Below are 72,089 nucleotides of genomic sequence, written 5' to 3' on the forward strand. Positions count from 1 at the left end.
CCATTTCCATTTACAACACTGAACACCCCATGTATACCAATTATTCCCTCAACTGGCACATTACTCACCTTTGCATTCAAATCACCCATCACTATAACCCGGTCTCGTGCATCAAAACCACTAACACACTCATTCAGCTGCTCCCAAAACACTTGCCTCTCTTGATCTTTCTTCTCATGCCTCTATATATACCTCTGTAATTTGAGCACTCATCTTTGTCCCCTTTGCCTTTGTACAATGGCACTATACAAGCATTCCGCCCATCCTCAGGCACCTCACCATGAATCATACATACATTAATTAACCTTACCAACTAGTCAACAATACAGTCACCCTATTTTTTAATAAATTCCACTACAATGCCATCCAAACCCGCTGCCTTGCCGGCTTTCGTCTTCCGCAAGGCTTTTACTACCTCTTCTCTGTTTACCAAATCATCCTCCCTAACCCTCTCACTTTGCACTTCACCTCGACCAAAACACCCTGTATCTGCCAAATTACAGAGGTATAAGTTTGTTGAGTATTCCTGGTAAATTATATGGGAGGGTATTGATTGAGAGGGTGAAGGCATGTACAGAGCATCAGACTGGGGAAGAGCAGTGTGGTTTCAGAAGTGGTAGAGGATGTGTGGATCAGGTGTTTGCTTTGAAGAATGTATGTGAGAAATACTTAGAAAAGCAAATGGATTTGTTTGTAGCATTTATGGATCTGGAGAAGGCATATGATACAGTTGATAGAGATGCTCTGTGGAAGGTATTAAGAATATATTGTGTGGGAGGCAAGTTGTTAGAAACAGTGAAAAGTTTTTATCGAGGATGTAAGGCATGTGTACGTGTATGAAGAGAAGAAAGTGATTGGTTCTCAGTGAATGTAGATTTGCGGCAGGGGTATGTGATATCTCCATGGTTGTTCAATTTGTTTATGGATGGGGTCGTTAGGGAGGTAAATGCAAGGGTTTTGGAAAGAGGGGCAAGTATGCGGTCTGTTGTGGATGAGAGAGCTTGGGAAGTGAGTCAGTTGTTGTTCGCTGATGATACAGCGCTGGTGGCTGATTCATGTGAGAAACTGCAGAAGCTGGTGGCTGAGTTTGGTAAAGTGTGTGAAAGAAGAAAGTTGAGAGTAAATGTGAATAAGAGCAAGGTTATTAGGTACAGTAGGGTTGAGGGTCAAGTCAATTGGGAGGTAAGTTTGAATGGAGAAGAACTGGAGGAAGTGGAGTGTTTTAGATATCTGAGAGTGGATCTGGCAGCGGATGGAACCATGGAAGTGGAAGTGAATCATACGATGGGGAAGGGGGCGAAAATTCTTGGAGCATTGAAGAATGTGTGGAAGTCGAGAACATTATCTCGGAAAGCAAAAATGGGTATGTTTGAAGGAATAGTGGTTCCAACAATGTTGTATGGTTGCGAGGCGTGGGCTATGGATAGAGTTGTGCGAAGGAGGGTGGATGTGCTGGAAATGAGATGTTTGAGAACAATATGTGGTGTGAGGTGGTTTGATCGAGTAAGTAATAATAGGGTAAGAGAGATATGTGCTAATAAAAAGAGTGTGGTTGAGAGAGCAGAAGAGGGTGTTTTGAAATGGTTTGGTCACATGAAGAGAATGAGTGAGGATCGATTGACCAAGAGGATATATGTGTCAGAGGTGGAGGGAACGAGGAGAAGTGGGAGACCAAATTGGAGGTGAAAAGATGGAGTGAAAAAGATATTGAGTGATCGGGGCCTGAACATGCAGGAGGGTGAAAGGCGTGCAAGGAATAGAGTGAATTGGAACGATGTGGTATACCGGGGTCGACGTGCTGTCATTGGATTGAATCAGGGCATGTGAAGCGTCTGGGGTAAACCATGGAAAGTTCTGTGGTGCCTGGATATGGAAAGGGAGCTGTGGTTTCGGTGCATTATTACATGACAGCTAGAGACTGAGTGTGAACGAATGTGGCCTTTGTTGTCTTTTCCTAGCGCTACCTCGTACACATGAGGGAGGAGGGGGTTGTTATTCCATGTGTGGCGGGGTGGCGATGGGAATAAATAAAGGCAGACAGTATGAATTATGTACATGTGTATATATGTATATGTCTGTGTGTGTATATATATATGTATACATTGAGATGTATAGGTATGTATATTTTGCGTGTGTGGACGTGTATGTATATACATGTGTATGTGGGTGGGTTGGGCCATTCTTTCGTCTTTTTCTTTGCGCTATCTCTCTAACGCGGGAGACAGCGACAAAGCAAGATAAAATGGATAATATATATATATATATATATATATATATATATATATATATATATATATATATATATATATATATATATATATACATATATATATATATATATATATATATATATATATATATATATATATATATATATATATATATATATATATATATACATAGAGAGAGAGAGAGAGAGAGAGAGAGAGAGAGAGAGAGAGAGAGAGAGAGAGTATGTCAGGTACCCATCTTATCGACTAACCCCGAAGGGAGGATGAGCAGCTGGATTGACTGTAGAACAACTCCCGCAATCAAGATCGAACCTATTCCCTCGACTCAGGGTGATCCGTGAATGCGTCATGGTCTACAGCGTTAAGCATTACTTCACGAACGTCGAACTATGTAGATGTATAAGTTGTTAGAAGTAACTAGGTAAAGATCCCGAAATTTCTAAGCGATTAATATCACATCAGAAAGCTACCTATATAAGTGCAGTATGAAGTTTGTGAGTTATGTCAATAGCATTCATAAGTAATGGAGATTCACAGTTAATGGTAATTACTAGATTGATGATTATTAATGGTCATTATTAGTTTAGGGTCTTGTAAAGTTGAAAAACAGAGAAGATGATCGGCACAGCAGTGACCTCTCATAGATCGTCAATCATCGTATCCAAGTCTGAACAATGTGAGTAGAGCAAGGATGACACTCAGGACAGCACACGACCCCCAGCTACGAAGATGAGATTCGTCAGAGACATTCGAAAGAGAAAGAACCTTTGAGTGTCGGTGTCAACCTCCTCAGTAGAGTCTGACCATCCAAGGGAAGAAGTGAAATTTTTTTACGGAGGTTCCAATTACTCTTCTAGCACTACCTGGAAGTGTGTGTGTTTATTTTTTTTTTTTTATGAAAGTATTTGTTAATTATGTGCAGGGCAAAATACATGAAGAACCTGTCATATTCAAGCTATTTTCTTTTGAGAAATCCAAGATCAGTATAGAATATCAGTATTCACTTATTCTTCAGTCTTTCCATAGTGCGTTTATCCACGTCTTGGTGCCGGGTTTAGCGTTACTTTTAACTTAACCATAAACATTAACACTGACGGATATGTAACGAAAAGTCTTACCGTAAATATGCATCACCATTGCAGTAAGCATTTATCTAAGTGTTTATCCACTGGTATTGCATACAATCATCACACATGTCCATTTATGTAACACGTAACGTAAAGAATACGAGGTTAAAAAAGTGCTGAAAAACCTTTTAATTAAGACGGTGTACAGCCTTTGAGTGTGATGCCATGACCTTTGACGTGACCTTCAAGCATGAGGTCAAAGGTCACGCTCTAACAACCAATGATCGTGCCTTCGTGATCAAGAGTTTTAGTTTTTGGTTTCCTGTCGTTGTTGTTCTTTAATGTCGTTGTTGTTCTTTACTGTCGTTGTTGTTCTTTACTGTCGTTGTTGTTCTTCACTATCATTATCATTCTTTACTGTCGTTGTTGTTCTTCACTATCATTATTGTTCTTTACTGTCGTTGTTGTTCTTCACTGTCGTTGTTGTTCTTCACTGTCGTTGTTGTTCTTTACTGTCGTTGTTGTTCTTCACTGTCGTTGTTGTTCTTTACTGTCGTTGTTGTTCATCACTGTCGTTGTTGTTCTTCACTGTCGTTGTTGTTCTTTACTGTCGTTGTTGTTCATCACTGTCGTTGTTGTTCTTCACTGTCGTTGTTGTTCTTTACTGTCGTTGTTGTTCTTCAATGTCGTTGATATTTTTTCCAGGAACGGATGTGTGAAATTGATATGTTGTAACTGACGCATAAGATAGTTTACCATGACTATCATTTAGCTAATATTATGGTTGCAAACCGAACGACGTGATGACCATGAGCCAGTTCCATGAGAAATGAAAACTCATCTCTGTAACTACTAAATAACCAGTTTTATATTTCCACTCAGCCAGGCTCATGACTGCCGTGAAAATAGCACGATGGCTGTCACATAGCACCATGATTGTTATTGACCCGTTGGTGTGACAACAGTGAGGCAACCTCCATGATTTCCATGGAGTTAGCTGTGAGACTGCCATAAAGACAGCTCTGTAAGTGCCATAACTCCATAGCTACTAGAGTGCCAAGACTTTGGAGCTGCGAGCCAAGAACAACGTCTGAGCTGAGGAACTTATGGAAATCAATGTTATAATTCTCACGTCGATATAAAGTCGATAAAAGGCAAGAACAACCTAAACCTCGCTGGCCCATGGTGCGGTAGGCCTATCCCCCCACTCCCCCCTCCCCTCTCCCCTTCCTTCTTCCCCTTCCCCACTCCAGGTACTGGCCACGCCTGCTGGCGGCCTCCATGTACGCACATGCCTCAGTAGAGCCACACTCCCACGCGCTCTCCCAGCCATCATGCACTTACTGCATTCTACTCGCATCCCTGCAACTCCACCTACCACCTGCAAAGTGCCCACCACCTACCACCTATAATCTACCTACCACATACACACTGCCACCTACTACCTACCACCTACATACTACCCACGCGCTCCTCCAACACCCGTCTTCCTACATGCCTCCCACGCTCTCCATCCTAGAAATCCTCTACTCACTCCTTCGTCCTCCCTTACAGCGTCAGTACTCGCCCTCTTCTCATTAAATTTAAAGTGAGTGTCTTGGGGGGATAATGAAGAAACCGGAAAAAGAAGGTAAACTAGAGAAGCAGGAGACATCTGTAGAGTGTAGAGATGTATCGTGAAGGTTCAGTGAAGTGTATTAGTCGCTTGAGTGATGATGCATTTTTAGTGCCTTTTTTGTATATCCTGCATACTGTGCGCGCGCGTGTGTGTGTGTGTGTGTGTAGTTAAGCTGCTAAACTAGACTAGCATTGGTTCATTGTATGCAATGGTGAACTCATGGTACTTCTCTCAGAGGTTCGAGAATTCAAGAGAACCAATTGTGTTCCATGTTTGCTTTGCTGTCCAAGTGTGTTCCATGTCAGCATTTCTGTTTAGACCATAAATGTCTGAAGTTTTCAATATACATGGGCCCATTTCCTGCCTCTTTTCTTTTACCCTCCTCATGCCTTACACGCCATCTCCCATCCATGCCTTACGCACGTACTCACACCCACTCCTTCACCCTCTTCCTTCCCATGGCTTTCCATCGACTGTTTTCGCACACCCTCTATCCAAATACGCCTTCTCTCCAGTCCACACGATCTATCAACAAGTGCATTTCTTCCCTCCCTCCACATACTGACCTACACTCTACTACACCCCACACACTGTTCTCCCGCACCTCACACACCCCACAAACCCTCCTTCCACACACCCCCATAAACTTTCTTCCTGCTTCCCTCAACTGTGATTATCCTGCTTCCGAAAATCTTTTCCATACACTGGGAAGCTTTCGCTTCAACCAGAGTGAAGTGTCAATACAAATTGTTAGGTGCAGGTTTATCAGATACAGAAGAATGACTTAAGCGCCAAAATCCAGAGTTTGGGAATGCAAAAAAAAAAAAAAAATGGATGTATTTATTTTTCTTGGGGTGAAAATTTTGGGATTTTTTAGGATTCATATTACATCAGTTGAAATGTTAGGTCGTGGTAGAAATAAAGTGGTGATCAGTGTCATGTTTAACCAGTAAAGAACAATAATATGTCCCTTGTATATGATAGCACAATAGTCAGGCTATCATACGTCAGGATCTTAACATTCGTACTCGAGGGTCGTACTGTCGTACTGATCAAACGTAGTACAGTTAGACTCAAGGGACTCAGTTAACACATCACATTGTGGATATACTGGAGATACTACAGCATTAAGGAAGAGATTAACAAGATAGTGGATAAGTGATCTTCATCATGACAATAGACTCTGGGTTGTACATACATAGATATCTTAACAAAATGAACGTCCCCACTGTGTACAGATTTCAAGGCTAGAAGAATTGGATGGACATTTCGTATATTATTTATTGCTTGATAGATGTTTTTTAATTGATACTCGTCTACATTTCTATATATTGGTATGTCCGTACATTTGTGCTTATATCCTCCTGTCTTCTACACACACACACACACACACACACACACACACACACACACACACACACACAACAAAACAACAAAAACAACAGAAAAAAATTTTACGAATTTTCTGGTGTCCATTACTTTACTACACTGTTTCACGCTTCTCGTACCGACATAACATAGCTAGTTCTACTGATGTCCTTATTTATAAAAGAATTTTGTTGCTCTCACTAAAAGGTTCATAGTATTTGTTCACGAGGGCTGCTGCGTCAATTGATTACCGGTGGCCGTCAGCAAATCAGGGAAGAGCCGTTTTGATAACTGTTTTCCTACGCCTCGAAGCTTTGGAACTCTTTCCCTTCTCTTGTCTCTCCCAGTAACAGTGACCTGGCACATCTTAAAAGACAATTTTTTTTCACTTCCTTCAAAATTCGTAAACATTCTCCCTAGCCTCATCGTTCTCCCTTGCCTGACTCTCTCTATTAAAACCCAGCCTTGTTGTGCACTTTTGTCCGTGGCTTGAACCCCCAACGTGAATAAAGATATAATGACTTGCACTACTCTAACATCTCTGCTCAGAACCAAGTGAAGATGATCAGATGATGTAGTTCAGGAGGATCTTAATTTTTATAAGAATATTAATAGGCCTGTTGTAAACCTTTACACTAGTAATCAAAACATAGCTGAAGGAGTTATCAAATACACAAGCTCATACATGCAGTGAGAGTGCGTATGACCTTAAAATCATCTTGAGTACCTGAAGGTGTTCAGACATCTCAATTGTGGTTATTAGGTGATGCTAACAGCCTTAACGACCCTGGATGTCGATAGGCCCGATATTCGTATTACCAACTAACATAACTGAAATGTGGTTAATAATGTCTGAATTGAAATGTGGTTAATGTCTGATTACCTTCTGCTACTGTGGCTGCTTCTGATCACTTCTCGTGTCATTCCAGGACTAACAGCGCCGCAACAGCAACAGCAAGTGCAGTAGCAGTGTGAGTAGTAGTATTAGCAGCAACAGCGGCGGCAGCAACAATTGCAGTTAGAGCACCAGCAGTAGTAACAACAACACCAGTAACGCCAGCATTAGTAAAACCATAACAGAACCAGCAGTAGAACCACCACCAGTAGCATCAGCAGCACCAACGCCAGTAACAGCAGGTGAGTCACCCTCTATGACATGTTCCCGTCGGCCTGGGCCCCACCTCCCTGGTTCCTGTTAGAGACACGGACGGTCTTCCGTCGCCCAGCTGCCGACAATGCACTTCAGCGCCTCCCACGGCGACTGTGCAGAGGGAAAGGAGGGGTGAGGGGTTAGGTTTTGTGTGGCAGGGTATAGGCCTATTACACTCTCCAGTTTACTCTTCATTTCCGTTACAAAAAGTAAATTTCTCATTGTGGGGGAAATTTCGTATTTTCACATCCCTTGGGGTCGGAAAGTCTCAAATTACTCGTTTTGTTCGATGACGATAAGGGCCCGGTTGGGTAGGGAGGCGAGGGTGTAGGAGGAGAGTGTTAGAGGCGTGGGTGGGGGTTGTGTTGGGGTGGGGATGAAGGAAGGGAGGGAGAGGGCGCGTGCCAGAGTGCGGGGGTGGCGAGGGTGGAATTACCCAACGTTGACGGGGGTTAATGTTAGCGGCGAGGGCCTCATCCCACATCCTCCTCCTCACAACAAGCTCCCACTCATGCCATCAACAGGAAGACTTCTATAATCCATTTCTTTCCACCCAGCCTACACAGAGCAGGAAGACGCTCTAGTGACACTAAATCGCGAATGCTAAGGAAAGAGGGAGTACCCCTCCATTGTAAATTCCTTTTGGTCTAGGAGGGATTATTCAACTATTGATTGCTGGCTATGACAGAGGCATGACGGGCCGCCTCGCTGCCCTGCTACACGATTTTCACCAAGATGTCAATCATTCATCTCGTCCTCCATCACATACAATATCCTGAGATTTATTTCACCTTCAGTCCAGTCATATATATATATATATATATATATATATATATATATATATATATATATATATATATATATATATATATATATATATATATTTTTTTTTTTTCATATATATATATATATATATATATATATATATATATATATATATATATATATATATATATACTTTACAAAATACAGATGTTTATAGGGAAACAGTATTAATCTGGTAATACTGAAGGCGTGTAGGCTTAGATTGGTGATAAAAAATAACGTGATATTACACATGGTCGGGACCTGGCGCACAGTCGCGACTTCCACGCTCAATTTTATGGTCCTCGGCTGATCCCTCCAAATGTCAGCCATTATCCACACTCTAGAAAAGTGGACAAGATAAGCATTTACATATTTGTGTCGTTTCTAATACTGTCTGAAATAGGAACTGTGAACGTTATATCAATTCGTTCGAACAGTAAAATGATACGCTAATCTCTTCAAAGTTCACAAACTAACACCAAAATTTCCATTTCAAATATGCAGTGATATTTCCTACAAAATTTACCGGGGATATAATGTTATGTAACTAGTTATTTTCATTAACGTAAAATAGAACAATGGTTGTATATGTGTCCCCAGAGTAGCATCAGATGGTACAATACCGATGGAATTGTTCCTTGGATTACGATGAAATGGGACAAAGCCTTTGTGTTTGGCTGATACTACGATAGAATAACAGAACGTCTTCGAATTTGTTTCTCATATTATAATGAATGAGACCATGCCTTTGCATCTGTCAGCAGATTATAGTGAAATAGCACTTAGTATTTATTCTCCAGATTACAATTATATAGCCCTGTCTGTTGTATCTGTTTCTTATATTACAGTGAAGCAAGAAAACAACTTTGGTTTTATTCCTCAGGTTTACAGTGAAATAGTTCAATACCTTTGCATCTTCTGCAAATTACAATGAAACAGCACATTACTATCGTATTTGCTTCCTACATTACAGTGAATCAGGTTTACGGTGCGATGTCTGCCAAGATTCAAGAATTGCCAGACTGCTTATCATAGGGGCTTTCCTGGAATCTTTTATCATTATTAATGAAGTGAGTCAATTTCAAAACATCTCAGTGACGTTTCCAGAGTCTGTTCTGGCCTACAATTACCCACAGCGAAAACGGGGAGAAATGTATGGGTGAGAGCGTTCATAACGGCGTTGTCTCTCACAAGTAAAACCGATTAGCCTCTTGAGAATGTCGGTACAACCCCTGAGCAAGACTGATAGACAAAAGTCACGCTATTCATACCCAAGGGTCGTACTGTCGTTCTGAAAAGTTTAACCAGCGTCTTTGTTAAGGGTGTAGATGACTGATGATGCCTTACTCTCCATCAATGAGAGAGCATAGAAACTGAGGATAGTAGACGGCAGTTTCTAAAATAATGAAGAAATGTATCAGTTTGAACAAGGACAAAGCTGAAATTACGTGTGAATTTGATAAACTGAAAATGACTCAATTTACTATACCAACGAAAGGTTCCGATCCATCACCAATGAAGCCCCAGCGACAAATAGGTATTAGTTTTCTCTTGACAATCAGACCATGTATTGTAATGTAATCTGAGGAACAAATTCAGAGGTATTGTCCTATTTCATTGTAATCTTGGGAACAAAGACAAATGATTTGTGCTTTTAATTGTAACATGAGAAACAATGCAAAGTTACTGTGTAATTGTACTGTAATCTGAGGTACAAATGAAAAATTATTGTGCAACTCTGTTCTAATTTCGGAAACATATTCATTGGCATTGTGCTTTTAGTGTACACTGAGGATCAAAGGCAACGATAAGGCACTATTTTCATGTAATCTAAGGAGCAGATTCAAAGGTATTGTGCTGTTAAGTAACTTGGTAAGAGTAAGGTGGTAAGACGGTCGATGAAAGAGAGGCACAAAGAAAGTAAGAACAGAAGAGGGACACGAAAGAAAATGCGACTGAAGAGGGAAACAGAAAACTTGGAGATGGTGGATGGTAGAAAAGAAGACAGACCATCAACTGGGCTTTTGAAGTAACTCCAGTGAAATCCATACATTTACAGAACTTCATACGTATCCTATTGTACTTTATAAATTACAATATCATCATTATTATGTTTTGTTAATAGATATACTGTTTCTTGTCGAATTTCAAATGCAATTTTTGAAAGGATGGTATTGGTGAGAATTGCATGGATACACAACACTGATTTAGTGGAACAATTGTAAGTGTTAACTGCGGCTAGTAAGGAACGGGGAAGTGAGAAGGTAGTGGAAGAGACAGGGATGAAAAAAAATCACAAAATATGGAAACGATTGGGAGATGATTTGAGAGAGAGAGAGAGAGAGAGAGAGAGAGAGAGAGAGAGAGAGAGAGAGAGAGAGAGAGAGAGAGAGAGAGAGAGTAGAGAAAGTGAGATATAAGAGAGAGGAAGAGGAAATGCGTGTTAGGAGAGGAAGTTTTCGTAGATGCCTGAAGATGAGATATGGAAAGAAAATAAAATTTCGTTCACTGTAGCACAATATTCAAAGTACACAGAACGTAAACCGTAACTGGTAATATATATTAAAAGAAAACTAACGAAGAAAAATGATAATTAAACAAGAGAGGATTGCAGCTAAGAAGAGAAGACATGGAGTGAAGAGAAAATGAGCCAAGTTGATCTCGTGGGGAAGTTTGGTCAGGTCAGCAAGGTGAATTTGGTGAAAAAAACTGAATAGCACTAAGATAGTTTAAAGGAGAGAATTGATGTGTAATTACAAGTGACAGCATGGTAATAAGACTTCATGAAAACCAGAATATGAAGCTATGTATCATACAGACGATGAAAGAGGTATCGTCCCAGATGGCTCCGATGAATTTCGAAAATCACGACTCCTTTTGTATCAGCAGGGTAAGTAAGCGTGAACTTGAGACAAATTCACAAATAATTATGATAGCCCCACTTTGATATCCATCGAAATATGAAATCAATATAGCATTTATTATGGCAAATGACTAGATATGTCGCTAGCAGTCGATTTGTTAAAATATCATGAAAGCAGGGCTACCAATGTGAGGCCAGACCAATGGGCATTTCTCAAAATCTTTCGTTCCTGGTGTCATAATGTTTCACACAAGAGTGGTAAGTCACTTTTGTACTGTATGCACAATACAGAAAACTTATAGCTTGTCCATTGATGTATAGCACAATTGATATAAACGAGACATAGCCATGAGAGTGTAGAAATGTGCATATCTTGATAATGATATGCAAAATAATGGCATTTCAGTGATATTTCATCCTGAAGAGAGAAGATTTTTGTGAACTATCTTAGATAAAATATGAACAAAAACATGACGTGATGTAAGAAGAAAGGAGGAAAAGAAGGATTTTAACTAGACTTAGAAAAAATCTAATATGGCATGTAGGAGGAAGATATCAGACATCTGCGGGACAGGAACAAAGAAAAGAAGGAATTATCAAATGAGAAAACGAACGTGAATAAGGAGCTCAAAAACAGCACAATATTGACGAGGTAGGCGAAATTTCATCAGGAGGAGAATAACAAGATGGGATTTCAAGGAAGGTAAAACGGGAAGGAAAAAAATTGGTGAAAAATTTAAAGTTTAGAAAAGTTAAGCTGAAGTATCGATAACATGATTATAAAGTGAATGGAGGTTGATACAATACACTAATGGCAATAATATGTTAGAAAGGGTACCAATGATTGTCATGTGCAAGAAGCAGTAAGACAAGTGAATCATTATGCAGTCGCGTGCAAAGGATCGTACTAGCAAGGAATCCGGAGGTATTCGTTGTCTCGTACTGAGAAGAAGCATGCTAGCTACCTCACTCACAAGCCACGCTGTGGACGCAAGCTTCCTCACACTAAAAAGGAATGTGTATGATGAGGCTTCAGCAACCTCATCTGGAGGAGTTAGGAATGACTCATAGTCCCAGGTATCCCCGGCAGGATGTGTTGGAGTGTTGCTGGTGGCAAACTGCAGAGGGTGTTTTGCAACATCGATGGAGAGCAAAGCTTTAATTGAGTCTTTCTTGGAAAAAATCTATGGTGATATGAACGTATCTGTGAACGGAAAATTTTGATTATTGTTCTAAAAAAATTTCATGAAGTTCGGGACAAATCGACTTATTTCCTAGGGAACGAAATGCATGAGCAAGTGCATGACGAAGACAGCATACAAATAATTGAAAAAGTCTTCAACTTATATTAAGATGGCAAGAGAGTAACGTCAACAGAATATTAAGAAAAAAGTAAAAACAACAACGGAAAAAGTGAAAAACAAAAGATAAGACTGCCGCTTTAAATCAAGGTGATGTTATTTTTCACGGATGTTCACAATGTAAGTAGTATGGTATCTGGCACATGTCAAACACACGTCACCAGACTTCCTGTGTTCGATAGCTTAACCCCGTGAACACCACAATATAAACGGGAGGTACGATGACTGAGCCTCAGAATTCTATGATCTAAGACTTTGTGCTCAATACGTTAAGTTTTTATCTTCACAGGGTTAAGGTTCCCTGTATAAACTAATTCAAAATGACATGTTTCCTGTATATGTAGATGTGTGTGTGTGTGTGTGTGTGTGTGTGTGTGTGTGTGTGTGTGTATGTGTGTGTGAGTGACTGCTATTAGTACTACTAACGCTGTTTCATTGCCACCATCATTGAAGATTTTTTTTCCCGTTTTTCTCATAGATTCTTCCTTCTCTTTCATCGTCTCTATCCATGTAAAAGTTACCAGCGGGCAAATAGTTATTCACTGTCATTTTTCAACAGCTTTTTGTCACCTATTCGACGGAACAAGGTCGTTGCTAAGCAACAACTGGAAAGATATATTCTGAATAAGATTCCTACATATATGTACACATAAAAAAGAAGGATTCAGAGCGTACCATCCATGATATTCCAAGAGGATGAAGTTGAGGCAGGGGAAATGTGAGGAGCTACTGGTGCGAAAATGATATAGAATTTGTGAGGGATGAGCATAAAGAAGGTTCTAGAACATAGTATGAGGAGGGCTGTGAGTTATAGCATTGAGGGGGGGGCAGTGGCGCATGGGGGGGGGGGGGAGATGATAGCGTAAGCGACGGGCTCTGGAGCATAGGTAAGTGGCAGGTTTCCTTGAGCACGGGGTATATGAATATGGGAGTCTTTGGAGCACAAGTGAGGTGCAAGTGAGCGGGTGGCTGTTGGGCGGGAGTGACTAGAAGCTGTGGGGCGGGAATGAGTGGTGATTTGTTGAGGGTGAGTGAGTGAGTTAGTGGAGGGTTGTGGAGCTTGCGTAAGTGGGAGACTATGAAGCATGTGGAAGTTGGGAGACTCAATACGTAAGCAGGAGATCGTGGAGCATGAGTACCGAGGAGAGGTCTGGTCTTGATGAAGACTATTGTCCGTTGCCGAAGCTTTTGGCATGAATCAAAAGCTCAGTAGCTCTCTCTCTTACCGAGTACCACCAATCAGAGTATCAGCATGGCTGCCAGATACCCTACCAGGCTTCTGAGCATATTCTACACGTGTTTCACATCATCAGTAAACATTTCTCATTCGAACTTTTAAAGGAATATATCAAAGGATAACCAACTGTTTTGGCTAGGTATGATGGCGTTCCTTTGAAGACTTACATGTCCAGTGACCAGGTCTTTTCCTCTATGTAATTGTAGACGAATTTTACAAACTTGTTGGTGCTGTTGTCTCCAAGGGAAACTGTGAAGACTGATATCTCGAGTAGTGTGTGTGTATTTGGCCTGTCTGTCTCAATCTTCGTGTCATCATGTTTCTGGTTTTCTCTCTCTCTGTCAATCCAGCGATCTGCTTATCTATGTATCCATTTGTGTCTCTCTACCTATCTCTTTACATCATCCTCTTTATTGCTTCTAAATGTCCTCATCTCCATATATTCCACCATCATGCACCACACATTAATTACGACTTATAAACACATGATTATCAATCCATCGAGATAATCTGACCCCAATGTTCCTAGGTCGTCGTAAACTATTAAATTTTTTCATGCATAAAACATCTGGAATTTCTGAGAGACAATAATTGTATTAGTGACGAATCGACCTAACTGAAACGCTCGGTTTCCCCAGAGCTGTTGTTGACGATTTGCATGAAAACATTCTTCTTAATTATTTCCAGCCAGATCCATAGGTTCCAGTCTATCTAGTAACTCACCAATTGGTCCAAAATCGATCGTGGTGTGTCACTTGGACTGTTCCATGAATCAATACTAGATGAGACTCCTCTCGAAAACAACTCCCATCCCACAGGATTTTTTTTTTATTCTTTCTCTTTCAGTTTGATAAGTTCATAGTTATAGATTTTTCTTATCTTGATATTGTCATATTTACCATGATCAAAATCATTTAAGTTTTTCTCATCCGTGAAATATATGCTAAGTGAGAATATAAAGAGATTATTTTAGCAAATATATTTCTAGAGCCTAGAGAAAATAAGTTAATTCTTGGGAGTTGGCATCACTCTCCACCCCCGCATAGACTGCCATATGTCGCCAGAATTTCCCTCTAGCCCTACCCCTACTTTCACCCTCCCATAATTCCCCTCCTTCCCATCTCATCCAGCTCTTTTGCGATACGCGGATTATCGTATGCTCCATAATATTCATAATCATATTCACAATCATGAGCAAATAGCGTATATCTTGCCTTTCCTCGTACGATCATAGTAACGTCAGAAAACATTCACTAACGTTAGAAGAAAGTCTAAAAACGAGGAGATAGAGATACACAGGTTAACAACAACAACATCGACAAAGAGGGATTCCTTCCAGAGCGCGCTGCCTTTCCTCCCAGTGTTGTTTCCACTCAGCACTTGGCCAGCCGCCCACCATCGCCACTCAGATATAAATTCCGCTTGTTCCTGTCTCCTGCTGCATGTTGTAAGGGAGATGGGGTGATCTGGGTGCATCTTTCACTCCATTCTTCCACCTCGTCTTCGATATCCCCCCTTTCTGCTTGTTCCCTCCATTTAGGACATATATAAACTCTTAGACAGCCTCTCGTTACTCATTTGTGGATTAATTTTCTATCTCACTTCTTTTCGTAGCAAATGGATGGTATATCTTTTCTGCTTACTGTATTAACGGTTAAACATTTTCCTCATGGTACTCAGTAACTGTAAGCAGATGAAAATGAGTTTTCCATTTATCTGTTCGTATAAGCTATCATGTCAGTACGTTCTGTCTTTGCTACGGTGTTCCATCAAAGCTGTGTTCCTGTTAGCTGTTGTGCAGGGGACGGTGGTGAGTTGGAAGGAGCCTTCAGCTTTACTGCCCATGATAAGTATCTGTAGTGGTCTGGTAGACGTGAGGATTGGATGTCTGTGCACGTGTGTCTGTCAAGTATCAACAGGATGGCATGTACATCTTCAGCTGGTTTTAGCATAGCTTAATATACAAATTGCTTCTATAAGTAACCTACAGTATATGTATAGATTACCAGCGTCGCGATGAAAGACAGATACTTTCATACCATGTGAAAGGAATTTCCATCTCAAGTGTTGGAATTCAAACGGATTCGACATGAATCTTTTATATCGTATGTGTCTTTTCTGCTTCTATGACGAGAAGTGTAGTTCTTGTACAGAGGTAGTCAGTGACCCTATCATCGTAACGACGTTTTTGCCACTAATACAACGCGCGACTGTTGCTCGTAATAACCTCCCAGTTGTTGGACGCAACGTGAGATGACCTCCGGCCAAATGTATTATTTTTGACTTCCCGAACCACTGATTCACTGCTTCATAACGTAGTTCCCATTTCCATCAGAATTTCCATTTCAATTAATGCAAACAATAGCATATTTCCATATTCCTCCAATAACTGATGATTTTCCTCCTCCCCCGCACACGCAAAAATTGGCCCATTGGCAGCACAGCCATTCCACAATTCTTTTATTTCCATTGTATTTTCCCCTTACTTGACCTGACCCTCTGCCTCCCAGCCGCGCGCCACACACCGTCAACGAATTTTCCAAATAAAGTAAATAATACGATTTTTATTTAGGCTTTTATTTTCAGCAGAATTAAAAGTAAACGGAGCATTAGATGAAGAAGAGAAGATCCGACTTATCATCGTCAAGTTAATGTGAACGATAGTTAAGGAGACGAGGAAACCGGAGAGCTCTACCGGACAATCCGACGGTAGCGATTCATCAAAACTAAAATGTTTCCGACCCTTTGCCATTGTTGGGCCCGCGTTTTTACGTCTCCGGCTGCGTTAACAGATCGACTGCCTACGGGACACTTCCACTGCAGTTCGTACTGGATTCACAGATATTCGGTCTCTGTTGATGAATTCTGAAGTTTTCCTCTTGCCAGCAGTTTGTGATCATGTTTGACTCCATAAGTCTCAGAAAGTATATTCACATACCTATGATACTGATTTTATTTTCTTTATTCATATCGATTTTCAATTATGATTCATAAGATAAAGCAAATTTATTCATATTGCATTTGAGCGAAAAAAAATTTAGGTTAGAATGCGGGAAACAGCTGGAACTGGAAACAGTTTCCGACAGTGTTCGTAATTTTCATAATATAGTTAGATGAATTCATTTACAATTAAAAAGCGACAGAATTGAGGACATGATATACATGTACAACTGTTGATCCATACAAATTATCGTGATAAATGTCTATAGCTCGTATTATGAAGATTATAAATCTGGACTTGGTACCTCATCTCCATCCCCCTCCACCCACAACTTTAAAATGGTCAGTTTCTCTCCCAATATCAACACTCCCATCCCCTGCAGCCGACCCGTTACGCATCTATACCGTCACCTCACCACGTCTTTGCTTTTGGTTGTTTGTCAGAAAAGTCCATGAAAATTGCTCTCTGTATGCTTGCGCATATAGATGTGAGTGTGAATGTCTGCAGAAAAATACAAGAGGCAAAGACTGGTAATTCTCATGTACAAGAAAAATGATAACTTACTGTAAGAGTGCGGGAGGGACAGGTACAATAACAAGTTTGAGACCTGACTCTCAGAGGAAGAAACATAACAACAGAATCATCCACAGAACCGCAGCTAACACTGGAATAAATTATTACCACATTATCGAGGCGCAGACGATCGTTGTCTTTAAATGAAATCTAGAAAAATGTTTAATGACATGAATATTAGGTGAATAAGCCTATTCGAGAGTGACAAACGAGAGGCTAAAATACTAATTAGAAGTAACCAGCGACTGAAACTAGATTAGAATATTTTCCTTATATCGTTTCTACAGAGTTTCCATATAAGAATATGTTCTCTGTAGTACAAATGTGATTCCATAAAGCTACAATGCTGGAGGCTGACGTGTCGGATGGAATGTTGGGTAGGAAGGAGCCTCCTGCTTTGTTATCTCTACCTGTGTATAGATTAGGAAGTTAAGAGACTTATTTTCCTCCAGCAAGTAACCTCCTCATATACCATCTGGTCTTCAATTATTTAACTTCTTCGAATCCTTGTATTACAGCCCAACGTTTACTGAAGCTTTGGCTTCATTCTTCTTCAATAAAAGTTTTACATGATTGAATAAAAACTAGACAAATTAAGTTACGAAGAAAATTTTTGGTGACTAAGCCTTTCGAAAGATGACGGTAAAATATGTAGTATAAGCTTTTTTTCTGAAAAATGAGAAGGTAAGATAATTCTACCTAGAAGCAACCAGCGAATATATTTTTCTTTCACGCTTTCTTTTAGAATTTCCATGTCAGTGCATCATGTAAACATTTTACCGTTTTCCTGCCTGATGATACGTCGGAAGGAGCGGAGGGTTAGATAGGTCCTCCAGCAGAAAACCTCTTTATAAACCATCAGGTTCTCTGTCAACTAGCTTTTTCGTGTACTGTACTGAGACACCATTTACTGAGGCTAGGATAGACGTATTTTCGTTTTTGTGAATTACCTACCTTCCATATCTAAAGCTAAATAATTACTTGATAGAATAAATTTCGGTAAATAAACCAAATTAATGATGAGAGTTACATATGTCAATGATTAAGCTCACCTTGTGAATAAGGAAGGATGAATACTTAAGTAATCGGTGGCTTGAAATAGAGCAGATGTGTTTTTCTTTCTTATAGATTTTTGAAGTCAGTATATTCTTTCTTTACTACTGTAGGGTATTCCTTTATACTGTTTTCCTGTCGGCTGATATGTAGAAAAGAGTGTTGAATGAGAAAGAGCCTCTTGCTTTACTATTACTGTCCCGATAAGCAAATGACATTCACTACGCCAGAGAACTTAGGCTGTAGCATACCAGTTATTACCTATGCTATAGGAATCAGTATATATATTGTACCTCCGTAAACTCAAGAGTATACAATTAACTCTATTAACTCCAGTTTACCAATGAACTTGTAGTATACTATTACCTCTTACTCTTCAACATATCAATAAACAATTAACCCCGGCCAGTATTCACCCCAGTTATTGGATCCCTCACCACGATCAATCACTTTCTCAACGCAAAGTTTAAATTAGCGCCTGAAAAGTCAACTTCATTAGGGCAGCGTACGAAGCTCGCCCAACTCAGGCGTTTTATGTTGACATGATCCTGCAGCCACACGCAAACGAATATGATGTTAATTTCATAATGAATTCTTTTTTTATTCTTTATTCTTTTATTTCATCTGTTTAGGAAAGAGACGGAACTAAGTAATTTCTCATGCATTATTCTTTCATAAGAAATATGTGAGTAATAAGTTTCGTCGCACAAGTCGGTGATTAATCGTTCGCCAGTTTTAAAGTTGTCAGTTAAGGATCGTTTATGAAATACTATTTTTTTTTTCTCCTTCACGGGCATGAATAATGATTTCATTTGATTTTTCCTATTAAAGATTTTTTTCCTTCAGTTACACAAACATAAACAAATATACAATATCATCTGAGTGAAAAGGTTGTTGTACACTGCTTGAGATCTAATTCAGTATGAATTTGGTAAGTGGTACCTGGTAAACCTCCCTCACGCAGCACTATTTATTTTCCAAGATTTACTGTTTCACCCACTTAGATAACAGAATGCCATTTAAGATTCATATATATATATATATATATATATATATATATATATATATATATATATATATATATATATATATATATATATATTCTTAATATTCTTAATACCTTTATATATATATATTTTTTTTTTTTTTTTTTTTTTGCTTTGTCGCTGTCTCCCGCGTTTGCGAGGTAGCGCAAAGAAACAGACGAAAGAAATGGCCCAACCCACCCCCATACACATGTATATACATACGTCCACACACGCAAATATACATACCTACACAGCTTTCCATGGTTTACCCCAGACGCTTCACATGCCTTGATTCAATCCACTGACAGCACGTCAACCCCGGTATACCACATCGCTCCAATTCACTCTATTCCTTGCCCTCCTTTCACCCTCCTGCATGTTCAGGCCCCGATCACACAAAATCTTTTTCACTCCATCTTTCCACCTCCAACAATGTTGTATGGTTGCGAGGCGTGGACTATGGATAGAGTTGTGCGCAGGAGGATGGATGTGCTGGAAATGAGATGGTTGAGGACAATGTGTGGTGTGAGGTGGTTTGATCGAGTAAGTAACGTAAGGGTAAGAGAGATGTGTGGAAATAAAAAGAGCGTGGTTGAGAGAGCAGAAGAGGGTGTTTTGAAATGGTTTGGTCACATGGAGAGAATGAGTGAGGAAAGATTGACCAAGAGGATATATGTGTCGGAGGTGGAGGGAACGAGGAGAAGAGGGAGACCAAATATATATATATATATATATATATATATATATATATATATATATATATATATATATATATATATATATATATATATTTTTGCTTTCCGAGATAATGTTCTCGACTTCCACACATTCTTCAAGGCCCCCAGAATTTTCGCCCCCTCCCCCACCCTATGATCCACTTCCGCTTCCATGGTTCCATGGAAGCGGAAGTGGATCATAGGGTGGGTATGTTTGAAGGAATAGTGGTTCCAACAATGTTGTATGGTTGCGAGGCGTGGGCTATTGATAGAGTTGTGCGCAGGAGGATGGATGTGCTGGAAATGAGATGTTTGAGGACAATGTGTAGGTGTGAGGTGGTTTGATCGAGTGAGTAACGTAAGGGTAAGAGAGATGTATGGAAATAAAAAGAGCGTGGTTGAGAGAGCAGAAGAGGGTGTTTTGAAGTGGTTTGGGCACATGGAGAGGATGAGTGAGGAAAGATTGACCAAGAGGATATATGTGTCGGAGGTGGAGGGAACAAGGAGAAGAGGGAGACCAAATTGGAGGTGGAAAGATGGAGTGAAAAAGATTTTGTGTGATCGGGGCCTGAACATGCAGGAGGGTGAAAGGAGGGCAAGGAATAGAGTGAATTGGAGCGATTTGGTATACCGGGGTTGACGTGCTGTCAGTGGATTGAATCAAGGCATGTGAAGCGTCTGGGGTAAGCCATGGAAAGCTGTGTAGGTATGTATATTTGCGTGTGTGGACGTATGTATATACATGTGTATGGGGGGGGTTGGGCCATTTCTTTCGTCTGTTTCCTTGCGCTACCTCGCAAACGCGGGAGACAGCGACAAAGTATAATAAAAAAAATAATAATATATGTATATATATATATATATATATATATATATATATATATATATATATATATATATATATATATATATATATATTTTTTTTTTTTTTTTTTCATACTATTCGCTATTTCCCGCATTAGCGAGGTAGCATTAAGAACAGAGGACTGAGCCTTTGAGGGAACATTCTCACTTGGCCCCCTTCCCTGTTCCTTCTTTTGGAAAAAGTGAAGGGGGCGGGGGGCTGGAAATCCTCCCCTCTCGTTTTTCATTTTCCAAAAGAAGGAACAGATATATATATATATATATATATATATATATATATATATATATATATATATATATATATATATATATATATTTATTTATTTATTTATTTATTTTGCTTTGTCGCTGTCTCCCGCGTTAGCGAGGTAGCGCAAAGAAACACACGAAAGAATGGCCCAACCCAACCACATACACATGTATATACAAACACGTCCACACACGCAAATATACATACCTATACATCTCAATGTACACATATGTATACACACACAGACATATACATATATACACATGTACATAATTCATACTGTCTGCCTTTATTTATTCCCATCGCCACGTCGCCACACATGGAATAACAACCCCCTCCCCCCTCATGTGTACGAGGTAGCGCTAGGAAAAGACAACAAAGGCCCCATTCGTTCACACTCAGTCTCTAGCTGTCATGTAATAATGCACCGAAACCACAGCTCCCTTTCCACATCCAAGCCCCACAGAACTTTCCATGGTTTACCCCAGACGCTTCACATTCCCTGGTTCAATCCATTGACAGCACGTCGACCCCGGTACACCACATCGTTCCAATTCACTCTATTCCTTGCACGCCTTTCACCCTCCTGCATGTTCGGGCCCCGATCACTGAAAATCTTTTTCATTCCATCTTTCCACCTCCAATTTGGTCTCCCACTTCTCCTCGTTCCCTCCACCTCTGACACATATATCCTCTTGGTCAATCTTTCCTCACTCATTCTCTCAATGTGACCAAACCATTTCAAAACACCCTCTTCTGCTCTCTCAACCATACTCTTTTTATTACCACACATCTCTCTTACCCTATTATTACTTACTCGATCAAACCACCTCACACCACATATTGTCCTCAAACATCTCATTTCCAGCACATCCACTCTCCTGCGCACAACTCTATCCATAGCCCACGCTTCGCAACCATACAACATTGTTGGAACCACTATTCCTTCAAACATACCCATTTTTGCTTTTTGAGATAATGTTCTCGACTTCCAAACATTCTTCAAGGCTCCCAGAATTTTCGCCCCCTCCCACACCCTATGATTCACTTCCGCTTCCATGGTTCCATCCGCTGCCAGATCCACTCCCAGATATCTAAAACACTTTACTTCCTCCAGTTTTTCTTCATTCAAACTTACCTCCCAATTGACTTGACCCTCAACCCTACTGTACCTAATAACCTTGCTCTTATTCACAATTACTCTCAACTTTCTTCTTTCATACACTTTACCAAACTCAGTCATCAGCTTCTGCAGTTTCTTACATGAATCAGCCACCAGCGCTGTATCATCAGCGAACAACAACTGACTCACTTCCCAAGCTCTCTCATCCACAACAGACTGCATACTTGCCCCTCTTTCCAAAACTCTTGCATTCACTTCCCTAACAACCCCATCCATAAACAAATTAAACAACCATGGAGACATCACACACCCCTGCCGCAAACCTACATCACTGAGAACCAGTCACTTTCCTCTCTTCCTACACGTACACATGCTTTACATCCTCGATAAAAACTTTTCACTGCTTCTAACAACTTGCCTCCCACACCATATATTCTTAATACCTTCCACAGAGCATCTCTATCAACTCTATCATATGCCTTCTCCAGATCCATAAATGCTACATACAAATCTATTTGCTTTTCTAAGTATTTCTCACATACATTCTTCAAAGCAAACACCTGATCCACACATCATCTACCACTTATGAAACCACACTGCTCTTCCCCAATCTGATGCTCTATACATGCCTTCACCCTCTCAATCAATACCCTCCCATATAATTTACTAGGAATACTCAATAAACTTATACCTCTGTAATTTGAGCACTCACTCTTATCCCCTTTGTCTTTGTACAATGCCTCTATGCAAGCATTCCGCAAATCCTTAGGCACTTCACCATGAATCATACATACTTTGAATAACCTTACCAACCGGTCAACAATACAGTCACCCCCTTTTTAAATAAATTCCACTGCAATACCATCCAAACTTGCTGCCTTGCCGGCTTTCATCTTCTCTGCCTACCAAATCATTTTCCGTAACCCTCTCACTTTGCACACCACCTCGACCAAAACACCCTATATCTGCCACTCTATCATCAAACACATTCAACAAACTTTCAAAATACTCACTCCATCTCCTTCTCACATCACCACTACTTGTTATCACCTCCCCATTAGCCCCCTTCACTGTGTGTATATATATGTGTACATTGAGATGTATTGGTATGTATATTTGCGTATGTGGACGTGTATGTATATACATTGTGTATGGGGGTGGGTTGGGCCATTTCTTTCGTCTGTTTCCTGGCGCTACCTCGCAAACGCGGGAGACAGCGACAAAGTAAATTAAATAAAATAAATAAATATATATATAAATATATAAATATAAATATATATAAATTAAATAAAATAAATAAATATATATATATATATATATATATTATCCCTGGGGATAGGGGAGAAAGAATACTTCCCACGTATTCCCTACGTGTCGTAGAAGGCGACTAAAAGGGAAGGGAGCGGGGGGCTGGAAATCCTCCCCTCTCGTTTTTTTTTTTCTTTTTTTTAATTTTCCAAAAGAAGGAACAGAGAAGAGGGCCAGGTGAGGATATTTCCTCAAAGGCCCAGTCCTCTGTTCTTAACGCTACCTCGCTGTCGCGGGAAATGGCGATAGTATGAAAAAAAAAAAAAAAGAATATATATATATATATATATATATATATATATATATATATATATATATATATATATATTATCCCTGGGGATAGGGGAGAAAGAATACTTCCCACGTATTCCCTGCGTGTCGTAGAAGGCGACTAAAAGGGAAGGGAGCGGTGGGCTGGAAATCCTCCCCTCTTGGTTTTTTTTTTTTTTTCTCGAAGAAGGAACAGAGAAGGGGGCCAGATGAGGATATTCCCTCAAAGCCCCAGTCCTCTTTTCTTAACGCTACCTCGCTAACGCGGGAAAGTGGCGAATAGTATGAAAGAAAGAAAGAATTATATATATATATATATATATATATATATATATATATATATATATATATATATATATATATATATATATATTAATTTCTTTATGGATGGGGTTGTTAGGAAGCTGAATGCAACAGTTTTGGAAAGAGGGGCAAGTATGAAGTCTGTTGGGGATGAGAGAGCCTGGGAAGTGAGTCAGTTGTTGTTCGCTGATGATACAGCGCTGGTGGCTGATTCATGTGAGAAACTGCAGAAGCTGGTGACTGAGTTTGGTAAAGTGTGTGAAAGAAGAAAGTTAAGAGTAAATGTGAATAAGAGCAAGGTTATTAGGTACAGTAGGGTTGAGGGTCAAGTCAATTGGGAGGTAAGTTTGAATGGAGAAAAACTGGAGGAAGTAAAGTGTTTTAGATATCTGGGAGTGGATCTGGCAGTGGATGGAACCATGGAAGCGGAAGTGGATCATAGGGTGGGGGAGGGGGCGAAAATCTGGGAGCCTTGAAGAATGTGTGGAAGTCGAGAACATTATCTCGGAAAGCAAAAATGGGTATGTTTGAAGGAATAGTGGTTCCAACAATTTTGTATGGTTGCGAGGCGTGGGCTATGGATCGAGTTGTGCGCAGGAGGGTGGATGTGCTGGAAATGAGATGTTTGAGGACAATGTGTGGTGTGAGGTGGTTTGATCGAGTAAGTAACGTAAGGGTAAGAGAGATGTGTGGAAATAAAAAGAGCGTGATTGAGAGAGCAGAAGAGGGTGTTTTGAAATGATTTGGGCACATTGAGAGAATGAATGAGGAAAGATTGACCAAGAGGATATATGTGTCGGAGGTGGAGGGAACAAGGATAAGTGGGAGACCAAATTGGAGGTGGAAAGATGGAGTGAAAAAAATTTGTGTGATCGGGGCCTGAACATGAAGGAGGGTGAAAGGAGGGCAAGGAATAGAGTGAATTGGATCGATGTGGTATACCGGGGTTGACCTGCTGTCAGTGGATTGAATCAGGGCATGTGAAGCGTCTGGGGTAAACCATGGAAAGCTGTGTAGGTATGTATATTTGCGTGTGTGGACGTGTATGTATATACATGTGTATGGGGGTGGGTTGGGCCATTTCTTTCGTCTGTTTCTTTGCGCTACCTCGCAAACGCGGGAGACAGCGACAAAGGAAAAAATAATAATAATATATATATATATATATATATATATATATATATATATATATATATATATATATATATATATAAATATATATAAATATATATATATATATATATATATATATATATATATATATATATATATATATATATATATATATATATATATTATTTGTGAAAGACAAGAGAGAGGCATTTGGACGATTTTTCCAGGGAAATAGTGCAAATGACTGGAAGATGTATAAAAGAAAGAGGCAAGAGGCCAAGAGAAAGGTGCAAGAGGTGAAAGAGAGGGCAAATGATAGTTGGGGTGAGAGAGTATCATTAAATTTTAGGGAGAATAAAAGTATGTCTTAGAATGAGGTAAATAAAGCGCGTAAGGCAAGAGAACAAATGGGAACATCGGTGAAGGGGGCCAGTGGGGAGGTAATAACAAATAGTGGTGAAGTGAGGGGAAGATGGAGTGAGTATTTTGAAGGTTTGTTGAATGAGTTTGATGATAGAGTGACAGATATAGGATGTGTTGGTCGATGTGGTGTACGAGGTAAGAGGGTCAGGAAAAATGATTTGTTAAACAGAGGTGGTGAAAGCTTTGCGTAAGATGAAAGCCGGTAAGGCGGCAGGTTTGGATGGTATTGCAGTGGAATTTATTAAAAAAGAGGGTGACTGTGTTGTTGACTGGTTGGTAAGGTTATTTAATGTATGTATGGTTCATGGTGAAGTGCTTGAGGATTGGCGGAATGGATGCATAGTGCCATTGTACAGAGGCAAAGGGGATAAAAGGGAGTGTTCAAATTACAGAGGTATACGTTTGTTGAGTATTCCTAGGAAATCATATGAGAGGGTGTTGATTGAGAGGGTGAAGGTATGTACAGAGCATCAGATTGGGGAAGAGCACTGTGGTTTCAGAAGTGGTAGAGGACGTGTGGATCAGGTGTTTGCTTTGAAGAATGTATGTGAGAAATACTTAGAAAAACAGATGGATTTGTATGTAGCATTTATGGATCTGGAGAAAACATATGATAGATTTGGTAGAAATGCTCTGTGGAAGGTATTAAGACCATATGGTGTGGGAGGTAAGTTGCTAGAAGCAGTGAAAAGATTTTATCGAGGATTTAAGGCATGTATACGACTAGGAAGAGAGGAAAGTAATTGGTTTCCAGTGAACGTCGGTTTGCGGCAGGGGTGCGTGGTGTCTCCATGGTCGTTTAATTTGTTCATGGATGGGGTTGTTAGGGAGGTGAGTGCAAGAGTTTTGGAGAGAGGGGCAAGTATGCAGTCTGTTGTGGATGAGAGGGCTTAGGAAATGAGTCAGTTGTTGTTTGCTGATGATACAGCGCTGGTGGCTGATTCGGGTGAAAAACTGCAGGAGCTGGTGACTGTCTAGTAAAGTGTGTGAAAAAGAAAGCTGAGAGTGCATGTCAATAAGAGCAAGGTCACTATGTTCAGTAGAGTTGAGGGAGGTAAATTTGAATGATGAAAAACTGGAGGAAGTAAGTGTTTTAGATATCTGGGAGTGGTCTTAGCAGCAGATGGAAACATAGAAGTGGAAGCGAGTCACAGGGTGGGGGAGGGAGTAAAGGTTCTGGGAGCGTTGAAGAATGTGTAGAAGGCGAAAACGTTATCTCAGAGAGCAAAAATGGGTATGTTTGAAGGAATAGTGGTTCCAATAATGTTATATGGCTGCGAGGCATGGGCTATAGATAGGGTTGTGCGGAGGAGGGTGGATGTGTTGGAAATGAAATGTTTGAGGACAGTATGTGGTGTGAGTGGGTTTGATCGAGTAAGTAATGAAAGGGTAAGAGAGATGTGTGGTAATAAAAAGAGTTTGGTTGAGAGAGCAGAAGAGGGTGTGTTGAAATGATTTGGACACATGGAGAGAATAAGTGAGGAAATATTGACAAATAGGACGTATGTGTCAGAGGTGGAGGGAACGAGGAGAAGCGGGACGCCAAATTGGAGGTGGAAGGATAAAGTGAAAAAGATTTTGAGCGATCGAGACCTGAACATACAGGAGGGTGAAAGGCATGCAAGGAATAGAGTGAATTGGAACGATGTGGTATGAAGGGGTCGACGTGCTGTCAATGAACTGAACCGGGGCATGTGAAGCGTCTGGGGTAAACCATAGAAAGGTCCGTGGGGCCTGGATGTGGAAAGGAAGCTGTGGTTTCGGTGCATTACACATGACAGCTAGAGACTGAGTGTGAACGAATGTGGCCTTTGTTGTCTGTTCCTGGCGCAGCCTCGCGGGGGGTAGGGGAATGCTATCTCGTGTGTGGCTGGGTGGCAACGGGAATGGATGAAGGCAGTAAGTATGGATATGTATATGTGTGTATGTATATGTGTGTATGTATATGTATGTATATGTTGAAATGTATAGGTATGTATATGAGCGTGTGTGGACCTTCATGTATATACATGTGTATGTGGGTGGGTTTGGCCATTCCTCTGTGTGTATGTGTGTGTTCATTTCAGTCAAACCTATTACTTGAATACCGGTAAGTCCATTTGCAACACTATTCATGAAGTACGGTCTCTTTCGCATATTAATAAGAATTCTCACGATCTTTCTCCTGTGTCTAGTTCAGAGGTGACTAAAATGGAAGGGAGCGATGGGGTTAGAAACCCTACAGTCACCAGAGAGAGAGAGACAAGCAAGAATTTCTTCTCAGTACTCGCAAAACATAACGAAGTTTTGTTATACATAATTTTTGGGGATTTCGGTCGCTCGTTTTGTCACTGTGATACCTAGGAAGAACGGTACCTCTGTAGGTACCTCTGATAGGATAACGAGTTTGACAAATTGAGAGAGTAGATCTAGGACGTGTTATACTGAGCAGTGTGGCTTTGCAAATGTGAGAGCTGTGACTGTGTAGGTGAGGAATGTAACACTAACAAGTGTATTCTTGTAAGTGTGATAAGCTGGATCTTGTAAGTGTGAAAGTTGTGTTTCTTTTTAAGCAGTCTGTTTTATCCTTGTTATTTTGTTACGTGTGTGAGGTCTGGTTATGGAAGTTGAGGATAACATTGTAAATATAAGGAAGTGCTCTGATATATAGTAAGTGAGAGACATGATCTTCCGCGATTGATGGACCAGTTCCCTGGATAATGACTTTTTCTCTTATCTTGAATAAAACTCTTTTTGGTTTGTTTGCTATTTTCTGCCATATTCGCGGCACGCTTACGTTAACTTTGATGTATGTCTCTTATTTTCCCTACATAAATCTATATGATTAACTTTACTCTTTGAGTTCCTTATATGATATGTTCGTGGATTAAAGGAACTTTATGTCCGGTACTTCAGCTTCGATTTGATTAAAGGGTCTCTACTACCCACTGGTTCATATCTTCCCTCCAAAACTTCGAAAGTTTTATTGAAGCTTTTTCAAACTAAGTCTATCTAGAAGAGATTATTATCTTGATTTGCACGAGCAACGTAGTCATCCATTCTGAAAAATACCCAATCACTTTAACTAACTTAATGGTTTTCTTTAGTTCACTGTAGGCAGTAAATCTGTGTGACTTTATATTTTCCCCTTATTCCGTAACGAGAACACCTTTTCCCGGCTCTGATAGTGATGTAACTAGTTACTATAGTTATCCCATATGTATATCGTTTTCTAGTTGAGTCAAATGAGAGAACACTAGCCCAAATGCAAGGGTAACGTAAATGAAGGGACAAACCAGGTGCTGATCGTTGAATGTGAATGAATTTACTGTGGCAAAGTACATCGGAACTACAAAACCCCCAAATGTGCCGAAATTAGCTGAGATAAGCCGATATATACCAGAATATCACAGCATATGCCATCTAGATTACCTATGCTGTGTTCAAATGAGATGGTGGAACAACAATTGATATAAAGAGATATTTGTAGGTAATCAAAGGGAAAAAATAATTTTTTGTCCATATTCCGCTAATCAGATACGTCTCTCAAACACTTATATACATCTGATTTACACTATGCACTATTTCTTACATATGAAATGTAAGAACACATAAGAATAATAAAACAACCAAGAAGCATGAGATAAGGCTCAAGTTTACTCAGTGATGATATAGTCATAATGATAATGATAATGATAATCCCTATCCCTGGGGATAGGAGAGAAAGAATATTTCCCACGCATTCCTCACGTGTCGTAGAAGGCGACTAAAGGGGACGGGAGCGGGGGGCCAGAAACCCTCCCCTCCTTGTATTTTAACTTTCTAAAAGGGGAAACAGAAGAAGGAGTCACGCGAGGAGTGCTTATCCTCCTCGAAGGCTCAGATTGGGGTGTCTAAATGTGTGTGGATGTAACCAAGATGAGAAAAAAGGAGAGATAGGTAGTATGTTTGAGGAAAGGAACCTGGATGTTTTGGCTCTGAGTGAAACGAAGCTCAAGGGTAAAGGGGAAGAGCGGTTTGGGAATGTCTTGGGAGTGAAGTCAGGGGTTAGTGAGAGGACAAGAGCATTGTGGAAAGGGAGCTGTGGTTTCGGGCATTATTACATGACAGCTAGAGACTGAGTGTGAACGAATGGGGCCTTTGGTGTCTTTTCCTAGCGCTACCTCGCACACATGAGGGGGGAGGGGCTTGTTGTTCCATGTGTTGCGAGGTGGCGATGGGAACAAATAAAGGCAGACAGTGTGAATTGTGTACATGTGTATATATGTATATGTCTGTGTGTATATATATATATGTGTACATTGAGATGTATAGGTATGTATATTTGCGTATGTGGACGTGTATGTATATACATGTGTATGTGGGCGGGTTGGGCCATTCTTTCGTCTGTTTCCTTGCGCTACCTCGCTAACGCGGGAGACAGCGACAAAGCAAAATAAAAATAAGATAAAAAAGATAATAATAATAATAATAATAATAATAATAATAATAATAATGATAATGATAATAATAATAATAGTGATAGTAATAGCAATGATAATAATAATAATGATAGAAAAATAGTGAAGGGAGCCTATTTGTCAGATAACAGTTAGCGTTTGATACAACACAATGTGACACGTCTCCAAATTGAGCGGGTATAAATCATTGTCACACACATTCTGAGTATCTCTGATTTCTTATCTTCAACACTTGCCCTTAACACTCAGAGATCAGAATGTTCAAAATGTAACATGCTGGTCTCTAAAGCCAGACGCAAATACTGGCATTATTGCTCAAGGGATTCAAAACAAATTGTTATGGATTCCCTCTCTTATAGGCCTCCGTGAGCATGACAAAGCTGATGCTTTAGTCAAACTTGCACATAGTGAAGGTGATGTTAGAAACAACATTGGGTTGTCAATTAGAAGCCTCAAAACTGTAATTAGAAAGGAACTAACCGGTCTCTTTGAAGCACGAAGACGAGTTCAGATAAGCACAGGTAAAAACATTTTCCATCACAGTGAAATGTGTAAAGTAAAACATTTATATGTAGAAAGTAATAAGATCAGCAGATTACATGATGTAAAGGAGAGGGAAATTTTTGGATGAAAACTCGAAACGACCAGTTGTGTAACAAATATTTTCATCCAAATCTAGCTAATAGTCAGGAGGAATGTGTACAGCATCCTGGCATCATTTGCTATTGTCCTCACATGTAATAGTATGAGGACATTAGTGACCATTCTGTGGATGGTTGAGAAAAACATTCACCTGGCACTTGTTCAGATTCTATAGAGCTATATTCAGTTTGTCAGACAATACACAGATGAATCCTGTATGGTATAGAAAAACCTAATTTCCTTGATTAAAGTTGAATTTAACCAAATGATGCCATGCATTGTAAAATTTTGATGTGACTGAATCCAAGTTTTGCAAATATGTATGATTTGATGTTAATAAGGTTATAGGGATCAAACTAATGTTAATGTGACCTGTCCCACACAAGGTCAGATTCCTTTAGCTCTATAGCCATCTGAACTTACTGTTTACCGTCCAAACAATATGAATTAAGTGAAGTATATACTTTGATAATGACAACCCTCAAAACATCTATAGCATTAAAAGATGTTATCTTGTTTTAATGATTATTAATATTACAGAGGTATAAGTTTGTTGAGTATTCCTGGGAAATTATATGGGAGGGCATTGATTGAAAGGGTGAAGGCATGTACAGAGCATCAGATTGGGCAAGAGCAGTGTGGTTTCAGAAGTGGTAGAGGATGTGTGGATCAGGTGTTTGCTTTGAAGAATGTATGTGAGAAATACTTAGAAAAGCAAATGGATTTGTATGTAGCATTTATGGATCTGGAGAAGGCATATGATAGAGTTGATAGAGATGCTTTGTGGAAGGTATTAAGAATATATGGCGTGGGAGGCAAGTTGTTAGAAACAGTGAAAAGTTTTTATCGAGGATGTAAGGCATGTGTGCGTGTTGGAAGAGAGGAAAGTGACTGGTTCTCAGTGAATGTAGGTTTGCGACAGGGGTGTGTGATGTCTCCATGGTTGTTTAATTTGTTTATGGATGGGGTTGTTAGGGAGGTGAATGCAAGAATTTTGGAAAGAGGGGCAAGTATGCAGCCTGTTGTGGATGAGAGAGCTTGGGAAGTGAGTTAGTTGTTGTTCACTGATGATACAGCGCTGGTGGCTGATTCATGTGAGAAACTGCAGAAGCTGGTGACTGAGTTTGGTAAAGTGTGAGAAAGAAGAAAGCTGAGAGTAAATGTGAATAAGAGCAAGGTTATTAGGTACAGTAGGGTTGAGGGTCAAGTCAATTAGGAGGTAAGTTTGAATGGAGAAAAACTGGAGGAAGTAAAGTGTTTTAGATATCTGGGAGTGGATTTGGCAGCGGATGGAACCATGGAAGCGGAAGTGAATCATAGAGTGGGGGAGGGGGCGAAAATTCTGGGAGCGTTGAAGAATGTGTGGAAGTCAAGAACATTATCTCAGAAAGCAAAAATGGGTATGTTTGAAGGAATAGCGGTTCCAACAATGTTATATGGTTGCGAGGCATGGGCTATGGATAGAGTTGTGCGCAGGAGGGTGGATGTGCTGGAAATGAGATGTTGGAGGACAATATGTGGTGTGAGGTCGTTTGATCGAGTAAGTAATAATAGGGTAAGAGAGATGTGTGGTAATAAAAAGAGTATGGTTGAGAGAGCAGAAGAGGGTCTTTTGAAATGGTTTGGTTACATGGAGAGAATGAGTGAGGAAAGATTGACCAAGAGGATATATGTGTCGGAGGTGGAGGGAACAAGGAGAAGTGGGAAACCAAATTGGAGGTGGAAGGGTGGAATGAAAAAGATTTTGAGCGATTGGGGCCTGAACATACAAGAGGGTGAAAGGCGTGCAAGGAATAGAGTGAATTGGAACGAAGTGGTATACCGGGGTCGACGTGCTGTGGAATTGTATGTAGCATTTATGGATCTGGAGAAGGCATATGGTAGGGTGGATAGAGATGCCTTGTGGAATGTTTTAAGAGTATTTGGTGTGGGAGGTAAGTTGCTAGAAGCAGTGAAAAGTTTTTACCAAGGATGTAAGGCATGTGTGTGAGTTCCTGATAGGAAGAGAGGAAAGTCATTGGTTCCCAGTGAATGTCACTTTTCCGCATGGGTGCATGATGTCTCCAGAGTTGTTTAATGTGTTTATGGATGGGGTGGTTAGGGAGTTGAATGCAAGAGTTTTGGATAGAGGGGAAAGTATGCAGAATGGTGTGGATGAGAGGGCTTGGGAAGTGAGTCAGATGTTGTTCGCTGATGGGAGAGCGCTAGGTGGCTGATTCGGGTGAGAAACTGCAGAAGTGTGTGAAAGAAGAAAGTTGCAAGTAAATGTGAATAAGAGCAAGGTCATTAGGCTCAGTAGGGTTGAGAGAAGTTAATTGGGAGGTAAGTTTGAATGGAGAAAAAATGGAGAAAGTGAGGTGTTTTAGATATCTGGGAGTGGACTTAGCAGTGGATGGAACCATGGAAGCAGAAGTGAGTCACAGGGTGGGGGAGGGGGCAAAGGTTTTGGGAGCGTTGAAGAATATGCGGAAGACGAGAGCGTTATCTCAGAGAGCAAAAATGGATATGTTTGAAGGAAAAGTGGTTCCAACAATGTTATATGGTTGTGAGGCGTGGGCTATGGATAGGGTTGTGCGGAGGAGGGTGGATGTGCTGGAAATGAGATGTTTGAGGACAATATGTGGTGTGAGGTGGTTTGATTGGTAAGTAATGAAAGGGTAAGAGTGATGTGTGGTAATGAAAAGAGTGTGGTTGAGAGAGCAGAAGAGGCTGTATTGAAATGGTTTGGTTGCATGTAGAGAATGAGTGAGGAAAGATTGACAAAGAGGATATATGTGTTAGAGGTGGAGGGAACGAGGAGAAGTGGGAAACCAAATTGAAGGTGGAAGGATGGAATGAAAAAGATTTTGAGCGATTGGGGCCTGAACATACAAGAGGGTGAAAGGCGTGCAAGGAATAGAGTGAATTGAAACGATGTGGTATACTGGGGTCGACGTGCTATCATCGGATTGAACCAGGGCATGTGAAGCATCTGGGATAAACCATGGAAAGTTCTGTGGTGCCTGGATGTGGAAAGGGAGCTGTGATTTCGGTGCATTATACATGACAGCTAGAGACTGAATGTGAACGAATGTGGTCTTTTGTCTTTCCTAGTGCTACCTAGCAGGGGGGGGGGGGGGGGAGGAATGCTATTTCATGTGTGGCGGGGTGATGCCTGGAATGAATAAAGGCAGCAAGTATGAATATGTACATGCATATATATGTATATGTATGTATACATTGAAATGTATAGGTATGTGTATGTGCGTGTGTGGGTCTGTATATATATACATGTGTATGTGGGTGGGTTAGGCCATTCTTTCATCTGTTTCCTTGTGCCACATCGCTAACACGGGAGACAGCGACAGTGTATAAGAGATGATACTTTTGGATGTTAATGTGCTGAGAGGTGCAACTGGAGGGATGTCTGATCATTACCTTATGGAGGCGAAGGTGAAGATTTGTAGAGGTTTTCAGAAAAGAAGAGAGAATGTTAGGGTGAAGAGAGTGGTGAGAGTAAGTGAGCTTGGGAAGGAGACTTGTGTGAGGAAGTACCAGGAGAGACTGAGTACAGAATGGAAAAAGGTGAGAGCAAAGGAGGTAAGGGGAGTGGGGGAGGAATGGGATGTATTTAGGGAAGCAGTGATGGCTTGCGCAAAAGATGCTTGTGGCATGAAAAGCGTGGGAGGTAGGCAGATTAGAAAGGGTAGTGAGTGGTGGGATGAAGAAGTAAGATTATTAGTGAAAGAGAAGGGAGAGGCATTTGGACAATTTTTACAGGGAAATAATGCAAATGATTGGGAGATGTATAAAAGAAAGGCAGGAGGTCAAGAGAAAGGTGCAAGAGGTGAAAAAGAGGACAAATGAGAGTTGGGGTGAGAAAGTATCATTAAATTTTGGGGAGAATAAAAAGATGTTTTGGAAGGAGGTAAAAAAAAGTGCGTAAGACAAGGGAACAAATGGGAACTTCAGTGAAGGGGGCTAATGGGGAGGTGATAACAAGTAGTGGTGATGTGAGGAGATGGAGTGAGTATTTTGAAGGTTTCCTGAATGTGTTTGATGATAGAGTGGCAGATATAGGGTGTTTTGGTCGAGGTGTCGTGCAAAGTGAGAGGGTTAGGGAGAATGATTTGGTAAACAGAGAAGAGGTAGTAAAAGCTTTGCGGAAGATGAAAGCCGGCAAGGCAGCGGGTTTGGATGGTATTGCAGTGGAATTTATTAAAAAAGGGGGTGACTGTATTGTGACTGGTTGGTAAGGTTATTTAATGTATGTATGATTCATGGTGAGGTGCCTGAGGATTGGCGGAATGCTTGCATAGTGCCATTGTACAAAGGCAAAGGGGACAAGAGAGATCGCTTAAATACTCACTTATAATTTGCAAAATTCCATAGATGAGAAAGCTATAAGAGAATTCATGTGATTTCCAGCGCAAGTATCATATAGTGCATTGTATCACATGTGCATGTGTCCTTCATTTGGCAGTGGGAAAATATCATTTTTAGATTTGCAGTCATATATCTGGGCTAATCATTATACTCAATAACAGTGAATGCAAATATCAAAGGCATTACTGGTATTAGAATTTCTTTTGTTTAGCTCTACAACTACAAAAATAACCTTCACAGATACACACGGCTATATATTTATGTCGTATTTTCAGTAAATATATATAAATCTACAGTGTACATAGATCTTGCCAAAATAAGCGTAACTCATGTATATACAAAATACAACAAAGATGTACTATGGACGTTTGGCTTGAAATGATTATCATAGAAAATGGTAAAGATTAGTCATTGTAGAAAATGGTAAACTTTTGTAGGGGTAACAAACAAATGTATTTTATAGGGTTTAAGAAGTTGGGATACATTACTTTATATATATCGACTTGTACATTTACTTGTTTTATTTATATGCCATCGACATATGAATTAGGTAAGGTTAGGTTAGGTTAGGTTAGGCATGAAAACCATAAGAGTCTTGTCATACTTGTACGAATGCCTGTGGAGTTCCTTGGTCGTAGGTGGCTTGGTTCTCCTTCTTGTTGTTGGTTTGTTAGACGACGGTACGGGGAGACCTAAGTTTCTACCTCGGCGCCTCGGCAAGTACATGCATCATGTCGCTTGGCCGTGCGCGTGTGAATCGTAGTATTAGTGTTCGACCCCAATGCCGCCGCCGCAACAACAACAACAGCAGCAGCAGCATCAGTAGTATCCTTCTTCAATGCCATTAGACCCAGTCTAATAGATATCCTTGGTCTGTCTTTTCGAAGACATTCTTCTCCATATGGAACCGTCATGGCACCCGCTGCGGCACGGGGGAGACGACGCCTCACCCTTTATGGCTTTTTCCTATTGTGAGTGTTGCCTGCCTTCCCCCGACGCTTCAATGCAGCACATTTCCTGAGAATTCCACAAGATGGGATTTTCTCTTGTTTTAAAAAGGGGCGGGATGTTGTGGTGGCACCCGCCCCAGCCAATTGTTATGTTGATGATGAGACGGTATGGGGGGACCTGAGCTTCTGCCTCGGCAAGTACATGCATCATGTCGCTTGACTTTGCGCGTACGATTCGTAGGTCTTAGTGTTCTACCCCAATGCCGCAGTAGCAGCAAAGGGGGGAAATTGGGTAGAGTTGAGAGCTACAGTTGCTGCTCTAACCCATCCCAAATATGGATCAACCAAACCCTGATGTGCTGTATCGAACCGTTTGCATACAACTTACGTACCAGCCTGGGTGCCATGAGTGGCAGAGCAGATTCCTCACTGCGATCCACTAAGGTTTAACCCGGAAAAAGGTTAGGGGATTTGTCACGCCAATCGATGGCAAAAGCCCCTACATAGTAGACTTATAGATTAAGAGTTGTGTATTTCGCCATCGTAACTGGACCTCCTACGCCGACATCGAAAGTGAGAGTGAGGAGGCGGAGGAGGAGGCGGCTGGCTGGGTGTGTGTTTGTGTATGGTATGGAATGCGAGAGAGCGCGGGAGGTAGATTAAGAGTTGTGTATTTCGCCACCGTAACTGGACCTCCTACGCCGGCATCGAAAGTGAGAGTGAGGAGGAGGAGGCTGGCTGGGTGTGTGCGTTTGTGTGTGGTATGGAATGTGAGAGCGCGCGGGAGGTAGGGGGGTCAGCCTTCCTCCTCCTCCTCCGCCGTCTCACTCCCGCTCCCTCGCTCGCGTACGACGTTACTAAAACAACCGACAATCTAGTGAGTGATGTCAAACTCCGCGAACGCAATGTGGGTCGATCGATAATGGTCCACTGATGTTCACCATCACCACCGTGTGTGAGGAAGGGAGGGAGGTGGGTCGGCCGCGCGTCATCGAAAGCGAGAGTGAGGAGGAGGTGGCTGGCTGGCTGGCTGGCTCGGTGTGTGTGGTATGCGCGCGGGGAGGGAGGAGGGTCGGCCGCCGCCGCCGCTCTCTCGCTTAGGTCAGGTTTAACTCGGAGAAAGGTTAGGGGATTTGTCACGCCTATTGATGGCAAAAGCCCCAACATAGTCGACATATAGATTAAGAGTTTTGTATTTCGCCACTGTAACTGGACCTCCTACGCGGCATCGAAAGTGAGAATGAGGAGGAGGAGGAGGAGGCTGGCTGGGTGTGTTTGTGTGTAGTATGGAATGCGAGAGCGCGCGGGAGAGGGGGGGGGGGGGTTGCCGGCCTTTTCCCCCTCCGCCACCACCCGCCCGTTCCGTAGCTCGCGCACTACTTACTAAAACAACAACCGGCAATCTAGTGAGTGATGTGAGTCGATCGATAATAGGCCACTGATGTTCACCACCACCACCGTGTGTGAGGAAGGGAGGGAGGTGGATCGGCCGCACGTCATCGAAAGCGAGAGTGAGAAGGTGACTGTCTGTCTGGCTGGCTCGGTGTGTGTGGTATGCGCGCGGTGAGGGAGGAGGGTTTGCCGCCGCCGTTGCCGCCGCTCTCGCTTGTTGTTAGGTTAGGGTTAGGTTAGGCTAGGCTAGGTTAGGTTAGGTTAGGTTAGGTCGAGGTGGTGTGCCAAGTGAGAGGGTTAGGGAGAATGATTTGGTAAACATAGAAGAGGTAGTAAAAGCTTTGCGGAAGATGAAAGCCGGCAAGGCGGCGGATTTTGGATGGTATTGCAGTGGAATTTATTAAAAAAGGGGGTGACTGTATTGTTGACTGGTTGGTAAGGCTATTTAATGTATGTATGATTCATGGTGAGGTGCCTGAGGATTGGCGGAATGCTTGCATAGTGCCATTGTACAAAGGCAAAGGGGATAAAAGTGAGTGCTCAAATTACAGAGGTATAAGTTTGCTGAGTATTCCTGGGAAATTATATGGGAGGGTATTAATTGAGAGGGCGAAGGCATGTACAGAGCATCAGATTGGGGAAGAGCAGTGTGGTTTCAGAAGTGGTAGAGGATGTGTGGATCAGGTGTTTGCTTTGAAGAATGTATGTGAGTAATACTTGGAAAAGCAAATGGATTTGTATGTAGCATTTATGGATCTGGAGAAGGTATATGACAGAGTTGATAGAGATGCTCTGTGGAAGGTACTAAGAATATATGATGTGGGAGGCAAGTTGTTAGAAGCAGTGAAAAGTTTTTATCGAGGATGTAAGGCATGTGTACGTGTAGGAAGAGAGGAAAGTGATTGGTTCTCAGTGAATGTAGGTTTGCGGCAGGGGTGTGTGATGTCTCCATGGTTGTTTAATTTGTTTATGGATGGGGTTGTTAGGGAGGTGAATGCAAGAGTTTTGGAAAGAGGGGCAAGTATGCAGTCTGTTGTGGATGAGAGAGCTTGGGAAGTGAGTCAGTTGTTGTTCGCTGATGATACAGCGCTGGTGGCTGATTCATGTGAGAAACTGCAGAAGCTGGTGACTGAGTTTGGTAAAGTGTGTGAAAGAAGAAAGTTAAGAGTAAATGTGAATAAGAGCAAGGTTATTAGGTACAGTCGGGTTGAGGGTCAAGTCAATTGGGAGGTAAGTTTGAATGGAGAAAAACTGGAGGAAATAAAGTGTTTTAGATATCTGGGAGTGGATCTGGCAGCGGATGGAACCATGGAAGCGGAAGTGAATCATAGGGTGGGGGAGGGGGCGAAAATCCTGGGAGCCTTGAAGAATGTTTGGAAGTCGAGAACATTATCTCGGAAAGCAAAAATGGGTATGTTTGAGGGAATAGTGGTTCCAACAATGTTGTATGGCTGCGAGGCGTGGGCTATGGATAGAGTTGTGCGCAGGAGGGTGGATGTGCTGGAAATGAGATGTTTGAGGACAATATGTGGTGTGAGGTGGTTTGATCGAGTAAGTAATGTAAGGGTAAGAGAGATGTGTGGAAATAAAAAGAGCGTGGTTGAGAGAGCAGAAGAGGGTGTTTTGAAATGGTTTGGGCACATGGAGAGAATGAGTGAGGAAAGATTGACCAAGAGGATGTATGTGTCGGAGGTGGAGGGAACGAGGAGAAGTGGGAGACCAAATTGGAGGTGGAAAGATGGAGTGAAAAAGATTTTGAGTGATCGGGGTCTGAACATGCAGGAGGGTGAAAGGCGGGCAAGGAATAGAGTGAATTGGATCGATGTGGTATACCGGAGTCGACGTGCTGTGAATGGATTGAATCAGGGCATGTGAAGCGTCTGGGGTAAACCATGGAAAGTTGTGTGGGGCCTGGATGTGGAAAGGGAGCTGTGGTTTCGGGCATTATTACATGACAGCTAGAGACTGAGTGTGAACGAATGGGGCTTTTGTTGTCTTTCCTTGCGCTACCTCGCACACATGAGGGGGGAGAGGGATGTTATTCCATGTGTGGTGAGGTGGCGATGGGAATAAATAAAGGCAGACAGTATGAATTATGTACATGTGTATATATATGTATATGTCTGTGTGTGTATATATATGTGTACATTGAGATGTATAGGTATGTTTATTTGCGTGTGTGGACGTGTATGTATATACATGTGTATGGGGGTGGGTTGGGCCATTTCTTTCGTCTGTTTCCTTGCGCTACCTCGCAAACGCGGGAGACAGCAACAAAGCAAAAAAAAAAAAAATATATATATATATATATATATATATATATTATATATATATATATATATATATATATATTTTTTTTTTTTTTTTATTTATTTATTTTGCTTTGTCACTGTCTCCCGCGTTAGCGAGGTAGCGCAAGGAAACAGACGGAAGAATGGCCCAACCCACCCACATACACATGTATATACATAAACGTCCACACACGCAAATATACATACCTATACATCTCAATGTACACATATATACACACAGACATATACATATATACACATGTACATATTTCATACTTTCTGCCTTTGTTTATTCCCACGGTAGTTTGTTAGGAAGTGAGCAGCAGTTTTGTGTTGTCTCCACTGTAGTAGTGTGAGGCAGAAAGCCATGTATTGTGTCATGTTGTGAACTACCCACGTACGTTAGAAACAGAGCGACCGACGTGTTTTTGCCTCTGAAGCGTGTGTCAGGCAGGAAGTAATGATAACGGAGTTAGGCAATGTAGTGTATCTTGGAGTGATTTACCGATGTGTAACAGACACGATGCCACTGACGTCTGTCAGGGAGCGAGCAGTGTTTTTAGTGTGTCAGGTAGGAAACCATACCTTTGTGTGTCAGAGAGAGAGAATCGAATTTGGTCTGCCATGAAGTGAGCTACCGACACACGTGTGTTAGAGACAAGCTCATCGATGACTGTTGGAGAGTGAGCAAAGTTTTTGAGTTCGTCGAAGTAATGTGTGGTGAAGTAAGCTACCGACGTGCATCAGAAACTGAGCCACCGATGCCTGTCGAGAGTGAGTAACGTTTCCTCTTCACCTTTATAGTGTGTCAGGTAGGAATCCGCAATGTGTGTGTATAAACGAATTAGTGGAAGTAGATTGTCGTGAAATGAACCAACGACGCCAAACTAAAGCGTCCCTTTAGGACATTTGATCCAGCTAATGCCAGACGATTATTTTCAACTAACTTGCTTTATGGGTTGTGAAAGTAAAGATTTACATTCAGACTTATATTCAGGCTAACGCGAGACGGTTTTATATAGATTTTGTGGGGCACATAGGTCATCAGAGTAGAGTTTTACCTTGAGAATTTTCTTCTGGCCTAACACTTGTGCGGGCTTCGTGGGTCATCAAAGTAAAGCTGCACATTGGTAACTTTACTCTGGCTTAGCGAGACGATTTTATTTAGCTGTTTAGGGCACCACAGGTAATCAAAGTAAAGCTTTACTCTGAGTTTATGCTGACCAATGCCAAACGATATTTTGCAGCTCTGTCTAGCTCCAAGGGTCATCAAAATAGGCTTCACTTAGGGAATTATATATTTTTGGTCGATGACGCGATTATATTTAGTTTTTAGAGAGTGATGTGAGCTTTAGGTATTAGGCAGGGGATTGTTTGTTAGGGAGCGAGTTGCCGGAGTCTCCCAGGGAGAGAGCCACTGCAGGGAGTAAAGCACCGACGCGTGGCGGTGGCTGACACCCTACTGTCAGAGAGTGAATTGCCTGTATGTGTTGGGCGTAGTCGTCAGTCTTGGAGTGTGCTGACATTCTGTATCAGGAGGAGACGGACCAACACGCTCCAGGATATGACTTGCTGACGTATGTCAGCTGGTTAGACGTCATTGGAAAAAGCGGCTTTGATGCTTCAGGGAGTGAGCCGTTCTTGTTTAGCAGGGAGCGAATACCTTATGTGTGTCAGAGAACAGGCCATCGTAGTGCACTATCGTACATTTGTACGTATATGTATATACTCGTTAATAAGATGTTTTGATTAGGGCATTTAGATGACCCTTCTGCCTGGGACACTCCACAAAAAAGTAAATCAATCAGGACAGTTGGCATACGTGGCTTGGAAATTTCCGTCGACAAAGGTTGTTTCAGGAAATACCACATTAAAAGCAGGACGAGTATATTGCTCATGTTTTAGTGTGTTATGTTTACACTCTTCTGTTGATTCTGTGTCCACCTCTTATTGCACGTTAGGGAAGTACTCTAAGAACATATGTGGTTAATGAAAACCATCGACGCAATTCCACTTTCTATGGTGAGTGTGGAAAATGGTGAAATAGGTTGTTAGTCCTGGCTACGGCCGTCCTGGCAGATGTTCTATCTATAATAGTGATAAAAATGTTGAATTTCCATCATCAAGGACAAAATGTGTTCTTAAGATTAGTTTTTTTTTCAGTCGTGGTTGACCATAGAAAGACAAACAAGTAAAACATTGTTTAGAAATTGACTGATGTCAGAAGAGTCGGAATACATTATAAACGTGGACGATGTCTGAATCCGAATTGTTACATTGGCACTGACATAGACGGACTCACCTTTACAATATATATTCTTTATTATGCAACAAAAATAATTTTCCTGCATAGATTTTTTAGTAACGTGTATGTAGCACGAATACATGGAATATTAGTAAGTGTATAGTCAAAAACGAACGTTACAAAATGATAAAAGGCCATGCAAGTCATTTCCCTGGATTGAGACAACGCTTTGCGATACAATGAAGCCTCGCTTCTGCTTCGAGATGGCGGACGAGCGCGTTTATTGCGGGATCGAAGATTATGTTTCTGGTTCATACGTTCATTTCCTGGGTTGTTGTGGTGAGTGACAGTAACGCGTTAAGGGTTCCGGCAAGTGTAGTGGTGGAGGAGGTTTCAGGGTACTAGAGAAGAGGTAAGAATCTGGTCACTGAGACACTCGGGGTAAAACTCAATTTGCTGACACAAGTCTTGTGGTGGTGGAAAGGTGAGGATATGTGACGACAGGTGACTGGTCGCCAGCTCGGTATTTGCCAGCTGGCTTCGTGCTCCCGGCTCGGAGTTGACTGATTTCTGCATAAACAAAGGTCTTATTTCTAGTCAGGTAAGAGTAACATTTAGAGATTTATGGTTGTAACTAATGTAGAGTGAGTGGTGAACTATAGTTAGGTGTACTTAATGTAATTACAACTGCTAGAAAATGTAGAGAACAATGAACTCTGTAGACAGAGACTTCGAAGTATATTGCTATTCACTCAGGTGACAGCTTATGATTATTCATCCTGGAACGTGTAACCCGCCATAGACGTTACTCTAGTTAACATGGTTTTGGTAAATTGATAGTTTAGCTCATCCGAATGACGTTATTTGTTTTGGATTTGCAAAATTCAAACAGTAACAGACCACCGGGTCCTTTTGAAGTTTCGTGTTGCCAGTGAAAGAAATTAGAAATTGTGGTAAGAGCTCGCCCCACTGCCTAACCTCCCCTATACGTGGTCACTTCATCCGTTCTCACACCAGCAGACCACAATTATAATGGCACATTTCCATTATAATTATCTGCTGCTTGGGAGGTTAGGTAAGATTTTCATAGGCTACGGTCGGGTGGGCGGGGAGGTACTGCACTGGGTCAAGGTGAGGTAGGCTAGAATAGGCGGGTGAGTGGTGGCTACCAAACTGGATCATTGTGAGGTAGGTTTAGGTTCGGTCAGCCGCGAAGCTGTGGTTACTATTCTGGGTCGCGGTGAGGTAGCCCAGAAATGGCAGGTGAGTGGTGGCTTCTGTACTGAGTTATGGTGAGGTAGGTTGGGTCGGCTGGCCTGGAAACGGTAGCTCGTCTACTGGACCGCGGCGACTTAGGCTAGGATGAATCGGAGAGATGAGAGGTTGGTGCTCAGAGGTCGCATGATTACTCTCCTTGATAATGTGTTCTCCATACTGGGCATCGCACATGAAGTTGACCTGTCCACCAACACCATGAAGTGGAATAGAAGGTTGGAGAGCGGTAACCTTAACGACTTAATGTAAGCTATAAGAGTGTGTGAAAAAGGAGTGGAACATGGCAGCAATGGTGAATGATGACAGAGAATGAAATACCTGCATCGGAGTTTATTAGCAGCCAAATCCGAAGTAGGCAATATATTTGGAAATATTTGTCATTAACCTCATTTTCATATTAAAGGTATTACGTAGATTATAAAAGTTATGAAATTAGGCCTATAGGCCATATAGGTTATTAGTTACATAGTTATTTGCCTCAATTAGCAGTTTAGCTCAACATGGGAATAATGACTAAAGTTTTATGTTTGCAGTGTACAAACAATGAGACCAGCTTTTGAAGCTCCTTTTGCTGGTAAATGATGACATCCAATTGCATTTTGTTTACCCTAAATTTTCACAGAACAAGAATAGTAAGGATAACATTGCTAGTTAGAGGTTTTTGTCCTTGCAGTTGCCACCCATTTTAAGCAAATATTCAAAGATGGATGATAATAGATTAATCGATAATGTACCCATGACTTCAGCTCTATCATAACCCACACATAAAAACTGGTAGATGTTATATACAACATGTCTTAATATAACATTAACCGTTCATTTCCATAATTCCAGTCAAACATCGGGTTGGATATGATGACCTTCCGTCCACCGTCGAGGACACGTCACTCTCAGTAGTCTGCTGACATCGCAAGAGGGAGATAGGCAGCAGTCATGACAGCACTCGAGCGTCTTGCCTCAAGGAGGGTGGTACCTCCTTCACGTGTAAGTTTGATAGTGGGGTAAACCTTCGCCGAGTCAAGGAGGGTGGTACCTCCTTCACTTGTAAGTTTGATAGGGGGATAAACCGTCGAGTCAAGGAGGGTGGTACCTCCTTCACGTGTAAGTTTGATAGGGGGTAAACCTCCGTTGAGTCAAGGAGGGTGGTACCTCCTTCACGTGTAAGTTTTGTAGGTGTTAAATCTTCGTCGAGTCGAGGAGTGAACCACCGACATAATGATTGACATGACGGTATGTGGCAGACTGGGACCCTCCCTCCGACTTGTGTCACGATAGGGAGCATTTGGTTCCTCAGGGAGCGCTATGCTCTCAGGGTATTGTTAGCCGGGAAGCCATAGTTTTGTGTCAGGGAGTGATTTGCCGTAGCACGAGAGAGAGAGAGAGAGAGAGAGAGAGAGAGAGAGAGAGAGAGAGAGAGAGAGAGAGAGAGAGAGAGAGCCCAGCGCGTGGCAGTAAGACACTGTTGTGTGTTAGGGAATGACTCGCTTGTTGTGTCATGCATCTTGGTCTGTCTTGGAGTGATCTGCCGCCGTGTATCAGGAAGGAAAGTGCCAATGCGCCAGGATATGAAGTGGAGACGCATGTCAGCTGGTGAGTTGGTCGTTTGAAAGTGAACGGCTTTGATGTTAGGGGACGCGTCGGGTGTTGTCATTGTTGAGGGGGGAGAGAACCTCTCGTCGTGTGCTAGAGAACAACAGTCCGCCGTGGTAAACTATCGTACATCGGGGCATAATCCCACGACGTGTGGTCGAATCGAAGCCACTGACGTCTGTTAGGGAGTGAGTAGCGTTCCTCCACCGTCAGATAGGTAGCCGCCCTTGTGTGCCAGGGAGTTAGTGGGAATAGTGTGTCCTAGAGTGAGGTGCCAACATGTGCTAGAGACGGAGCCAGACAATCTGTCAGTGTGAGCAACCATTCTTTGCCACGGTAGTTTGTTAGGAAGTGAGCAGCAGTTTTGTGTTATCGCCACTGTAGTAGTGTGAGACAGAAAGCCAGCCTTGTGCATCAGGGAGTTAGTCATGTATTGTGTCATGGTGTGAACTACCCAAGTACGTTAGAAACAGAGCTACTGACGTGTTTTTGCCTCTGAAGCGTATGTGTCAGGCAGGAAGTAATGATAACGGAGTTAGGCAATGTAGTGTATCTTGGAGTGAGCTACCGATGTGTATGAGACACGATGCCACTGACGTCTGTCAGGGAGCGAGCAGTGTTTTTAGTGTGTCAGGTAGGAAACCATACCTTTGTGTGTCAGAGAGAGAGAATCGAATTTGGTCTGCCATGAAGTGAGCTACCGACACACGTGTGTTAGAGACAAGCTCATCGATGACTGTTGGAGAGTGAGCAAAGTTTTTGAGTTCGTCGAAGTAATGTGTGGTGAAGTAAGCTACCGACGTGTATCAGAGACTGAGCCACCGACGCCCTGTCGAGAGTGAGTAACTCTTCCTTTTCACCTTTATAGTGTGTCGGGTAGGAATCCGCAATGTGTGTGTGTAAACGAATTAGTCGAAGTAGATTGTCGAGAAATGAACCAACGACGCCAAACTAAAGCGTCCCTTTAGGACATTTGATCCAGCTAATGCCAGACGATTATTTTCAACTAACTTGGTTTATGGGTTGTGAAAGTAAAGATATACATTCAGACTTATATTCAGGCTAACGCTAGACGGTTTTATATAGGTTTTGTGGGGCACATAGGTCATCAGAGTAGAGTTTTATCTTGAGAATTTTCTTCTGGCCTAACATTTGTGCGAGCTTCATGGGTCATCAAAGTAAAGCTGCACATTGGTAACTTTACTCTGGCTTAGCGAGACGATTTTATTTAGCTGTTGAGGGCACCACAGGTAATTACTCTGAGTTTATGCTGACCAATGCCAAACGATATTTTGCAGATCTATCGAGCTCCAAGGGTCATCAAAATAGGCTTCACTTAGGGAATTATATATTTTTGGTCGATGACTGCGATTATATTTAGCTTTTATAGAGTGATATGAGCTTTAGGTATTAGGCAGGGGGTTGTTTGTTAGGGAGCGAGTTGCCGGAGTCTCCCAGGGAGAGAGCCACTGCAGGGAGTAAAGCACCGACGCGTGACGGTGGCTGACACCCTACTGTCAGAGAGTGAATTGCCTGCATGTGTTGGGCGCAGTCGTCAGTCTTGGAGTGTGCTGACATTCTGTATCAGGAGGAGATGGACCAACACGCTCCAGGATATGACTTGCTGACGTATGTCAGTCAGCTGGTGAGACGTCATTGGAAAACACTGCTTTGATGCTTCAGGGAGTGAGCCGTTCCTGTTTAACAGGGAGCGAATACCTTATGTGTGTCAGAGAACAGGCCATCTTAGTGCACTGTCGTACATTAGGACGTATATGTATATAATCGTTAATAAGATGCTTTGATTAGGGCATTCGGATGACCCTTCTGCCTAGGACACTCCACAAAAAAGTAAATCAATCAGGACAGTTGGCATACGTGGCTTGGAAATTTCCGTCGACAAAGGTTGTTTCAGGAAATACCACATTAAAAGCAGGACGAGTATATTGCTCATATTTTAGTGTGGTTTGTTTACACTCTTCTGTTGATTCTTTCCACCTCTCATTGCACGAAAGGGAAGTGCTCTAAGAACATAATGTGGTTATTGAAAACCATCGACGCAATTCCACTTTCTATGGTGAGTGTGGTAAACGGTGAAATAGGTTGGTAGTCTTGGCTACGGCCGTCCTGGCAGATGTTCTATCTATAATCGTGATGAAAATGTCGTTGAATTTCCATCAAGGACAAAATGTGTTCTTAAGATCTTTTTTTTTTTCAGTCGTGGTTGACCATAGAAAGACAAACAAGTAAACATTGTTTAGAAATTGACTGATGTCAGAAGAGTCTGAATACATTATAAACGTGGATGATGTCTGAATCCAAATTGTTACATTGGCACTGACATGGCTGGACTCGCGTTTACAATATATATTCTTTAATATGTAACAAAAATAGTTTTCCTGCATTGATTTTTTAGTAACATGTGCATGTAGCACAAATACATGGAATATTAGTAAGTGTATAGTAAAAAACGAACGCTACAAAATGATAAAAGGCCATGCAAGTCACTTCACTGGATTGAGACAATGCTTTGCGATACAATGAAGCCTCGCTTCTGCTTCAAGATGGCGGACGAGCGCGTTTATTGCGGAATCGAAGATTATTATGTTTCTGGTTCATACGTTCATTTCCTGGGTTGTTGTGGTGAGTGACAGTAACGCGTTAAGGGTTCCGGCAAGTGTAGTGGTGGAGGAGGTTTCAGGGTACTAGAGAAGAGGTAAGAATCTGGTCACTGAGACACTCGGGGTAAAACTCAATTTGCTGACACAAGTCTTGTGGTGGTGGAAAGGTGAGGATATGTGACGACAGGTGACTGGTCGCCAGCTCGGTATTTGCCAGCTGGCTTCGTGCTCCCGGCTCGGAGTTGACTGATTTCTGCATAAACAAAGGTCTTATTTCTAGTCAGGTAAGAGTAACATTTGGAGATTTATGGTTTTAACTAATGTAGAGTGAGTGGTGAACTATAATTAGGTGTACTTAATGTAATTACAACAGCTAGAAAATGTAGAGAACAATGAACTCTGTAGACAGAGACTTCGAAGTATATTGCAATTCACTCAGGTGACAGCTTATGATTATTCATCCTGGAACGTGTAACCCGTCATACACGTTATTGCAGTTAACATGGTTTTGGTAAATTGATAGTTTAGCTCATCCGAATGACGTTCTTTGTTTCGGATTTGCAAAATACAAACAGTAGCAGACCACCGGGTCCTTTTGAAGTTTCGTGTTGCCAGTGAAAGAAATTAGAAATTGTGGTAAGAGTTCGTCCCACTGCCTAACCTCCCCTATACGTGGTCACTTCATCCGTTCTCACACCAGCAGACCACAATGATAATGGCATATTTCTATTATAGTTATCTGCTTCTTGGGAGGTTAGGTAAGATTTTCATAGGCTACGGTCGGGTGGGCGGGGAGGTACTGCACTGGGTCAAGGTGAGGTAGGCTAGAATAGGCGGGTGAGTGGTGGCTACCAAAGTGGGTCATTGTGAGGTAGGTTTAGGTTCGGTCAGTCGCGAAGCGATGGCTACTATACTGGGTCGCGGTGAGGTAGCCCAGAAATGGCAGGTGAGTGGTGGCTTCTCTATTGAGTTATGGTGAGGTAGGTTGGGTCGGCTGGCCTGGGAACGGTAGCTCGTCTACAGGACCGCATCGAGGTAGGCTAGGGTGAATCTGAGTGATGAGAGGTTGGTGCTCAGAGGTCGCATGATCACTCTGCTTAATGTGTTTTCCATACTGGGCATCGCACATGAAGTTGACCTGTCCACCAACACCATGAAGTGGAATAGAAGAAGGTTGGAGAGCGGTAACCTTAACGACTTAATGTAAGTTATAAGAGTGTGTGAAAAGGAGTGGAACATGGCAGCAATGGTGAATGATGTATAGAGAATGAAATACCTGCATCGGAGTTTATTATCAGCCAAATCCGAAGTGTTTGTTCGCGGGTAACTATATATGGGTATGCGTAAGTTTTGATTAACAATGAAGTAGGCAATATATTTGAAAATATTTGTCATTATTGTAACCTCATTTTCATATTAAAGGTATTAAGTAGATTGTAAGTTATGAAATTAGGCTTATAACTATCTAAACTTGATAATTGAAATTTAGATTTTCAATTCAGGGAACTGAGTGTCCATTCTTTGTGAACATGGTTGTGTTTTATTGTTGGCAGAGAGAACATGAGCGGCAGAGGCAACCCCCTCCAGCGAACGTGATGGGCATAAGACGTTTTTCCGTTGAGCCGCAGGCTAATTTTGCGCGACAAAGGAACACACCACAGAACTCCCGCGAGGATAGAACGCCTGAGGGAACAGCACATTCTGAGTGAAACAGAATCTGGTCTGAAGCAGTGTTCACTGAGGAGATGTGTATATCCAACTCTCATGATAAGGTTCACCGCTGGAGGAGGAACTGTAACCGATATGACGTTGAGAACTTGTTGTTGTTCAAAGACTTAGAACGGCATAGTTATAGTAACCAGAAATTCATGTTGGTAACCAAAAGTTGATATACTGTTTATAAACCACTATTGATATAAATCTTGCCGAATCACTACAATAAGCGTTAAAATCATAATGTTTCGCAGGCACATATGACCGAGCCAGCATGAGCGAGGAGGCCCGTTCATATCACTTTACATGTTTCATGTAGAGGAGAGTGACATTACATGGCCTGGGTGACGTTTTCCACATTGGAGGTTGCTTTACTGCAACGACTGTTCCAGTAAGTGCTGGAGGAACGTTTCTACCGTCTCTGCGGGCGAGGAGTTTACCTCTCCATGCCGGGCCTGTCATTTCTATTAACGATAGGTGCCCCGTCCACACTGCTCGTGCCGTTCAACGCTGGTACTTAGGAACAAGACACCCTGTAGCTCCTGGACAAGCCAGCAATGAACAGACCAAATTATCATTGAACATGTTTGGGCAAAAATGGTGTACACCTGGCAACCAGGAGACAAGATGACTAGCCATCAACTACTGAACCACGTCCACGCCTTTCAGGAAATCTGTAGGCTGGGCGGTGTATTAAATTGTACCTAAAAATTGGGTTTCATTTGTCTTTATAAATTGATTGGTTTATTATTGCTTAATACATATGTGTCAATAATAAGCATAAGACAATGTATACTTTTACGATATGTAGAGGAAAATGTATGTATGTTTGATTTATTCACGTTGTTATGAAGGTTGTTCATGTCGCCAATATATTCTGTTTTGTCTTTCCAGCTGTAAGGAACGATTAACGTTTGATAACGATTGCAATAAAATATTTGAATGGTTGATTGTGTTTATGTATATTTTCATGATGTATTGAATGTCGAACCTCACACAACAACGCATCAGTGTGATACGAAAGAAGAGTCGTCAGTGAAGAGAGAGAAGTTAATAATTTCAGTATCGGCCAACTTTACCGCTGACGAATGATGGAGTGTATCAATATCCTGCTTACGAGAAGGACAGGCAGGAGTGTTCATGCAAATATCGTATTATAACGGGGAAATCGTGTGGCATAATTGTAACCTATTTGCAGAATTGATATCATCAGTGTTCAATTAAAAATATATCATGCTGCTCAGATACTTGACCGTACTACTGCAGCACTTGGTTCAGTGGTTTGCATTAACCACTTGCAGCCTTCACCTACCTTGGCTTTATAGATATCGCACCCTCAACAACTTAAATGTTCGAGGTACATTTTGATTGATAGATAATGAATGAGGATGAATGTCACAAGTCGATCATCGTAGAAATTGATGGTTTGGAATTTTTTTTTTTATCCACGAAGGATAATGACACTATAATTGTATACATTTTTTTTTTTTTATCTTATTTTGCTTTGCCGCTGTCTCCCGCGTTAGCGAGGTAGCGCAAGGAAACAGACGAAAGAATGGCCCAACCCACCCACATACACATGCATACACGTCCACACACGCAAATATACATACCTATACATCTCAACGTATACATATATATACACAGACATATACATATATACACATGTACACAATTCATACTGTCTGCCTTTATTAATTTCCATTGCCACCTCGCCACACATGAAATAACAACCCCCTCCCCCCTCATGTGTGCGAGGTAGCACTAGGAAAAGACAACAAAGGCCACATTCGTTCACACTGTCTCTAGCTGTCATGTAATAATGCACCGAAATCACAGCTCCCTTTCCACATCCAGGCCCCACAGAACTTTCCATGGTTTACCCCAGATGCTTCACATGCCCTGGTTCAATCCATTGACAGCACGTCGACCCCGGTATACCACATCGTTTCAATTCACTCTATTCCTTGCACGCCTTTCACCCTCCTGTATGTTCAGGCCCCGATCACTCAAAAGCTTTTTCACTCCATCTTTCCACCTCCAATTTGGTCTCCCACTTCTCCTCGTTCCCTCCACTTCTGACACATATATCCTCTTGGTCAATCTTTCCTCACTCATTCTCTCCATGTGACCAAACCATTTCAAAACACCCTCTTCTGCTCTCAGCCACACTCTTTTTATTGCCACACATCTCTCTTACCCTATTATTACTTACTCGATCAAACCACCTCACACCACATATTGTCCTCAAACATCTCATTTTCAGCACATCCACCCTCCTCCGCACAACTCTATCCATAGCCCACGCCTCGCAACCATATAACATTGGTGGAACCACTATTCCTTCAAACGTACCCATTTTTGCTTTCCGAGATGATGTTCTCGACTTCCACACATTCTTCAAGGCTCCCAGAATTTTCGCCCCCTCCCCCACCCTATGACTCACTTCTGCTTCCATGGTTCCATCCGCTGCCAAATCCACTCCCAGATATCTAAAAACACTTCACTTCCTCCAGTTTTTCTCCATTCAAACTTGCCTCCCAATTGACTTGACTCCTCAACCCTACTGTACCTAATAACCTTGCTCTTATTCACGTGTACTCTCAACTTTCTTCTTTCACTTTACCAAACTCAGTCACCAGCTTCTGCAGTTTCTCACATGAATCAGCCACCAGCGCTGTATCATCAGCGAACAACAACTGACTCGCTTCCCAAGCTCTCTCATCCACAACAGACTGCATACTCGCCCCTCTTTCCAAAACTCTTGCAATGACCTCCTTAACAACCCCATCCCTAAACAAATTAAACAACCATGGAGACATCACACACCCCTGCCGCAAACCTACACTCACTGAGAACCAATCACTTTCCTCTCTTCCTACACGTACACATGCCTTACATCCTCGATAAAAACTTTTCACTACTTCTAACAACTTGCCTCCCACACCATATAGTCTTAATACTTTCCACAGAGCATCTCTATCAACTCTATCATATGCCTTCTCCAGATCCATAAATGCTACATACAAATCCATTTGCTTTTCTAAGTATTTCTCACATATATTCTTCAAAGCAAACACCTGATCCACACATCCTCTACCACTTCTGAAACCACACTGCTCTTCCCCAATCTGATGCTCTGTACATGCCTTCACCCTCTCAATATATACCACAAATATAGAAAAAAAAAACATTGTTCTGTTTCACAAGCCTTCAGCATAAAAGTATGGGTATATATAAAGGAGAAAGTATGGATAACTTCGGTAGACTTACTGTACCACAAAAGTAATAATGGTTTATATGAAGGAATTGGAAGGAAATATTTCAGTACAATATGGAAACTGGTTATAAAAGGGATAATTTTTGCTAATATGAAATTTTGCAAAGGAAAAACGTACAAAGATAGACCTGTGTTCCCAATAGTACGAAGCATATTAATTTTCATTAGAATGAGGGTATCACATAACATCTAAAATGCAGAAGCTTAAACATTTTTGCAGATACAAAAGAAAAGTATATTAATTTCCGTACGTTCTCAACAATGCACTATTGTATGTTTACAAGCAATGGCTTGATACTTTTTTCATCACCATGTAGGTCTTATTTGAGTTGTTTTGATATAAATTTTTGCACCGCTTTTGATGTTATTAACAGGTGTTGTATTTGGCAATCATTTTATTCATTTACTCTATTGTCAGGCAGACATTATAAGATTAATTTACCTCAATTTGAACCCTATTCTAATAATTGCGTATATTCTCTTTTTTCATCTTTGTGTGTTTGTTCGCAAGATCCTGTATTTCGTTTTACAAAATTATATGAAATATAAACTGACTCTGCATATTACTACCTGTGTTTTCGTTTTCAACGAGTATGACTGAATACATTTCCATGTAGATAGATATACTCTTGCATATCAGTTTGTTATACCTTGAAAGAATTATCTTAATTTGTAAGACATGATAACTATTTTACATCCATGTACAATACACCATTGAGTTCTTTAAAGACTATAATATATTACTGTCTGTGTTTATATTTTAAGCAGATTTATGACTGCTTGTGATTATATGTGAATTTCGATATGCATGCATTTCACACAGTTACACTTTGATATCCTATTTTGTATTACTGCATGCATGTGTGTACGCATGTACATACAGTCTATCACAAGGTGAAAAAATGTTCTGATATATATTTATCAATACTGTATTGCACCAAATGAATATCACACGATAATTTGTTTCCTTTTATCACAATATTCAAGAATAAGGTGAAATGTAAGAGTATTAGGGAAATCTAAATTACCATAAATTACCAGCACAAACCGAAGATAGGATCATGACATGTATACATAATTACTAATTCATATCAGCACTAGCAAAGAATTTTGTATAAGTTAACATAATGTCAGTTTGTATTAAGTCTTATCATTGCTAAGGCAAAACATAACATTTATACCACACAAAGTACAGTAAAGGACTTTATTCCCTACAGAAATTATGGCAGATTTGAATATCTTACAATTACTTTTAAGGTCCTCGTTTTCTTTGATAGTTAAGCTCTGTTTCCCGTTTTCGAATAGTTCTTGATTCGCCCCCAGATGGCGTTACAGCAAGCATCACAAAAATTAGTATGTCAAAGTCTGAAATTGCGCTTCTTTGTATATGTTTCTTGCTGCTGAGCTCGGCCGCCATTTTTAGTCTTCTCTGTGTCGGTGCCAAAGACGGATGTGTTCTTACGCTCTGTATTTCAAGTCTGTGTTGCCTGATGTATTGGTGTCTACTCTTATTTTTGGTAAGTCAGACTTTCCTTAGCACTATGGCAATGTTTCTGTACATTTTCCTTGAGAAGTGAGGCTTCCTTGAGCTTTTATTCGATGTATCAATTCGTAGGAAGGATTACACAGCTCCTAGTTAGGACGCCATTTTGGTTTCGTTTAGAATGCCATGATCAACACTCTTCTTTCAGTCCTCCTATCTTCCGTTAACCTTCATTGCTTTCTTTGGATTATTCACTTGTATTCAAATTTTGTGTGTTTATTGAACATATGTGAAGTGCTGTGTCTGGTAGACATACATGTTTATTGCTTTTTAAGTGTGGAACAGTGCTTAGAGGTGTTTTTTCACTCGGTGAAGTGTTTACAAGGAAGTGTTTTTTAAACTTAGTGCAATTCGTTATGTTTCCGTGTGCTCGGTGTGTGAAAAGGAGTGGAACATGGCAGCAATGGTGAATGATGTATAGAGAATGAAATACCTGCATCGGAGTTTATTAGCAGCCAAATCCGAAGTGTCTGTTCGCGGGTAACTATATATGGGTATGGCTAAGTTTTGATAACAATGAAGTGGGCAATAAATTTGGAAATTTTTGTCATTAACCTCATTTTCATATTAAAGGTATTACGTAGATTATAAAAGTTATGAAATTAGGCTTATAGGCCATATAGGTTGTCAGTTATATGGTTATTTGCCTCAATTAGCAGTTTAGCTCAACATGGGAATAATGACTAAAGTTTTATGTTTGCAGTATACAAACAATAAGAGACCAGCTTTTGAAGCTCCTTTTGCTGGTAAATGATGACATCCGATTGTATTTTGTTTACCCTAAATTTTCACAGAACAAGAATAGTAAGGATAACATTGCTAGTGAGGTTTTTGTCCTCGTAGTTGCCACCCATTTTAAGCAAATATTCAAAGATGGATGATAATAGATTAATCTATAATGTACCCATGACTTCAGCTCTATCATAACCCACAAATAAAGACTGGTAGATGTTATATACAACATGTCGTAATTTAACTTAAAATATGTCGTAATGTGTTCAAGTTGAAATAGAAATTAAGACACCGTTCCTTTCCCTAATTCCAGTCAAACAACGGGTTGGATATGATGACCTTCCGACCACCGTCGAGGACCACGTCACCCTCAGTCGTCTACTGACATCGCAAGAGGGAGGGAGGAAGCCGTCATGACAGCACTCGTCTTGCCTCAAGGAGGGTTGTACCTCCTTCACGTGTAAGTTTGGTAGTGGGGTAAACCTTCGTCGGGTCAAGTAGGGTGGTACCTCCTTCATGTGCAAGTTTGATAGGACGATAAACCGTCGAGTCAAGGAGGGTGGTACGTCCTTCACGTGTATGAAAAGCATCACAAAAATTAGTATGTCAAAGTCTGAAATTGCGCTTCTTTGTGTATGTTTCTTGCTGCTGAGCTCGGCCGCCATTTTTAGTCTTCTCTGTGTCGGTTCCAAAGACGGATGTGTTCTTACGCTCTGTATTTCCAGTCTGTGTTGCCTGATGTCTTGGTGTCTATTCGTCTTTTTGGTAAGTCAGACTTTCCTTAGCACTAAGGCAATGTTTCTGTGCATTTTTCCTTGACAAGTGGGGCTTGCTTGAGCTTTTATTCGACGTATCAATACGTAGGAAGATTACACAGCTCCTAGCTAGGACGCCATTTTGGTTTCGTTTAGAATTCCATGATCAACACTCTTCTTTCAGCCCTCCTATCTTCCGTTAACCTTCACTGCTTTCTTTGGATTATTCACTTGTATTCAAATTTTGTGTGTGTTTATTGAACATATGCGAAGTGCTGCGTCTGGTAGACATACATATTTATTGCTTTTTAAGTGTGGAACAGCGCTTATAGGGGTGTTTTTCACTCGGTGAAGTGTTTACAAGGAAGTGATTTTTACACTTAGGGCAATGCATCTTATGTTTCAGTGTGCTCAGGGCTGGGATCAAAGTAAAGTGTATTATCTTCATTGGCTCACTCTGAATATTGTTAGAGACCAGCCCCCCAGCAGTCGCAAAGGCGCGGACACCGTTGCTTCGTTGCCAGCGAACTTCATTGGGTCGTGGGTTCTGAAACTTAGTTCTACCGTTCTAATTTGCCTTTCGAAGGGGTCAAAATTGGCAGCTAGCCTCTTGAGAGCCCGAACAACAAGCTCTTTTAATTTTGTGGGCCAGTAACCAGTGTTAAGAGGGAGGGTTTCCTCTAGTGCGTCTGCCTAGTTCATAGTTAGACAAAGCTAATGAGATTCGCTGACCCTTGCGCTCTGCGTGGCTTTCAAACCTTAGAATTGAGCTTCGCAAATTCTGGTAAATGTTTGGTTCTTTGCTGTTTTATGATTTGCCAATTTTAGGTGCTTGGCGCCTTAGTTGTGTAAAACGCTTCAATTCTCTAAGACTTTCAAAACGGCAAGTTTTGAACATTATTGAGGCCAATAAAACATCGTTATATTCGTATCACTAATAAAACTTTGCATGTATGGAGTTTAGCTAAATAAAATAAGAATTCCAAAGGATCAACATGCTCGAATACGTCAGTTAGGCAAGCCATCACTGCTCCGTAGCGGTGGTAGCCATAACTACATGCGCAGCGACATTGCGCAGGACAATGTGCAATCGTCGGTGTTCCGACTCGGTCGCGTGCCAGCTACTGACATGTTCGGAGCTGTAGTCGTTCTTTCAGAGCTAGTTGTTACTGCTCTTCCCTGCGTAGTCGCTACCCTTGCTTTGTTTTGAAGGGTTTTGAAATTTGTTCAATATATTTCATGATGTATTGAATGTCGAACCTCACACAACGCATCAGTGTGATACGAACGAAGAGTCGTCAGTGAAGAGAAATTGATGATTTCGGTATCGGCCAACTTTATCGCTGACGAATGATGAGTGTATCAATATCCTGCTTACGAGAAGGACAGGCAGGAGTGTTCATGCAAATATCGTATTATAACGAGGAAATCGTGTGGCATAATTGTAACCTATTTGCAGGATTGATATCACCAGTGTTGTTAAAAATATATCTTGCTGCTCAGATACTTAACCGTACTACTGCAGCACTTGGTTCAGTGGTTTGCATTAACCACTTGCAGCCTTCACCTACCTCAGCTTTATAGATATCAAACCCTCTCCAACTGAAATGTCCGAGGTACATTTTGATTGTTAGGATAATGAATGAGGATGAATGTCACAAGTCGATCATCGTGGAAGTTGATGGTTTGGAAATAAGATTTTTTCTTTTTTATCCGCGAAGGATAATTACACTATAATTGTATACATATACCACAAATATAGAAAGAAAAAAAACATTGTTCAGTTTCACAAGCCTTCAGCATAAGATTATGGGTATATATGAAGGAGAAAGTATGGGTAACTTCGGTAGACTTACTGTACCAAAAAAAGTAATAATGGTTTATATGAAGGAATTGGAAGGAAATATTTCGGTACAATATGGAAACAGTGGTTATAAAAGGGATAATTTGTGCTAATATGAAATTTTGCAAAAGAAAAACGTACAAAGATAGACCTGTTTTCCCAATAGTACGAAGCATATTTTTATTAGAATGAGGGTATCGCATAACATCTAAAATGCAGAAGCTTAAACATTTTTTTTTGCAGATTCAAAAGAAAAGTATATTAATTTCCGTAAGTTCTCAAAAATGCACGATTGTATGTTTACAAGCAATGGCTTTATACTTTTTTCATCACCATGTAGGTCTTATTTGAGTTTTTGATTTCAATTTTTGCACCGTTTTTGATGTTAACAGGTGTTGTATTTGGCATTCATTTTATTCATTCACTTTACTCTTAGGCAAACATTATAAGATTAATTTACCTCAATTTGAGCCATATTCTAATAATTGCATATGTTCTCTTGTTTCATCTTTGTGTGTTTGTTCGCAAGATCCTGTATTTCGCTTTAAAAAATTATATGAAATATTAACTGACTCTGCATATTACTGCATGTATTTTCGTTTTCAACTAGTATGACTGAATATATTCAAATTAGTGTGTGTTTATTGAACTTATGTGAAGTGCTGTCTGGTAGACATACATGTTTATTGCTTTTTAAGTGTGGAACAGTGCTTATAGAGGTGTTTTTCACTCGGTGAAGTGTTTACAAGGAAGTGTTTTTAAAACTTAGTGCAATGAGTTATGTTTCCGTGTGCTCAGGGCTGGGATCAAAGTAGTGTATTACCTTCAGTGGCTCACTCTGAACATTGTTAGAGACCAGCCCCGCCGCAGTCGCAAAGGCGCGGACACTGTTGCTTCGTTGCCAGCGAACTTCATTGGATCGTGGGTTCTGAACCTTGGTTCTACCGTTCTAATTTGCCTTTCGAAGGGGCCAAAATTGGCAGCCAGCCTCTTGAGAGCCCGAACAACAAGCTCTTTTCATTTTGTGGGCCAGTAACCAGTGTTAAGAGGAAGGGTTTCCTCTAGTGCGTCTGCCTAGTTCATAGTTAGACAAAGCTAATGAGATTCGCTGACCCGTGCGCTCTGCTTGGCTTTCAAACCTTAGAATTGGGCTTCGCAAATTCTGGTAAATGTTGGGTTCTTTGCTGTTTTATGATTTGCCAATTTTAGGTGCTTGGCGGCCTTAGTTGTGTAAAACGCTTCAATTCTCTAAGATTGTTTCAAAACGGCAATAAAACAGTTATATTCGTCTCGCTAATATAACCTTGCATATATGGAGTTTAACTAAAAGAAAATAAGAGTTCCAAAGGATCAACATGCTCGAATACGTCAGTTAGGCAAGCCATCACTGCTCCGTAGCGGTGGTAGCCATAACTACATGCGCAGCGACATTGCGCAGGACAATGTGCAATCGTTGGTGTTCCGACTCTGTCGCGTGCCAGCTACTGACATGTTCGGAGCTGTAATCGTTCTTTCAGAGCTAGTTGCTACTGCTCCTCCCTACGTTGTCGCTACCCTTGCTTTGTTTTGAAAGGTTTTTGAAAGTTATTGTTCATCAATATATTTCATAAGGTTGTTTTATGTACAAAAGATCTTTTATTGACCGTAAACGATGCTGACCAGCGATCCGTCCGAGTTATTTCCATGACCCGGCGGGCAGCTTCCGGGAAACCAAAGTCTTTGGGTTCCGGGGGAAGTATGGTTGCAAAGCTGAATCTTAAAGGAATTGGCGGAAGGGCACCACCAGGAGTGGAGCCTGCGGCTTAATTTGACTCGACACGGGGAAACTCACCAGGCCCAGACACCGGAAGGATTGACAGATTGAGAGTTCGTTCTCGATTCGGTAAAACTCAAACGACGACACGCGCCTATGTGTGATATCTTTCGGGTAATTGTTTCTCTGTATTATCCCATGGAACGTACACATCAATGTATGCATGCCATCGGATTCTTTTTTGTTGCCTTCGTTTTTGACTCGTTGAGGAGGAGGTTGCATTGAAGGAGGCTGCTGCTGCATTGGGGCAGTTCACTAATACTACGATTAGCACGCGCAAGGCCAAGCGACATGATGTATATACTTGCCGAGGTAGAAACTCGGGTCCCCCCGTACTTTCACAAACCTTCTTAAGCAAACGACCGACCGACCTCACCTCGCCTCACTTCAAACAAATCGGCCATGATTTATTCACTTTCTGTCCATCAACTTCTATGCCTCTATGGTAACATAATTCAACTTTATATTGTTTTTGCACACACGTGACAGGTATTTGCAACGCCCAAGGATTGCGATATAACCATTGGAGAACAACAAATATTTCATTTGCTGCTCGCTCAGAAGACTCCTTTTCGTTACTGTCGTCGCTCAAGAGAGAGGCATTTGCTCTTGGCGCGCCGAAGGAGTCGGAATCCCGTGGGTAGATATAGGAAAAAAAGAGGAATTCCCTCTTTGGGGACTCCTTCTGAGAAGACTAAGAACGATTCCCATGACATCCAAAAATGTGCTGCATTGAAGGCGACGGGGGAAGGCAGGCTGCGCTCACACCAGGAAGAGCCTTACATGACTTATTCCACGTTGAGGCGTCGTCTACCCCGTGCCGCAACATGTTCCGTGACTGTTCCATATGGAGAAGGATGTCTTCGAAAAGGCCTAGGATATCATCCGGCGGTCTTCTTAACTTCCTCCGTGTTTGAGCAGCTATTGCTATTCACACTGCTGCACCACTCTGATTTATCCTCTGACCTACCCACATGCACCGCCCCTAAGTGCATGGTTTGTCTGGGTCTGGCCAACACCAACAACAGTAGGTTTCAAGACCGTAATCGTCATCATAGAATCAATGCATGGCTTATCCTCTGACCGACCCACATGCACCGCCGTTAAGTGCATGATTTGTCTTTGGGTCTGGCCAACACCAACAACAGTGGGTTTCAAGACCGTAATCATCACATAGAATCAATGCATGGCTTATCCTCTGACCGGCCCACGAGCACTGCCCCTAAGTGCATCATCTTTGGTATATGGGCCTGGCCAACACCAACAACAGCTTGGGGTAGAGCAGAAAGACCTACGATCCGCAGAAACGCGCACAGTCAAGCGACATGACATGATGTATGCATGCAGTTGCCGAGGCGGCGAGGTAGAAACTTAGATCTCCCTGTACAATATCAGGCTAGAGTAAAACTCGACAGGATCTTCTTTCCCCGCTCTTTGGCGCAGGCCCTACGTTCTCCTGCCTGTGGGTTCGCTAGATAGTAGACAAGGACATTGGGAATCACTTTAACTCATTCATAAGCGTCACTATTTAGATGACGAGGCATTTTTAACAGTACACATACAAAGCAGAGCATGTGCATTGAAGGAGGATGCTTGTACTTACACTTGCATGGCTTAATCTTTGAGACAAGCATATGAATATGCTCATGGAAGACCCGTGAAGTGCATGGCTTATCTTGTGACCGACCCACATGCATGCACCACGCCCCAAAGGTGCATACATGCTTTGTCTCTCTGGGTCTGGCCAACACCAGCTTGACTTGCTACTACCACCAAGAGTCATAATAATCATTTGGGCGGCTGCTGCTGAACCGGTGTAAGACGCTCGAGGCTGGATGACGCCACCGAACCTCTCATAGCATACATGCACTCACTACAACCCCAACCACCACCAGTCAGTCTTGACTGACTGCCTGCTTCGACTGAAGCAGAAAGCGAAGAACCCAAACAACGACACGCGCCTGTGTGGTATCTTTCGGGTAATGGTTTCTCTGCATTATCCCATGGAACATACACACCAATGTATGCATGCCATCGGATTTTGGCTGCCTGCTTCGAGTGAAGCAGGGACGCATGCTATCCGAGAAAGCGAAAAACTCGAACAACGACACGCGCCTATGTGTGGTCATCTTTCGGGTAATTGTTTCTCTACATTATCGCATGGAACATACACACCAATGTATGCATTCCATTGGATTCTTTTTTGTTGCCTTCGTTTTTGACTCGTTGAGGAGGAGGTTGCATTGATGGAGGCTGCTGCTGCATTGGGGCAGTTCACTAATACTACGATTCGCACCTGCAAGGCCAAGCGACATGATGTATATACTTGCCGAGGCGCCCAGGTAGAAACTCGGGTCCCCCCGTACTTTCACAAACCTTCTTAAGCAAACGACCGACCGACCGACCTCAGCTCACCTCAAACAAATCAGCCATGCTTTATTCACTTTCTGTCCATCAACTTCTATGCCTCTATAGTAACATAATTCAACTTGATATTGCTTTTGCACTCGCATGACAAGTATTGCAATGCCCAAGGAGTGTGATACTAGCATTGGAGAACAACAAACATCTAATTTCCTGCTCGCTCAGAAGGCTCCTTTTTGTTGCGGTCGTCGCTCAAGAAAGAGGCATTTGCTCTTGGCGCGCCGAAGGAGTCAGAAGCCGTGTGTAGATATTGGGAAAAAAGAGCAATATCCTCTTTGGGGACTCCTTCGAAGAAGAATAAGAACGACTCTTATGACATCCAAAAATGTGCTGCAGCGAAGGCGACTGGGAAAAGCAGGCCGCACTCGCATCAGGAAAAGCCTTAGAAGACTTCTTATTACTTCCGCGGTCAGGCGACGTCTCCCTCATGCCACAGCAAATGTGCCGTGACTGTTCCATATGGAGAAGGTCTTCAAAAAGAGACAACAATGATGTCATTAGACTGGGTCTAATGGCATTGAAGAAGGCTCCTGCAGCTTCGTCGGTGGCATTGGGGTCGAACACTAATAATACGATTCGCACGCGCACGGCCAAATGACATGATGTATGTACTTGCCGAGGTAGAAACTTAGGTCTCCCCGTACAGTTATCTCGCAAAAGAATAATGTCTTCGAAAAGACCAAGCTACCTAGCTAGGTTTGTATTTGGCGGAACTTTTTTCGACGTCGACCACTTCTTCTCGGCGTTGAGTACTAGGCAAGTTGCGTAGCGCCAGGCGCTACACATTGCATATGGACCATCGATCGCTCCTCAGATACATTTGTCCCTTTAGAACGTCCTGGGAACTATTAGAGAGAGATTCCCATGAAACCAAGAAAGGCGCTGCATTGAAGGCGACGGAGGAAGGCAGGCCGCACTCACACCAGGAAAAGCCTTACAAGACTTCTTGTTACTTCGGCAGTCAGGCGTCGTGTACCCAGTACCACAGCAAATGTGCCGTGACGGTTCCGTACGGAGAAGGTCTTCAAAAGGACACAACAATGATGTCATTAGACTGGGTCTTATGGCAGTGAAGAAGGCTCCTGCTGTTTCTTCGGCGGCATTTGGGTCGAACACATACTACGATTTGCACGCGCACGGCCAAACGACATGATGCATGTACTTGCCCAGGCGCAGAGGTAGAAACCTAGGTTTCTCCGTACAGTCATCTCGCAAACCAATAATGCCTTCAAAATGACCAAGCTACCTAGGTAGGTTTGCATTTGGCGGAACTTTTCTCGACGTTGACCACCACTTCTCGGATTTGAGTACTAGGCAAGTAGCGTAGCGCCAGGCGCTACACATTGCATGTGGACCATCGATCGCTCCTCCGATACATTTGTCCCTTTAGAACGTCCTGGGAACTATTAGAGAGCGATTACCATGAAACCAAGAAAGGTGCTGCATTGAAGGCGACGGGGAAGGCAGGCGGCACTCACACCAGTAAAAGCCTTACAAGATTTCATATTACTTTCGCGGTCAGGCGTCGTGTCCCCCGTCGCCTTCAATGCAGAACATTTCCTGAAAATTCCCCAGGATGGGATTTTCTCCTTGTTTTAACAATTGGCGGGATGTTGTGATGACACCCACCCCAGCCAATTTTTATGATAATGATGATGAGACGTTAAGAGGGGACTTCTGCCTCGGCAACTGCATACATGTCATTTCGCTTGACCGTGGGCGTGCGATTCGTAGGTCTGCCTCCACCAAAAAAAAGCCTTACAAGACTTATTACTTCAGCAGTCAGGCGTCGTCTCCCTTGTAGCATAGCAAATATGCCGTGACGGTTCCATACGGAGAAGGTCTTCAAAAAGAGACAACAATGATGTCATTAGACTGGTTCTAATGGCTTTGAAAAAGGTTCCTGCAACTTCGTCGGTGGCATTGGGTTCGAGCACTAATAATAAGATTCGCACACGCACGGCCAAGTGACATGATGTATGTACCTGCCGATGTAGAAACTTAGGTCTCGCTGTACAGTTCTCACAAAACAATAATGTCTTCGAAAAGACCAAGCTACCTAGATATGTGTACATTTGGCATAACTTTTCTCGACGTCGACCACTTCTTCTTGGCGTTGAGTACTAGGCAAGTAGCCTAGGGCCAGGCGCTACACATTACCTAAGGACCATCGATCGCTCCTTCGATACATTTGCCCCTTTAGAACGTCCTGGGTACTATTAGAGAGCGATTGGCATGAAACCAAGAAAGGCGTTGCATTGAAGGCGACGAAGGAAGGCAGGCCGCACTCACACCAGGAAAAGCCTTACAAGACTTATTACTTCGTCAGTCACGCGTCGTGTACCCCGTGCCACAGCAAATGTTCCATGACTGTTCCATACGGAGAAGGTCTTCAAAAAGAGACAACAATGATGTCATTAGACTGGATCTAATGGCATTGAAGAAGGCTCCTGCTGCTTCTTCGGCGGCATTTGGGTCGAACACTAACACTACGATTCGCACGCGCACGGCCAAGCGACATGATGCATGTACTTGCCGAGGCGCAGAAGTAGAAACTTAGGTCTCTCCGTACCGTCATCTCAGAAACCAACAATGTCTTCGAAAAGACCAAGCTACCTAGCTAGGTTTGTATTTGGCGGAACTTTCCTCAACGTCGACCACTTCTTGGCGCGGAGTGCTAGGCAAGTAGGATAGTGCCAGGCGCTATACATTACCTATGGACCATCAATCGCTCCACCGATACAGTTGCCACTTTAGAACGTCCTGGAAACTATTAGAGAGCGATTACCATGAAACCAAGAAAGGCGCTGCATTGAAGGCGACGGAGGAAGACAGGCCGCACTCACACCAGGAAAAGCCTTACAAGACTTCTTATTACTTCGGCAGTCAGGCGTCGTGTACCCCGTGCCACAGCTAATGTGCCGTGACGTTTCCGTACGGAGAAGGTCTTCAAAAGGACACAACAATGATGTCATTAGACTGGGTGTTATGGCAGTGAAGAAGGCTCCTGCTGCTTCTTCGGCGGCATTGGGGTCGAACACTAATACTAGGATTTGCACGCGCACGGCCAAACGACATGATGCATGTACTTGCCGAGGCGCAGAGGTAGAAACTTAGGTTTCCCCGTATCGTCATCTCGCAAACCAATAATGCCTTCAAAATGACCAAGCTACCTGTCTAGGTTTGCATTTGGCGGAACTTTTCTCGACGTTCAGCACTTCTTCTCGGCGTTGAGTACTAGGCAAGTAGCGTAGCGCCAGCGCTACACATGGCATGTGGACCATCGATCGCTCCTCCGATACATTTGTCCCTTTAGAACGTCCTGGGAACTATTAGAGAGCGATTATCATGAAACCAAGAAAGGTGCTGCATTGAAGGCGACGGGGAAGGAAGGCGGCACTCGCACCAGTAAAAGCATTACAAGATTTCGTATTACTTTCGCGGTCAGGCGTCGTGTCCCCCGTCGCCTTCAATGCAGAACATTTCCTGAAAATTCCCCAAGATGGGATTTTCTCGTTTTAACAATTGGCGGGATGTTATGATGACACCCGCCCCAGCCAATTTTTATGATAATGATGATGAGACTTTAAGAGGGGACTTACGCCTCAGCAAGTGCATACATCATGTCATTTCGATTGACCGTGCGCGTGCGATTCGTAGGTCTGCCTCCACCAGGAAAAAGCCTTACAAGACTTATTACTTCAGCAGTCAGGCGTCGTCTCCCTCGTAGCATAGCAAATATGCAGTGACGGTTCCATACGGAGAAGGTCTTCAAAAAGAGACAACAATGATGTCATTAGACTGGATCTAATGGCATTGAAGAAGGCTCCTGCTGCTTCTTCGGCGGCATTTGGGCCGAACACTAATAGTACGATTCGCACGCACACGGCCAAGCGACATGATGCATGTACTTGCCGAGGCGCAGAAGTAGAAACTTAGGTCTCTCCGTACCGTCATCACAGAAACTAACAATGTCTTCGAAAAGACCAAGCTACCTAGCTGGGTTTGTATTTGGCGGAACTTTTCTCAACGTCGACCACTTCTTCTTCGCGTTGAGTACTAGGCAAGTAGGATAGTGCCAGGCGCTATACATTACCTATGGACCATCAATCGCTCCTCCGATACATTTGCTCCTTTAGAATGTCCTAGAATCTATTAGAGAGCGATTCCCATGAAACCAAGAAAGGTGCTGCATTGAAGGCGACGGGGAAGGCAGGCGGCACTCACACCAGTAAAAGCCTTACAAGATTTCATATTACTTTCACGGTCAGGCGTCGTGTCCCCCGTCGCCTTCAATGCAGAACATATCTTGAAAATTCCCCAAGATGGGATTTTCTCCTTGTTTTAACAATTGGCGGGATGTTGTGATGACACCCGCACCAGCCAATTTTTATGATAATGATGAAGAGACGTTAAGAGGGGACTTCTGCCTCGGCAACTGCATACATGTCATTTCGCTTGACCGTGCGATTCGTAGGTCTGCCTCCACCAAAACAAAGCCTTAAAAGACTTATTACTTCAGCAGTCAGGCGTCGTCTCCCTTGTAGCATAGCAAATATGCCGTGACGGTTCCATACGGAGAAGGTCTTCAAAAAGAGACAACAATGATGTCATTAGACTGGTTCTAATGGCTTTGAAAAAGGCTCCTGCAACTTCGTCGGTGGCATTGGGTTCGAGCACTAATAATACGATTCGCACACGCACGGCCAAGTGACATGATGTATGTACTTGCCGATGTAGAAACTTAGGTCTCGCTGTACAGTTCTCACAAAACAATAATGTCTTCGAAAAGACCAAGCTACCTAGATATGTGTACATTTGGCATAACTTTTCTCGACGTCGACCACTTCTTCTTGGCGTTGAGTACTAGGCAAGTAGCCTAGGGCCAGGCGCTACACATTACCTAAGGACCATCGATCGCTCCTTCGATACATTTGCCCCTTTAGAACGTCCTGGGAACTATTAGAGAGCGATTGGCATGAAACCAAGAAAGGCGTTGCATTGAAGGCGACGAAGGAAGGCAGGCCGCACTCACACCAGGAAAAGCCTTACAAGACTTCTTATTACTTCGTCAGTCACGCGTCGTGTACCCCGTGCCACAGCAAATGTTCCATGACGGTTCCATACGGAGAAGGTCTTCAAAAAGAGACAACAATGATGTCATTAGACTGGATCTAATGGCATTGAAGAAGGCTCCTGCTGCTTCTTCGGCGGCATTTGGGTCGAACACTAACACTACGATTCGCACGCGCACGGCCAAGCGACATGATGCATGTACTTGCCGAGGCGCAGAAGTAGAAACTTAGGTCTCTCCGTACCGTCATCTCAGAAACCAACAATGTCTTCGAAAAGACCAAGCTACCTAGCTAGGTTTGTATTTGGCGGAACTTTCCTCAACGTCGACCACTTCTTGGCGCTGAGTGCTAGGCAAGTAGGATAGTGCCAGGCGCTATACATTACCTATGGACCATCAATCGCTCCACCGATACAGTTGCCACTTTAGAACGTCCTGGAAACTATTAGAGAGCGATTACCATGAAACCAAGAAAGGCGCTGCATTGAAGGCGACGGAGGAAGACAGGCCGCACTCACACCAGGAAAAGCCTTACAAGACTTCTTATTACTTCGGCAGTCAGGCGTCGTGTACCCCGTGCCACAGCTAATGTGCCGTGACGTTTCCGTACGGAGAAGGTCTTCAAAAGGACACAACAATGATGTCATTAGACTGGGTGTTATGGCAGTGAAGAAGGCTCCTGCTGCTTCTTCGGCGGCATTGGGGTCGAACACAATACTAGGATTTGCACGCGCACGGCCAAACGACATGATGCATGTACTTGCCGAGGCGCAGAGGTAGAAACTTAGGTTTCCCCGTATCGTCATCTCGCAAACCAATAATGCCTTCAAAATGACCAAGCTACCTGGCTAGGTTTGCATTTGGCGGAACTTTTCTCGACGTTCAGCACTTCTTCTCGGAGTTGAGTACTAGGCAAGTAGCGTAGCGCCAGGCGCTACACATGGCATGTGGACCATCGATCGCTCCTCCGATACATTTGTCCCTTTAGAACGTCCTGGGAACTATTAGAGAGCGATTATCATGAAACCAAGAAAGGTGCTGCATTGAAGGCGACGGGGAAGGAAGGCGGCACTCACACCAGTAAAAGCATTACAAGATTTCGTATTACTTTCGCGGTCAGGCGTCGTGTCCCCCGTCGCCTTCAATGCAGAACATTTCCTGAAAATTCCCCAAGATGGGATTTTCTCGTTTTAACAATTGGCGGGATGTTGTGATGACACCCGCCCCAGCCAATTTTTATGATAATGATGATGAGACTTTAAGAGGGGACTTACGCCTCAGCAAGTGCATACATCATGTCATTTCGATTGACCGTGCGCGTGCGATTCGTAGGTCTGCCTCCACCAGGAAAAAGCCTTACAAGACTTATTACTTCAGCAGTCAGGCGTCGTCTCCCTCGTAGCATAGCAAATGTGCCGTGACTGTTCTATACGGACAAGGTCTTCAAAATGAGACAACAATGATGTCATTAGACTGGGTCTTATGGCATTGAAGAAGGCTCCTGCAACTTCGTCGGTGGCATTGGGTTCGAGCACTAATACTACGATTCGCACACGCACGGCCAAGCGACATGATGTATGTACTTGCCGAGGTAGAAACTTAGGTCTCCCCGCACAGTTATCTCACAAAACAATAATGTCTTCGAAAAGACCAAGCTACCTAGATATATGTGCATGTGGCATAACTTTTCTCGAACGTCGACCACTTCTTGGCGCTTAGTACTAGGCAAGTAGGGTAGTGCCAGGCGCTACACATTGCATATGGACCATCAATCGCTCCACCGATAAATTTACCTCTTTAGAACGTCCTGGAAACTATTAGAGAGCGATTCCCATGAAACCAAGAAAGGCGCTGCATTGAAGGCAACGGAGGAAGGAAGGCCGCACTCACACCAGGAAAAGCCTTACAAGACTTCTTTTTACTTCGGCAGTCAGGCGTCGTGTACCCCGTGCCACAGCAAATGTGCCGTGACGGTTCCGTACGGAGAAGGTCTTCAAAAGGACACAACAATGATGTCATTAGACTGGGTCTTATGGCAGTGAAGAAGGCTCCTGCTGTTTCTTCGGCGGCATTTGGGTCGAACACATACTACGATTTGCACGCGCACGGCCAAGCGACATCATGTACTTGCCCAGGCGCAGAGGTAGAAACCTAGGTTTCCCCGTACCGTCATCACACAAACCAAAAATGCCTTCAAAATGACCAAGCTACCTAGCTAGGTTTGCATTTGGCGGAACTTTTCTCGACGTTGACCACTTCTCGGATTTGAGTACTAGGCAAGTAGGATAGTGCCAGGCGCTATACATTACCTATGGACCATCAATCGCTCCTCCGATACATTTGCTCCTTTAGAATGTCCTAGAAACTATTAGAGAGCGATTCCCATGAAACCAAGAAAGGTGCTGCATTGAAGGCGACGGGGAAGGCAGGCGGCACTCACACCAGTAAAAGCCTTACAAGATTTCGTATTACTTTCACGGTCAGGCGTCGTGTTCCCCGTCGCCTTCAATGCAGAACATATCCTGAAAATTCCCCAAGATGGGATTTTCTCCTTGTTTTAACAATTGGCGGGATGTTGTGATGACACCCGCACCAGCCAAATTGTATGATAATGATAAAGAGACGTTAAGAGGGGACTTCTGCCTCGGCAACTGCATACATGTTATTTCGCTTGACCGTGGGCGTGCGATTCGTAGGTCTGCCTCCACCAAAAAAAAGCCTTACAAGACTTATTACTTCAGCAGTCAGGCGTCGTCTCCCTTGTAGCATAGCAAATATGCCGTGACGGTTCCATACGGAGAAGGTCTTCAAAAAGAGACAACAATGATGTCATTAGACTGGTTCTGATGGCTTTGAAAAAGGTTCCTGCAACTTCGTCGGTGGCATTGGGTTCGAGCACTAATAATACGATTCGCACACGCACGGACAAGTGACATGATGTATGTACTTGCCGATGTAGAAACTTAGGTCTCGCTGTAGAGTTCTCACAAAACAATAATGTCTTCGAAAAGACCAAGCTACCTAGATATGTGTACATTTGGCATAACTTTTCTCGACGTCGACCACTTCTTCTTGGCGTTGAGTACTAGGCAAGTAGCCTAGGGCCAGGCGCTACACATTACCCAAGGACCATCGATCGCTCCTTCGATACATTTGCCCCTTTAGAACGTCCTGGGAACTATTAGAGAGCGATTGGCATGAAACCAAGAAAGGCGTTGCATTGAAGGCGACGAAGGAAGGCAGGCCGCACTCACACTAGGAAAAGCCTTGCAAGACTTCTTATTACTTCGTCAGTCACGCGTCGTGTACCCCGTGCCACAGCAAATGTTCCATGACGGTTCCATACGGAGAAGATCTTCAAAAAGAGACAACAATGATGTCATTAGACTGGATCTAATGGCATTGAAGAAGGCTCCTGCTGCTTCTTCGGCGGCATTTGGGTCGAACACTAACACTACGATTCGCACGCGCACGGCCAAGCGACATGATGCATGTACTTGCCGAGGCGCAGAAGTAGAAACTTAGGTCTCTCCGTACCGTCATCTCAGAAACCAACAATGTCTTCGAAAAGACCAAGCTACCTAGCTAGGTTTGTATTTGGCGGAACTTTTCTCAACGTCGACCACTTCTTGGCGCTGAGTGCTAGGCAAGTAGGATAGTGCCAGGCGCTATACATTACCTATGGACCATCAATCGCTCCACCGATACAGTTGCCACTTTAGAACGTCCTGGAAACTATTAGAGAGCGATTACCATGAAACCAAGAAAGGCGCTGCATTGAAGGCGACGGAGGAAGACAGGCCGCACTCACACCAGGAAAAGCCTTACAAGACTTATTACTTCGGCAGTCAGGCGTCGTGTACCCCGTGCCACAGCTAATGTGCCGTGACGTTTCCGTACGGAGAAGGTCTTCAAAAGGACACAACAATGATGTCATTAGACTGGGTGTTATGGCAGTGAAGAAGGCTCCTGCTGCTTCTTCGGCGGCATTGGGGTCGAACACTAATACTAGGATTTGCACGCGCACGGCCAAACGACATGATGCATGTACTTGCCGAGGCGCAGAGGTAGAAACTTAGGTTTCCCCGTATCGTCATCTCGCAAACCAATAATGCCTTCAAAATGACCAAGCTACCTGGCTAGGTTTGCATTTGGCGGAACTTTTCTCGACGTTCAGCACTTCTTCTCGGCGTTGAGTACTAGGCAAGTAGCGTAGCGCCAGGCGCTACACATGGCATGTGGACCATCGATCGCTCCTCCGATACATTTGTCCCTTTAGAACGTCCTGGGAACTATTAGAGAGCGATTATCATGAAACCAAGAAAGGTGCTGCATTGAAGGCGACGGGGAAGGAAGGCGGCACTCGCACCAGTAAAAGCATTACAAGATTTCGTATTACTTTCGCGGTCAGGCGTCGTGTCCCCCGTCGCCTTCAATGCAGAACATTTCCTGAAAATTCCCCAAGATGGGATTTTCTCGTTTTAACAATTGGCGGATGTTGTGATGACACCCGCCCCAGCCAATTTTTATGATAATGATGATGAGACTTTAAGAGGGGACTTACGCCTCAGCAAGTGCATACATCATGTCATTTCGATTGACCGTGCGCGTGCGATTCGTAGGTCTGCCTCCACCAGGAAAAAGCCTTACAAGACTTATTACTTCAGCAGTCAGGCGTCGTCTCCCTCGTAGCATAGCAAATGTGCCGTGACTGTTCCATACGGAGAAGGTCTTCAAAATGAGACAACAATGATGTCATTAGACTGGGTCTTATGGCATTGAAGAAGGCTCCTGCAACTTCGTCGGTGGCATTGGGTTCGAGCACTAATACTACGATTCGCACACGCACGGCCAAGCGACATGATGTATGTACTTGCCGAGGTAGAAACTTAGGTCTCCCCGTACAGTTATCTCACAAAACAATAATGTCTTCGAAAAGACCAAGCTACCTAGATATATGTGCATGTGGCATAACTTTTCTCGAACGTCGACCACTTCTTGGCGTTGAGTACTAGGCAAGTAGCGTAGGTCCAGGCGCTACACATTACCTATGGACCATCGATCGCTCCTCCGATACATTTGTCCCTTTAGAACGTCCTGGGAAGTATTAGAGAGCGATTACCAAGAAACCAAGAAAGGCGTTGCATTGAAGGCGACGGAGGAAGGCAGGCCGCACTCACACCAGGAAAAGCCTTACAAGACTTCTTATTACTTCGGCAGTCAGGCGTCGTCTACCCAGTGCCACACCAAATGTTCCATGACGGTTCCATACAGAGAAGGTCTTCAAAAAGAGACAACAATGATGTCATTAGACTAGATCTAATGGCATTGAAGAAGGCTCCTGCTGCTTCTTCGGCGGCATTTGGGCCGAACACTAATAGTACGATTCGCACGCACACGGCCAAGCGACATGATGCATGTACTTGCCGAGGCGC

General features: G+C 42.5%; 2 long non-coding RNA genes across 3 annotated transcripts; both read left to right on the plus strand.

The window, feature by feature from the left end:
• The first annotated feature begins 42,291 nt into the window (after nucleotides 1–42,291).
• Nucleotides 42,292–50,138, plus strand: LOC139757102 (uncharacterized). 2 transcript variants are annotated; one of them, XR_011714500.1, is made up of 3 exons: nucleotides 42,292–42,403; nucleotides 44,101–44,250; nucleotides 49,031–50,138. It is a non-coding gene; the product is annotated as an uncharacterized lncRNA (long non-coding RNA). The 2 variants fall into 2 exon arrangements; XR_011714501.1 differs by having other exon boundaries at nucleotides 42,337–42,592.
• Nucleotides 50,139–53,812: 3,674 nt separating this feature from the next.
• LOC139757103 (uncharacterized) lies at nucleotides 53,813–56,646 on the plus strand. Its single transcript, XR_011714502.1, has 2 exons — nucleotides 53,813–53,987; nucleotides 55,059–56,646. It is a non-coding gene; the product is annotated as an uncharacterized lncRNA (long non-coding RNA).
• The last annotated feature ends 15,443 nt before the right edge of the window (nucleotides 56,647–72,089 follow it).

The sequence above is a fragment of the Panulirus ornatus genome, chromosome 24 (assembly GCF_036320965.1).
Source record: "Panulirus ornatus isolate Po-2019 chromosome 24, ASM3632096v1, whole genome shotgun sequence".
NCBI lineage: Eukaryota > Metazoa > Arthropoda > Malacostraca > Decapoda > Palinuridae > Panulirus > Panulirus ornatus.